The 72,089-nt window shown below is 41.3% G+C and overlaps 2 protein-coding genes across 2 annotated transcripts; both read right to left on the bottom strand.

The window, feature by feature from the left end:
- Positions 1 to 5,976: 5,976 nt before the first annotated feature.
- On the bottom strand, positions 5,977 to 34,903 carry CIP2A (cellular inhibitor of PP2A). The gene is made up of 21 exons (XM_075711306.1): positions 34,802 to 34,903; positions 32,528 to 32,675; positions 30,541 to 30,653; positions 28,874 to 28,968; positions 28,150 to 28,246; positions 27,078 to 27,200; positions 26,777 to 26,922; positions 26,036 to 26,111; positions 24,696 to 24,923; positions 24,063 to 24,222; positions 23,064 to 23,205; positions 22,233 to 22,332; positions 21,232 to 21,350; positions 15,973 to 16,165; positions 13,629 to 13,703; positions 13,435 to 13,545; positions 12,480 to 12,676; positions 10,696 to 10,809; positions 8,729 to 8,811; positions 8,055 to 8,194; positions 5,977 to 6,952 (listed from the first exon to the last, which is right to left on the bottom strand). The coding sequence occupies exons 1-21, from the start codon at positions 34,901 to 34,903 to the stop codon at positions 6,782 to 6,784; spliced, it is 2,733 nt and encodes a 910-aa protein (XP_075567421.1). The 3' UTR covers positions 5,977 to 6,781.
- A 4,569-nt stretch (positions 34,904 to 39,472) lies between these two features.
- On the bottom strand, positions 39,473 to 50,728 carry SH2D1B (SH2 domain containing 1B). The gene is made up of 4 exons (XM_009493483.2): positions 50,595 to 50,728; positions 44,631 to 44,694; positions 41,962 to 42,130; positions 39,473 to 39,510 (listed from the first exon to the last, which is right to left on the bottom strand). Exons 1-4 carry the CDS (start codon positions 50,726 to 50,728, stop codon positions 39,473 to 39,475), a joined length of 405 nt encoding a protein of 134 aa, XP_009491758.2.
- Positions 50,729 to 72,089: the final 21,361 nt, after the last annotated feature.

The raw sequence follows: 72,089 nt of genomic DNA on the forward strand, positions 1-72,089 counted from the left end.
TTCCAATTGCTAGATACATGATAAAAATAAACCAAAGATATTTTTCTGAGCTTTATCCTCAAGAGATAAAAAGAAAAACACAGTTAAGGTACTTGATATGACACATAAGCAAGCAGAAATATCTCCTGATCGTGACCCCCGTCCTCCAACTAAGATTAAACAAAATATATTGTAGCTGAGCAGCACTGGATTTCCCACCCACCCCCCCCCCCCCCCCCCCGGGGCTTATCATAAGCCTCTGGATTTTTAAATTACAATAGCCTTATATTTCCTTCAAAGGTTATAGGACATTCTGGCTGTACCGTAAAACACAACTGAAATGCAACACTTGAGTATCAATAAAAGCAAATAATACACCCAGATATATTATTCTGAAGTAAAACTGAGCCAAAACAACAGCTGCTTACTTACAAAATTAGTTTTTAATAACTTAATACAGTGCAAAACCCTAAACCACATTGATAGCTCAGTTACTCTGAAGAAAAGTTTTAACTAATACAGTATTTGCTCTCTCATGTAAAGGCTTAGCTATGTATGGGGAAATCAAGGACTAGCCATCCCTGCTATGTGGGAGATCCCAGCACTATGAGGTGCTTGTTCTCTGTGCAGAGATAACCTTTTCAAAGATGTACTTTGGCCCAAAGGAACAGGATCCTACGGGATTCAAGCAGCATGTATTAAGTGACAACCCACAGGCTGGAGTTAGAACAGAGCCTCTGTATCATGAGCCAACCCCATTAAAAGAAAACTGCAGTCAACTGTTATACTGCAGTAGCTTAGCCAAGGAAATCTGGGATTTTTCCACTCCTATGAATTTCTTTAGGATCTGGTGACACAATCCTCCCCTTTCCCTGTACTCTCTTTTCCTTATGCCAGAGCATAAGCAGTGCTGGGAACTTCGCACAAGATAAAAAAAACCCAACCCACACAAAGCAGTTGCACTGGTCATCTCCCTAGGCTCCCCATGTTGCGATAAGGAACGTGTAAGGCACCTTCACCACATTTCTCAAACACTGAAGAGTTCGTTTCTGATGCAGAGAGATGTTTTAAAGCCCTGCAAGCAAGCAGTGCTTTCAGAGTCCATCTAAGCAACAAGAGCTACAATGCCTGCTCCCGAGTAATGTATGTTGTCCTTGGTTTTGTCTCTTCTGTCTTTAAGGGCCCTAGAGGTTTGTATCACACACACACACATAGTGTGCTGCGTCCAGGACTGGGATTGTGTACTGACTGAAAAGATACTTCAGATCATACCCAAATATGCTTCAAGGTCCTTTGTACCTTCTTCCTTCCTGCCCCCATACACTAAATAAGGTTTTTCATTACCTGCTTTCCTCAAGGTTGAGCAAAGGCTCAGCGATTAGCCTAACAGCTTTGGATTTAGTTTTACAAGTGTAAAACTACATGTTTGATACAACTAGGTTGAACGCTTCCTATTGCCATTAAGACTTCTTGCCTAGACTGTGGCCAATTTTGTCCATGCAGTCCACTTTTAAAGCTAGGCCAGAGCCTGCACTGCGAGACTAAAGTTCTGTGCTAGATGAACCCAGATTTCATTCCTCCCAGCCAGGTGCCTTCCCCCAACACCACCTTTTTTTCCACTTGTTTCCCCAGTCAAAACTGAGACTTCATAAGGCTAAAGGAGAAAGTTGCAGCCCCACTAGCTTTGTTACACTGTTTTCTCCTCAAACCTTCTGTTTAGAAGGGAAGATACTGGCAGAAGGAAGAATGCAGCACGCAGTGATGCTCTTGGGCATCCCTCCTGGAAAGATGGGATAGTGGGGCGAACACCACAAAAGTTTTAATAGAGATACACCAGTAGACTTGTATATTTCCATTTCCAAAGACATCCTCAGTAAAAAAAAGATCTATTGTTATGAGCAAACTGGCTGCAGGGTCTGCTCAAAACCACAAGCAGCCCAACAACAACGGGTTAGGAAAACAGACTGTAAACACATCAATGCTAGCAACATAACATATAAGGGCTCCCATTATTTCCCGAGCTTCCATTTCCAGCCATAAAAAAAAAACCCCAACCAACCAAAAACCCAACCCAAAACAAGCCCCACCTTCTAGACTCAAACTTGCATTTATAGTTCAATTAGAAAGCCATGCAGGCATAAGAGTATGGCAGCATAAGACACAGAGTTTCTAATCACATACACGACACTAATGCCAAGCAAGAAACACATGCACGGATCCAGCTGGCTCTTCTTACTAATGCCCCTTTACAAGAATCATTCATAATAAGACAAGATATTCTAGCTGACCACCAGCTCTTCAGCCAAGAGCATCCCAGGTCAAGGGGCAACATGTCAGAAGGGACACGAGGTTGTTCCTCAGGAAGAGTTTAACATATTGCAACTATGAGAACCTCAGGCATAGCAGATTCAAACAGAAGCTGGACGTAAAAATGAGGATGATACTACCTTGTTATTTCTGTTCTGAAATGGATGCCCTCCTTGATAAAGGTACCTAATTTTTCCAGCAGTGACCAGAACAATCCAGACTGCTGTTCAGGAGGTAGGGAAGCACCTTGCCCTGGTTGTCAGGCATGGTCTGGGACCACCAGGGTATTTACATCAACAGCTATACATTTTTCAGTGTGGCATAATTCAGCCTAACTAGTTATCCCTCATTTCTATGTACTCCTAGGAAAGTAGCCAATTTAGATTGGACCGGGGAAGAGAGATATGAATGTGTCACTGGGGATATAAAGCTAGCAGACTGTTCCCAATTTCATCACGCTGCAGAAGGGAAATCGGTGAGAAAGAGTTGGAAAGGAAGCCTGTTTCAGACAGTGAACAAATCTGAAGATTCCAAAAGTAACCAGATGGGAATGCATGGAGTTTATTTATATATAAACCAACTTTGCAAGGTTGAGAGCATTTTTTTGTGAAATAAGTACTTGCCTAAAAATACTTGATCTTTGGCTGCTAACAATAAACCTTAAGAAAAAAGAGCACAGAACTTCTCCTTACATCTTCACAAGAACATTTAAACCAAACCTATAAAGCTGGGTGTCACAGTTTCAGTGGAGTTTGTCCCATTTTTGACATGCTCTTATTCCAGAAAAGTGCACTGCTAGAGAATTCCTGGAGAACTAGACACGTACCTCTGAATCAAGAAAATTGTAAGCATAAACAAGACATAAATCCTGGCCAGCAGTTAACACTTATAGCACTGCTGAATCTGTAGCATAAGTGGGTTTTGGACTTCTTCACTCAGAATTTTGTTTACACCATCTCCAGATAAATCATACTACTCACAATCAGTACTAAATAGTTCCTGAAAAATCTATCAAAGACCATATATCAGCTGTTCATTACATTGCTTGTTTTAAACAGGCTTACTTACCAGCACCTACATTTAGGATCACTTTCTACAGCAAGGCCACGCTTTCAGTTTGTAAAGCTCAGAAGTCCCACCATTCGTGCAGGATGTTAACTTTCTCCTGAAGAAAAACTTCAGCCAAAGTTTCACGAGCTTGGGAAAAAAGGGTTTTTTACCTATATTGAGTTGCACGTGCCAGCACAAATACCACAACACAGATATTTTGACCACACCAATAAAAGAAAAATGTCGTGTCTTCTTTATAACAGGGATAAGCATAGGAGGACAACAATGACAGCATGGGAATTGGTTCAGGAAAAGCTTCCTGTTCCATCTTCTGTGCAGGCAAGGATGATCAATTCCACTTAATTCAAAAGTCAGAGTTCAATTCCACAGCCTGTTTTACCCCAGAAGTGGGAAAGACTCCACTACTAGATCAAAACAGCACACAGGAAAAGCTCCCTAATTTGAATACAAGACAGAGACTTCACCAGGCAAGAACAAGTGGTAGGCACTGTCACTTAGAATCAGTAGTGAAAGAGAGGTGGAAAGATGCAGAAGTAGGGGAAAGTGAAAGCCCAAAATAAACCAGTAGCAGAGAAGTAGAAAAAGATCAAAGAATGCAGAATCAAGACCAAAGAGAAGGGGAGTGGTAAGATGAAGACAACATGCAACACATGAAAAGCATCAACTCCAAACTGTTTACCATCTCATTAACCCCCCAAAAGTACACCAAAAATGAACCAGAGAGCACAGAGAACATATGCTACAGAAAAAGAAATACTGTTTTTACAGCAGGATTGAAATAATGTACAAAGCTATATAGAAGCACATGCTGAATGGAAAATTTTCTCCGGATTATGTAGAATAAAAGGCAGTTACTTTCAGATAAGAAGTACTAAAGTGCGTGATATTGTGACCTGAGGTTGCTCTGAACTAAGACAGCTCAAGAGTCTCTGCGCTTGTAAAACAGGCAATTGACAACCTGACATAATACACAGATAATTAAAAATCGACTCTGTTGAAGAGCTATTCATTGTGCTGGTGCCAACTACTCTCTGCACTAAATGAGGGAGCCTGTGGAGAAAGGAAGAAGTCCAATAGCATATTGGATACAGCATGTAGCAAGAATATTAAACCTGCACAGGGAACTTTATTACAGAACTATTTTCAACACTGATAATAACAAGACACCTAAAAGCAAAACCCCAGAAAACAGCTATTTCTCTGCATGGGTTAAGCGTACATCTACAGGGTTTTCTACAGTGAAGAGCAGTATGTGTTTTGAACAAAATTTTAACTAGACATCAATTTGATAGTTCCATTAGCCGCTATTCATTACCAATTGGAAAAGCACTGCCAGGAAAGAAAGCAGAAATGCTGTCAACGTAGCTTGATGTGTCCATGCATTTATTTGCTATGCAACTCAGAGTCCAGCAACACTTGGCTCAGAACAGCATACTGAAGCAGCACATTTTTCCAGGGAAAGAAAAAACAATCAGTATTCATACGCCATGCTTATTACTGTGGATTCTATCATGTAAACTCCAAAGATTCATTTAGCATTTTCTGGGGACATGAACCTTATTACAGCATTACCTTACTCTGGTGAGCAGCTTGATGTTTTTGCCCTCCCATTCCACCATTTGAAAACAAAGTCAGACTAGCATTTTATCAGTTTAATTAGTATCACAGTTGACATCTCCTACTTGAATTTCTTTACATGAGCAGTTTCTGGCAGAAAGGGAACAAAAAAAAAAAACCAAACCCGCACACCACACATTTACTTACCCTTTCCCCACGACCAAGAGACTTCAACAGAAATGAACCCATGTCTGCAAATTTACTCTGACATTCAAATTTCTTAACCAGAACAGACAGAAGTAAAAATTTATCGTTAATGAAGCTTTCTTTCCCAATTGAGTTTGCAAAACTCTAATGAAAGCCCTCACATCAGCAATTGTCATAACACTTTTTTTTTTATGATGTTCCTAAGCAGTAACTGCATTTTATGCAAAAAAGCAACCAAACTGCATTTAGTGTGCACAAAGTTGGCAGTCATCCCTATAATTTACCTCACTTAAGATAATACATAACACACAGAAAATAGACCAATTATATTTTTTTTTTTATTATTCCCCTGATCTTCAGAGACCAGAACAATGTCTATAAATCTTACTTGTGGTTAAGTTATTAAAAATATATTTCAGGAACAGATTTAAGATAGATACAATTAATCTGATGCTGTATAATTGCAACAGAAGGTACAAGGCTGTACATGAGTTGAACACATTCAGTAAGACATCTATTACACAACTGAGAAAAAGAATCTCAGTATTTTAAAATCTAGCCATTACAAATTAGATGCAAATAAAGGCAGTAATGCTACAGAAAGAGATATATATTAGATCACCCAAAACTCTGGTAGTTCTACCAAAATACAGATACTAATGAAACAATTCTGCCGACTGCTAGAAGACGTTATTCATGTCACATGTAAACTGTTCTGCCACTCAAAAATATGCATCAAATTCTAGTACTAGTCTTTCATATGAAAGTACATTCTAGAAAAAACCCCAAATTACCTCAACAGTTATACTATGAACAACAGATGAAATCCTGTTGGTGTACAGAAGAAAGTGACAATGCTGACAATAGCTAGCATGCACCAGTTAGGACTATCAAAAAAGTGCAGATCTTTTTCAAAGAATCAAAGGAAGTGTTGTGGGATTAGGAAAGTATTATCTAGTATTTAGGAAATATTTGTACATACATGTATTTCATTTTAGCATGCTTTCCCTAATTGATGCTATTTCCTGAAAAGTCATTCAGATGTGCTGTTCTACCTGCTCAAATTCATATCTCCTCATAATTAGAAACGCCTCCACATATTTACTATGTGAAACACTTGCACCAATATGCTGATAAACACAGCTTTCAATGTAACATGTTCTAATTGATATAATCCATTTTATTTTTATGTTTGTACCTTAGACATCAGGAAGCAACACTGCACAAATAATAACGATATTCAGAAGAGTCAAAATTAACAAGATTAAACCATAAAAGTGCTTAACCTATGAAGCACACTGCTCGCCAGACAGCCAATAGAAGAATATACAGACAAAAAAAGGTTGACAGTGACTGCTGTTTTGCTTTATGTTCCCCTATACATATTTCGGAAGGTTAGTCAGCAACAAAAGTTGCATTCAGCTCCCAGTACAGATGATAATAGCTCTACCAAGACCATCAAAAGACCTATTTGCTATATAGTAGCTCAGGTTTTTTTAGACCAAAGCTTCCACAATTACTACTTTTTCTTCTCAATTGATAGTTAAGCTACTTTAATTTTAGATTTCTTTAAGCCAGATAGTATGCTAGCTTCAAGTTTAAAAATCTTTACATATATTCATACATATGTATAAAATACTAAAACCTTAACAACAGAGCCCTATAAAGTGAGGTTCACTGTTTCTGCACTTAACTTGCCACCACTTAGACTATGAATCATTGCAATCATATTGGAGTGTTTGTTCAATTCTTCCTTCTGTAGTTTTACAAGCGCTTCTTTTTCTTCCAAGCGTCCTTCCAACTGGGATTTTTGAACTTCCAGAGAAGACGCCTGCAGAAACAAAGAAAATGTTTTGATTTCCTGTATTATCAACTGAAAACCATATACAATGCAGTGAAAGCTGAGTGGCCTGGTGGTAAATTTAAGCAAGTAATTAAAAAGCACAGTTTTAAAATTACAAGCTTATTTCAGAAAGATATTTCTCAGCTATACATTTGGTGCACATGAATGATTACAGCTACTGCCACACTTCAGAACGTTAGATACCATGGGAAAGTACCAACCTCCATGTTATCATTGTCCTATTTAAGCAGAAGTGTTCACAGTTAAGCCATCCACATTTCATTTCAAGCCCCACACCGGTAAATATTTACCAAGGAGAAGGGAAATATTTGCTATACAACAGATAATATTGCCTGGAGAGATTAGACTTTGCTTCCGGGGAATAGAAATACAGCAAATCCATTGCCAGACTGCACACTTTGTGATTGCTGATCAATTTGCATGTAAAATGAATCTCTGCCTTGTGAGTTTACATGCAAAGACATATAGGCTGCACTGAAGTTTTGGCGACTTTGTTTTGTTTTTTTTTTTTTTTTTTTTTTAAACATTACCCAGTTAACTTGGTAGAGCCAAACTGGTCTCTGTTTTGAAAAAAGACACTGCTTTTCTTAGAGATAAAAATAGGTATTTTATTAGAATTTCAAAGATCAGAAAGAAAATCAGATACATTTTGGTGCATACATATGTAGGTATATGTACCTTAATTCAGAGCACGAGAAAGGGGAGAAAGTAAGCCAACCCACATTTTACAGTAGTCAAAACTACTGAAGTAGAGTGCTACATTCTCTTATTTAATGTTGCACTACAGGTGGGTTTTTTTTTTCTTCCAAATGTTATGTACTCACACACCATGCCTCATATAGCCCCATTAGAACCTGACCCTAACTTCTTTTCTCTTAAATTCAAGCTCAACTACTCAAAAATCAAAAGGTATACAATTAAAGCTGAGATAATTTGTTCTTGTCCACTACATAGTCTGCTTTAGTTTCTTTAGCCACTTTACCAGTGAAAAACTGATTTACCAACTCTATCAGTTATATAGATATCTAAAATTCCAATCTCTAGAATGCAGGTGCAAATAATTCCTTACCTTGATACTCAGTTCTTTCCTTGCTTGTTCCGTTTTACTTAATTCCTTTCTAAGAATATCTATAGATTGTTCCATATCTGTTTTTTCTTTCTGCTGAGCTTTCAGTGTTTCTTCCAGAACTTTTATTTTCTGTTGCAAGGCTTAAGAAAATGAACACATTAAAAGATGGGTTGCCAAACTTAGGAAAGAGATACTGCACTGCCTAAGAAACAAGTGTGGGTTTCTTTTTTTTGTTGTTTTTGGGGTTGGTTTTTTTTTTTTTTTAGACTCAACATGGCTGCTAATAATTGAATTACTGGGTAGTGCCACCTACTGTTAAGTTTTAGTGCTTGCTTCCAGTCATTTGCAGCAGAGTTAAATTAAACTCTTGTAATTTGCAGTTCGTACAGAAAATAGTTCTAATGGACATGCTGTAGAAAGATCCTGAAGGGACATATGATGATGTGCAGAGATTCAGTGAAGTCCATGTAGTCTGGGAAATCATGTTTACACATCCTTTCAAAAAGATAAAAATCTAATAAATAAAATCCATTCAACTGTTAAATTATGTACCCCTGGCTAAGATTTATAAGTTACTTAGTAAGATACAGATGCTTATCTAGAGCACTTAATAACAACATCTAGTCAGTCCAGTTAGCTCTCTAGGTTTAGTGACCTTTAGGTAAGTGACTTACTCGCTATTTTGTCATCTCTCTCCTGTAGCTGTTGCTGCAATTCTTTTCTGTGATCTTCGGTTTCTACCAACTGTGCAGCAGTCCTAAAATTGCAGAGAAATAAATTTTAATGATCAAAATGAGATATGCCACCATTACTTCGTCCTAAGAAGCTAGAATGATTTTTGTATCATTTCCAATTGCTGTCAGGAGCTTCAAATCAACAAACCTATGAATTTGCAGGGTGTGAGTACAGATAGATTTTATTTCTTTTTCCTTTGTCTTCCTTTTCCCCCATGAAACAGTCATTTACCTTCTCTGATCATGGACACATAGTAGAAACTACTGAAAATGTTCATACCTGGAGCTTAAACACCAGAAACCATTGCCTTTGATTACAGCCACAAAGTATTCAAAATGCCATGATAGAACTGAAATTGTCATTCAACCAGAGTCAAAATTTGCTGCCATTAGTGACTGAATATGCTGCATTTTTAGCTCTTAGTATGCTCCTGAATCAACAATACCATTAGTAAAATTTGTTTCAGGTATTATTCATGCAAGTATGTCTATGCATAAAGATTTTCCAGTACCATTCTGAACATCTTCCAGATTGTCACACAACACTCAGCAAAAAAGACCATTTCATAAGATATCGCCGTAGCCCATATATAGGTCTGCTGCAGTCCTCGTTAGTTAGGATAATATTTCGTTTCCACCATTTAATATATAGGTACTGTCACCTACCAGCATTATAGCTATAACATGAGCACTTTATACTCTGTGAAGCTAATCTACTTTTTCTGTTACTAGCTAGCCTAATTTCTAAGGCATACGCTAACTGCCACTTGCCTTGCCTAGACGACATCTGCTGTCACTCTTGTTTACTTGTTTATCTACTTCCTATCTACCAGTTTCTAAGCTGCAGCCTCTAGCAAGGCAAGGGCGGGGGGGAGTGTATTTCCATGGTCTCCATTTTATTCATAGCAGTTCAAGAATATCTATATAACTGCTCCCCCAACCTGCCTTTAAAAAGGGGCAGCTTTCAGCAGAATATGTCCCCAATTACACTGAGCTGCATATTGCACCAGTGAAAGTAAGTGTCCAAACTTAGTCAGTAGCAAACTAATGTATCAGTATGAAATTTTTTCCATTTGAATCAGAACTCAAGGCAGTGATTTAGACAGCTCTGATTACTGACAAGGCAAAAGCCTGGAAGGATGAAGTGAACTTTGCAAGTAAAACCAAGAATAGCATTTTATTTCTAGGCTCATAGGCCTGCCTATGAGCATATTTTAAAGATAACTTCTGCAAAATTAAGTATTAAATACAATTTGTCAAATAGGAACCCTATTCCCTTAGTTACATTGGTGAAAGGTACATCAGACCTCTATTTTAAGCCATCAGAAAGGAAAAAAATTATAATTAGTCCTCAAGAAGACATAAGTAATGCTAGTTTTATGGTTGAGGAATGATGTTTTATACCACAGACAGAATACCAACCATTACAATTTCTAATATAATTTTTAAATGTACTAGTTTAGTAGGGTTGGAGTTTTTTTTTTTCTGATCTGATAACATTACAGAGAAACCTTGCAGACTAAAAGGGAATACGTGAAAATCTTTGGGGGCTAACAGCATTTAAGAATTCAACGCCACCAAAAAGACACCTTCCTCCCCACCCCCCAATGGACCTAGTTGTGCATTGTCTTCATTGCTCTTTTTAATTCCTACTGTCACTGAAGTGTGTGGGTATTCCTCCCCACCCCCAGCCAATACGGGAGCAAATAAAATAAACCACCAAAACCACCACTACTATGGATTTTCCTCTAACATACATGTATAAAGCAACACTGAAGCATCTTTTGCTTCCTGTAACTCCACTTCTCAGATGTTACTTAAAGCACAATTGAAAAATTGAGACTAAAGTGCTATTTAGTTTTACTGTTTGTCTTTAATTTGCTTTAAGAAGACAGAATTGAACTTACCTGTCATTCTGCTGCTTGAGTGATTCATTTAGTTTCTTCATTGCTTCCATTTGTTTATTTAGTGAACTGCATGCAATCTGTAGATCTTTATATAGTCTTTCTGTTGTTTCAAACCTACAAATGAATTAGGAGGTTATGGTTGAAGAGTATAAGTGCTTTTGAAGAGCTTTTACTTTAATAGTTTGTCAAATAAAAATACGTGACCTCATCTGTGCAATCATCCCACTCAAGCTAAAAGCAAGGTGTTTGGTGGCGGGGGATGTTGAGGGTTGTTTGGTGGTAGTTTGTTGTTCGGGTGTTGCGTTTTTTTGGTTATTTTTTTTAATGAACATACTCTGAGGAAGGAAAAAAAACCCCACAAGCCAAGCTTCAGTGGATCCCTTACATATCCTTAATTATTGACGATCAGGAAGCAACTCTCCTCTAGTAGAAAACTCTCAGGAACTGACAAAAAATACAGATGCCTTTAGAAATTTGACATACACAAACTGTTATAAATTAGCTATTTGCAGTCATCTTTTAAGGGACCCTTTGAGTTAGTCTATGACCTCCAGTTGTCTGGTGATACTGAAAACTGAACATACTGAAGACAACACAACGTGCATTTAATACAAGTTTATGAGGCAGATCTGATGCTCTAGGCAAACGTTTTCCTACTTTCCTACCAAAAGGAAAATTCTCTCCCCTGATGACAGTTATCTGATTGTTTTTAAGGAACAGTATATTTAAAGTGTGCAGATTGTTTAGAAAGCAAGTTTTTGCTTTATAGACATATTGTAAGGATCAGAAAGCTATTTTCTTCCTACTTTGGAGAATTTACAGCTGTTAGATATTAGACTGAGGCTAGTTTATTTCACATAAATTAGTGAAATACATATTCACAGGGTGTATGGCTGCATACAATTTAAGCAAAAAAGGAGACACTTCCATAGTGACCATACTAGATACTTATTAGAGAAACCCCAAAATGGAAAAGTTTTATATATTTTTCCTTCCTCAGCGACTCCCTTATTGGCAGCAATATGCCTTCAAAACTGGCTAATATAATGCCTGCTCCCATTACTAAGCAAGAAACTTGCTCTCAATTTTATCAGCTTCTTTGCCTTGCTGACACCTAGTGACGAGACCAGCTCATGTGAGTTGAAAAGCCAAAGCTCTTCTAAGCCTTTATTCTTCCAAAGCATATCATATTTTCATAGTTTCTATCTCTATGTACTTTGTGTGTCTCACATGCCCTTTTTTAGCTTAAGATCCTAAAGAAATAATGCTTATAAATCGAGACACAGAAGATGCCTCCTTCCTCCCTACCTCACTTTTACCTAATTTCAGTCAGATTTGCTACAGAAGTGATCAAAGATGCAAGCTCCTACCTCATGCAGACATACTGTATTGGCTGCTTCTCCAGACTATTTATAGCATATCATCAAGACAGCATATAAGAACACAGAAAGAAGCCAAGAGTATGGTATAATACTAATAGAAACTAAGCATTGCTATTTCTGTTTCTTAGAGAACAATGTTCCCTTTTATACAATGTTCATGCTATTTCCTGAACTGAACCTTCAACATCTACAACTTCAGTTCTCACTCCATTTAACATATTAACTTTTTGAATTATTTAAGTGAACCTTACTGACAAGCATATAGAAAAATCCATTCTTTTTTCTTTCGCCACTTAAAAACATGAAGTAGCATGTGATGCTGGCCTTCTAATGTGCTTAGCCCAGTAAAGGGCCTCACTCTCCGAATATGAATTATTTGCTTAGAGATCTTATGCACCTTACCTCTGAAGAAGATCGACAGAGGATTTTTTCAGTATTTCATGTTCTTCAGCAACTGTTTGTAATTTCTTGTTGTGTTGAAAGAGCTGTTCAATATCAGTCTGTGCTCTTTCAGATTCTACCTGCTGCTCTTTCAGCAAATCATTAAGTTCTTCATTTTTTCTTTCTGCATCCTTCAACATTGCAGCAAGAGTTCTTGCCTTTGAGTGGAAAGACACCCCCCACCAAAAACACCCCACAATTACAAGCAATTCTGTTTCACAAGTCACTTTGTACTAGGCATATTTGAGGCCATAGATCTAACACTAAAATACCATCAGCTACATTAAGAAAAGGATTTCTCTCACCTAATATTAGCTACAAATTAATTTGTTCACCAAATTCCTTTAGCTCCCTTTATAGACAGCATGAAGGAAGAGGGAAGAAGAAAGTAAAAGATGATACATTTTAGCTACAGATTTAGCAACCTGCAGAACAATCTTTATTATAACCTTTAAAGAATAGAAATGTTTCTGAGTTTTAATGCACACCTCATACATACCCCACGGAAGCAAGCTTTATTTGAAAGTTCATCTTTGACAAGTGATTAAAAGGCACAAACAGGAAACAGTTCTTCATATAGCAGCAAATTCTGTACAGAGTTCTAGTAAGTGGCTTTATTAATTTTCAAGATTACTACCATTAAATTAACACTAATGGTTAACAAATGATAATCAGTGCAGTAGGTTAGTTTTGTTGACTTCCTATAAGGGAAAGGACATTAGAGAAAACTGTTCCAAAGAAAGATCCAGAGGAAAACAGGATGTTTATGATGAAAATTAAGACTGCCCGAACTAGCAAGCATAACTTACAGCTAAGGCGTATAGCGTTTCCACACATGCAGTCACAGTTAAAGCTACCCAGACATTTATTACTCAGCCCCATACCAGACTCCCAGAAGGAAGCTCCTGCTACTTACCTCGGACTCAGCCTGGGCTCTCTGACATCGGTACTGAGCCATCAGCCTGTCAGCCTGAGACAGAGCTAGTGCCTTTGCTTCCAGAAGGTCTTGCAGCCTAGTTTCTTTAGACTGTACATGGGAAGAACATTTTTCATTAACATTTTCTAAATGTACAGACAGCAGTGTACCCATACACATTAGGTTGTACTCACTGCTAATGCCGACAGCTTCTGCTCATAGACATCCATTATGTCAGATATCCTCATATCAGTGATCGGCTCCTTCATCTGCGGAAATGTTTTCCAATTACTGCTACTGTAAATTTGTATTTACTTAGGTAGGTAATTTATGCCTAAAGAGCTCAGTAGTTTTGTGAACTCCACCTGTCCACTAGCTTTTTAAGTTCTTATTTTTATATCTGAGACTGTCTGCTCAAACGCATCCACCTGACTCTTGTGGAAAGATTGTGAATAATGGAACTATTTAGGCTGAATAGGATTCATCTGCAGAAGACCATCAGTCCAGCACTATGAAAAAGGTAACATCACCACTCTAAAATGGTTCTCCTTGGTCTAATCTTTGCTGGAGAATTAGCAGTCGCCTCATAGGACACCTAAAGTAATTTGCCTTAACATTAACAGCATAAAATACACATGGCTAAAAATCCTTGTTCATACTCCGTGGCCTTCTCAACATACAGATTATCAGAAAAGGCCCAGGAAAGTTGTTCTGAAAGGATACTATCCAGAACAGAACTTACTATGTTAACCCATTGAATTACTAGAGGAAATTTGTTTACCATACATGGCACAACAAGTCCTAACTGTTTATTGAAATATATGCCCAAGTCAAGTGAGAATGGCACTTGGTGATTTCAGGGTATTTCTTCTTAGGCAGTGCTACAATAACACCAGTTTTGAGCAGCTGTTCATATATGCTGATGCATGACCAAGTGCAAGCTATCCCAGCTGTTCATACAGTGAACACCTACTGAAAAGCTGCCATCTCTGCACCATTTTGAACCATTATGTAAGAATTTTTTATATATTAACAGTAGCCCCCACATAGCTCCAGTTCTCAGCTCATTTTCCTGTCCCTGAAGTAGGAAACAAGTAGTTTCTTTTCCCGCTTGCAAACTTGTCATCTCTGTGTCCTTTTAGACATTATTACTGTAAGAAAAGCTTCTGCAGGTTCCCTTCATTCTCTCTGTATAGTAATAGTATTAAAAGTGTTTTCTCGATTATGTTTGGTTTTGGTTTTTTTTTTTTGTTTGTTTGGTTGGTTTTTTTTTTAACACACATTTGAGCTTCGCACAACATACAGAACACACACAGAGATGAAGTACTGGATATTCTAAGTGAATGCGTATATTGATTTTTAAAGGAAAGTTCTACTAATCAGAAAGTCTAAGAAAAGATTCACTCACTCAGTTCATCAGCAACTTTCTCCCCTCAAAAATCGAAGCAGCTTTACAATCTGTCACATTACTGGAAGCTGCTGCAGTAGTGCTGTTAGGCACCTGTGGCTGCTTTGACTTACATGAATATATGCACAGCAGTGCACCTACAGACTGTGATGAGCAGTCCTGAAAAGGATGATCAATGGGAGCATCCAGTGGCAGAGTACCAAGTAAACCAATGAAGACTCACTTCACCTTTTTCACTATTATTCTAGCAGCTGACTGGAACCAGTAGCTTGCAGAGTTTCATTCTTGTCAGTTACAACAAAAAGAGGAGGGTGACAAAGTTAAGGTTGGAGGCAATGCCACCAATACAGACATCAAGCCGTTATCAGGCACTTGCTGTTAGTTTTCACAATTTGCATACTGTTCTTTTAAGCCAAAAAACCCAGAAGCAATAATCCACCACTCAGTCTAAAGCAGCTACAAAGCAACTAACTTGCTTTGAACAGAAGAGAAAGAGGAAATATATTCAGTATCTGACAGTATGGCTTGCAAAGAACCACATTGTATGTGGTCCCTGTTCGAGTGTCTTATTCACAATGTGTATTGCTGCAGAGGGAAGCAAAAACTTTCTTCTGAAGTAATAATAGTGCCTTTTCAAGAAGGCCACAAAAACTGAACTGTAAATGCTAGAGTCAGATACAGGCAAGAAAAGGAAAATGTTTGTACACCTGTTTAGGCATACAAGAGATGCACCATACTCTTACAAAGCAGTGTATCATCTCTATTTTTATCACAGGCTATTTCCTAGGAAGCCGGGGGGGCGGGGAGGGGGGGGCTTCTTGTACGTGTTCCAACAAGTCTAAGGCAGTTGCTGCTGTATCTGACACCTAGCTGTCAGGTGTAGAGGCAGAAGAGTGTGGGCAACCCCACTGAAGAAAGGGATCTCTAAGGAGCCCAGCTTCTGATGTAGCACAAAGAATCATCATTGAATTCTGCTAAGGAGCTTTGTAAAAGGAGACATTCTAAATAGGCAGGAATCTAAACTGAACTCAGTTGATACATGCACTATAGCCTGATGCTTGGATTTTAATTTCCATCCCCCCCCAGTAAAAGTGTTGAATATTTAACAACAGTATATGAATTCTACTAACCTCTAGTCCAGAATGAAGTTTTTGTATTAATTCCTGAATATTTGAAGTTGTGGATTCATCACTTGAATGACAGGATGAAGAACACCTCACCAAAGTAACACTGGTCATAGGTGGCTGCATTTGGATTCTTTTTGATGTGTGCTCCATTTCTTGTTGTCTGTAAGCATTATTTGCTGCAATGCTTTCACCAAGCCTGTATAAACATAAAGGCCATTAATGAAACAACCTGCTACAAATATTGCTGCAAGGATTGAAGATGAGAACAATTCCATAATATAATTAACTTCCCTTTCGTTGAAAACAGACTACTGGGAACAGTCACATTTGCATTATCACACAACATTAAGATGTAGCATCAGACACATGCCCAAATTGTCCAGATACAGAAAGCAGAAAAAATGAAAGCCTGTCATGGCTACCCTTTAGAAACAAATGCAGTATCTCGCCAGAAAGGGCATGGTGTTCAGCTCTTCTGGAGCAGAACAGATCAGATCATCTCTCTCTTATGAGCTTGAGAAACAGGTTATTTCACATGTCATTATTCAACTTAACTAGGCCACTGTTTGTAAGTAGGAAGATGGAGAAGGTATTTAGCAAGGATTTTATTAGGCATAAAAATAAGAAGATTGAATCATGCAAAGGCAGAGTGCTACCAATAAACCTTAGTTCTTCCTTGTCTGTGATGCTATTTTACAATACTATATTGAGTACAGAACATTTCATTTTGTAAGTTTTAACCAAAATTTAAGTATGCAGATAAAAGTGCAATCAGTTAAAATTTGTACAAGGAAGAGAACACAAAAGCTTGGACATAAGTAATTAGAGTAGCTGTATTCAGTGTCTGTACATAACTTGTAGTTGGTATTTTCAATGCAGTTACTAATGACATGTGCCAAATCAGAGAACATGAGAAGTCAGAGACCATTTTTGAGGCACCAGTCAAAAAAAAACCAATCCACAACACTGTTCCTCTCAATAAATTCCTTAATTACTAAGTTATCCCAACCACTTCACTGAAGTGCTGTCTCAATTGCTTCCTAAGTGACTACAGCCTATTTTTAACTTTGCATTTATAGACATATTATTTGACTATTCCATTGCACTATTCCACACATTGGTTTGTACAGATCCTTCATTCTTTCAGCCACAGTATTTGTTACTGGCCGTTACACAAATGTTTCCAATATCCACAAAATCATGCGATCATAGAATACTTGAGACTGAAAGGGACCTCTAAAGATCATCTAAGTTCAACTCTCCTGCTCTAAGCAGGTTGCCCAGGACTATTCCCAGTAGTTCTGACTATCTCAAAGGATGAAGGCTCCCCAACTTCTCTGGGCAGCCTTTTCCAACATTTGACTCCCCTTACAGGAAAAGGTTTTTTCCTTATATGTGAAGAAATTAAAAAGGGTTTTTTCCTTATATTTCAAGTCTGTGCTTAACCTTTGTCCTGTCAATGGATACCACTGAGGAAGACTCTGGCTTCATGTTCTTTGTTCCTTTCCATCAGGCATTTATACACATTGATAAGATCCCCCAAAGTCTTCTCAAAATTAAACAATCCCAGCACTCTCAGTCTCACCTTGTATGACACATGCTCATCCCTCAAACATCTTAATGGCCCTTCACTAGATTCACTCTAGTATATCTATGTGTCTCTTGTATTGGTGAGCCCAGACCTGGACACAGCACTCCAGATGTAGTCTCACCAGGGCTGAGCAGAGGGGAATGATCACCTCCTTCAACCTGCCAGCAACACTCTTCCTAATGCTGTCCGGGGTGCTATTGATCATCTTTGCCATTCTTGAAGACAGAAGTTGCATTTGCTTTCCTCTAGTCCTCAGGAACCTCTCCCAATCACCATGACTCTTCAAAGATAATCTGGGGTGGCCTTGCAATGACATCAGCCAACTCCCTAAGCACTCATGGATGCATCCTGTCAGGTCTCACGGACTTCTCTATGTCCAGTTGGTTCAAATGTTCCATAATCTGATCCTCTGCTACCCAGGGTAACTCTTCCCTCCTCTAGACTTTCCCATTGCTCTCAGGGACGTAGGATTCCCAAAAGCAAATCATACCAGTGAAGACCAAGGTGAACAAGGCACTGAGTATGTCAACCTTTTCCAGCTCCTTTGTCATCAGCTCCTCCCCCTCCCAGTTCAGCAGAAAGGCACACATTTTTCAGTCTGTCTTTTGCTGCTGATGTACGGCTAGAAGTCTTTCTTGTTGCCCTTCACATGTGTCACCAGGTTCAACTCCAGGTAAGCTCTGGCTTTTCTAACCCCATCCCTGTATACTTGGACACTTTCTCTATATTCCTCCCCATTCATCTGTCTCTGCTTCTGCCCCTTGTACGCTTCCTTTTTATACTTGAATTTTGTCAAGAGGTCTTTGCAGGTCTCCTGCCACATTTGTTTGATTTTCTGCTCGTTGGGATGGGATGAACCATTAAGGACTTGAAGAAAATGATCCTTTGGGAAGGAGGGGTGAATGGGATGGGGCAGGAGGGGAAAAAGAAGGAAAAAAAAAAAATCAACCAACTAGCTCTCCTTGATCCCTCTTCTCCCCAGGGCTGCATCTCATGGGATTCTTCCAAGCACATTAGGAAAAAGAGGCCAAGATGGGCTCTCCTGAAGTCCAGGGTTGTGATACTACTTTTTGCTCTGTTCCCTCCTCTCAGGAACTTGAGCATCACCATCTCATGGTCACTGCAACCAAGGATGTCACTGACATTCACATCCCCAAACAGTCCTTGTTTGGTAATAATAAATTCCAGCAGAATGTCTCCTGTCATCAGCTCCTCAATCCTCTGTGCTAGGAAGGGGTAATCAGTGTGCTCCAGAAACCTCCTGGATTGCTTGTGCCCCACTGTGTTACCTCTCCAGCAGATACCAAGGTGGTTAAAGTCTCCTACAAAGGACCACAGCCTGTGAATGTGAGGCATCTTCCAGTTGTCTAAAGGCTTAAATCTACAACTTCTTTCTGATCTGACAGTCTGCAGAAGACACCCACTACAACGTTGCCCATTTTGGTCTACCTCATAATCCTAACTCATGAATTCTCAGCTGGTTTGTCTGTCCCAAGGCAGAGTTCCATGCATTCCTTCTGCTCTCTCATAAAAAGGGCAACTCTCCTTCCTCACCTTGCTGTCCCATCCTTCCTAAAGATCCCATATCCATCCATTGCAGCACACAAGACACATGAGCCGTCCCCACCACGTCTGTGATTCCATAGCCCTACAACTGCATGCAGACTTCCAGTTTCTCCTCTTTCTTCCCAATGCTGTGTGCATTATTTTGCAGGCATTTCAGAGATTTTGCCGATTTCCCAGGAAGAGTATGATGGTTTTCCCCCCACAATACTGTAGGCAATCTCTTATTTATGTTCATATTGGGGTGACCCAGCTTTAGCCCTATTGTGTTGATTGTAAGGTTCCTCCTGTTCACACAAACCCAAACCCTTGTTTTCCAACCCAGTCTACCACTTCCTCACTTGATTGTTGGTCATCTTTCCCCCTCCCTTGTTGCTTTTAGTTTATTTTAGTTTAAAGGTCTCCTCATCAGGTTGGCCAGTCCTTGATCCTCAGTCTCATGGTTATGGAAACCAAACTAAAACTGTTTCCAACACTGGTTGCACAACTGATTGTTGACCTACAGAATCTGTCCACTCCTCCTCAAGCCCTTCCCCTCTCCCTGGCAGAATCAAGGGGAACATCACCTGTGCCCCCATGGCTTCCAGCCGTCACCATCATAGGAGTCTCCAATAGGCATAGACTCTGCCCGTCCTTTGGTACATCTCAGGTATCAGGCACTTGAAACTGCAAGATCTTGAAGAAGTATCTGGTCAATCTCTTCCTCATCATCCTCAATACTCACAGGCTGCTGACCTCCTGCAGCTCCTTTACTTTGCATCACAGATCCTCAACAACTGCACACCTCCCACCTAGGGAGACCTAGGTCTAGGTCTAGACCTAGAAGACCACCTCCTACTGCCCCAGCCTTAGTAAGAGGTCCCAAACACTCCCTGCAGCCCAAGACCTCTGGAGATGCAATACCTCTCCTGAAATTCTATTTGGGTTGGCACTTCAGCTTTCAAAATTTATTTTGTACCTGTTTTGATGGTTTTACAGACAGTCCCCTACTTAAACACCTACCCCCCTTCCCCCAATTTCTCTCCTGAAGTCTACAGCTAACTAGATATATTGATATATAGTACCACTCGGTAATCATAAGAACAGCACTGACGTTTTCAGGATCAACACACTTTTAGACTCTTATTACTATGTTCTTATCACTCACCTATTTTTGGGTTATGACAGAAAAGAGTATGATTCCCTAGGGCGTGGGGAGGTTGTTTGTTTAGTTTTGTTTGTTTTTTAAAGTTCCTGTACACACCACTATCTTCACAACCTTTCTCAACAAAAAACCCACAATGAGGCAAATTACCATGATTTGGTTAGATCACCTTCCTTTACTCCCCCCCCCGCCCCATATAAGTAGTAATTCAGTCACTGTTCCAAGATAAGCTAGTTATGTTACAAATCTTTCACTTAAGAAAAGCAGCTCAAACACCAGAAAGGCATCTGATCTGGAAGTCCTTTCAAACAATTCCCTTTTATTTTTTTTAAAAAAAAAAAACAAACACACTCTGCTAACGAAAAGGGAAGAAGTTTCAGATCGGTTTTCCAGATTGCAAAGACTGTGATACAATTTAAGATAGTTTTTCCTGGTTTATTACATCTACAGAAATAAGGACTCCATCAAATAGAGCTTCTCGATTTTTATTTCCCCCCCCTACTTAGAACACCTTAAATACTACCTGAACTGCCATCTGCCTGCATCTTATCCTATTCTGTTCTTTCTTGGAAGTTACTGCAAAAGGGTAAGCAAAGCTTTAGGAACTGAAGAGTGACATGTGTGACAAAGTTCAGTAGAGAGAGAAATCTGACAGTCAGAATATTGATGCACTCCAAGTAGAAAGTTTCAAGAACAGACTTCAGACAAATGAACTCTGAGGGACAGAAGCCAGTCACTACTATGATCCCTAGGATGTGATGTTAATTGAATACCATCAGCATTTGAACTACTTCCTCTGGCCTCCAAGATCACTACCATTCCTTAACTGCAGATAAAGAAGAAACAAGACAATTTTTCTAAAGTTTCTGTCTGACGAACTGAAAGTAATATGCCAAGAAACATGAATATCACTAAGCCCATAAAAATGTCAAATCCTACCAGACTACCACAAAAATAAACTTACACTATGGCAGGAAAATCTGGTAAGGGTGCAGCCTCAAACAGTATTCCAAGTCCCACCTGGACTTGCTCTCTATCATCTGATGTTAAAGCAAGCGTCAAAGGCGTAATCAAGCGCTGATCCTAAAAAAGAAACTACTTTGGTCAAAACAAGATATAATAGTCAACAACAAAGAAACCACCCAGACATCACAATATCAAGGCCAATGAGCACAGAAATGTTTTATTCAAAATGTAAGCTACCTTCTTAAAGTTTGCCCTTCTAAGTTTCTGAGCCTGAAGTCAATGGAAGAGAAGTGATTTTAAAAATAGTTTACACTTCTGAGTATTTAGAAACATGTTCTCCCATTAAGGCCAATGCAACAGGTAGAGAGACTACTTAATTCCTTCAAGTTCAAGTGCTTGATTTCCATGATCAAGGGTCACAAGGTTAAGTTTTATAAGGATTTCCTGAGGACTGCAAAACTCTCATTGCTACCCATTAAATTACACAACTCCTGTTCTTGAAAGAAAACCATCCAAAACAGCCTGAAGCATTTGACTATCTGGACTACTTTCCCACCTACAAAGTAAATTGTTCAGGTACCATCTGACCAATAGTTACCAGAAGTTGTTTTGACTACACAAAGTCACAAATTAGATGTATATATTTAATAGTAACCAACCCCACAAATTAATTATATGGTTGTGATAGCTTTTTTTCTAGCTTGCTACCTTTAAGCTGCAGTCCTAATGCAGTCTTAAAAAGATAATTCTTACCAGACACCTGAAGTATGATTTCACATACTTATTTCACATTACTGAAATAAATGGATTAAAAGCAAACTGTTCTTATTTTAGAAGAATTAACAATGAAACAAGCTTTAACAATTGTGCCCAGGGGACTATATTCTCCTAGAAGTTTTACCACTTCAGAGATAAGCACACAAAACATAACTAAAACTACTGTAGTTCAATCGCACTTTCCTTCACGGGTACGCTTCATAAGACATTTTGAAATCACACCTGTAAAATTTTGTAGAAGCTGACCTCCATACCAGGTACATCCTGCTTCAGTCTGCTCATAAGATCGAGTGCTTTCAAAATAATATCAGCAGCAAGTTTGCTTTTAAATATACAAACAGAAAAGCAAAGTGGGAGGGGAAAAAAAGGCAGATTAAGATTTGTCAAATCAGTACTGATAAATAAATTCAGTCAGTTTTAAAAAGTTAACAAATACCTTCACAAAGAAATGACATTTGTCTAGCAAGGCGACAATGCCAACACAAGAGAGATCACCAAGTTCCCTGGACATGCTGCTGAACTTCTCTAGCATGCTAAGGAGGAGAGTTTAATGGTAGGTCCAATTATATTTTACTGTTGTTTGGCCATACAAATCTTAGTTATATCGACATTCAGGTTAATGACCCTGAGCTGAAGGAACATATATTCCATTTGCAGTGCAATAATTTCTTCCCCCTCCCAATATGTGATATTTTTGAACCCTGGTAGATAAAATCAAAATGAAAAGTTAGGTGTCGTTAGCAGTTCTGGTAAGCTTCAACCTGGATAAGCTTGAACTACTGCATGAGGTTTAAGGTCATTGTCCCACATAAGTGGATCTCCAACTTATGCCGAAAACAGTATTTGAATGTTTAAGCTAGGCTTTACATACTGAACTGACCAGCAACATTACTTTTTATTACCACAAAAAATATTAAGTTTGATTTTAAAATAGTATTGATTTACATGCATTGAAATAGTACTTTCAACTACAATATACTTTCCATTGGAACAATATCACAACTGTCATACAAGTCTTGCTAAATTAGATTTTAGATAAATTTGTGTGCTCACCACATTTTAGAGTCCACTACTTTTGTCCCAAAACCAGTATCAATCCCACTACAGGTAAATTGGTGTTCTATTAGAGACATGCATTGGCTGGCAGTCAGTGCCTTCGAGGCATGCATTTTCAGTATGCCATCTCTACAGAGCAGTAGACAGAGTTAAGAATAAACTTAATATACCTATGCTTAGGTATTGGCACCAAAAGGCAACATTTTCTAATAATAAAGGACACAAGTTCATGTATCAAAGCACAAGAGCCTCCAAAAATGCTTTGAAAACCCAACTACATAATCCACTTAAGTCATACTTAACTCACAAGCCAAGTAAGCTTCACTTTTCAATTAAAACACACACTTACTTGGAAACAGACAGCTAAGGGAAACCACAATAAAATCAGTGGCATAAAGAAAGATGATGAACAAAAGGCAGTGAACAATCAGTCCCTAACACAAGAACTAGTTCTCTGGGAGTTAATTAGCAAAGACACTTTGTCACAGAACTCAGCTTAGATGCAGGACTACATCCTGCAGTCATGTCCTCCTTACTACATGACACTGTAGACATTAAGGACTCCAAGAAGAGCATAAAACTGTATCATTCCACGTTATTTTTACTTGTTTCTCTCATCTAAATATATACCATATTTGGCTGGGAGCTGCACTTGACTTAGGTGAAAATACTATACTCATCAAGAAGATGCCCACCCAAACTCCCCTTGCAATTTCAACAGAAAACACTAATCTTCATTTTTCATCTGCAAAGTGCTTCTACACTGTTGAATAGCCATCACATTTTATTCTGCACCACTGTATTACACAATAATTTCACAGCAATTAGAAAGCTACTTAAGGTCCTTCAAGATGACAATCCTAAGTAAAGTTAGGGCAGTTATTGTCATTAAAAGATACTAAAATGACTCAAGATGGACATTTTTTCTAACATCTTAGAGCAGATCATGGTGGAGGAATAATAAGTTAATGGCCAATAGGCCCATAAAAAGGATATTTGTCAGGACATTAATAGCCTTGACCATTCTTTCACACTTTTTCTTCACTAATAGATCATCCACGATCTGCTCTGGCATCTGAAGATGATCAAGAAGAACAGGCAGCAAGAGATCCACAAAGTGTTCAGCTGAGGCACTGTTCCCAGTATTAATAACATCCTGTAATAAACACATTTGATTTTATGTCAATATTTAAAACTACAGAACAAGGAAGCCAAGCCTACTCTACCCCTTCCACCACCAGCCTGTCTTTCTACCTTTCCCAGCCTCCCTGCTATTTCAGGTTTAAGACTGCTGATCACTATCATACTGGAGGAGGAAGTTTAACAAAGAGCACAGAAACAGCAGAAACCTCCTTACGTCAAGTCCTAGAAAGCAATTCTTTCATAGCTTTGTGCCCGTCTCATGAGCTGCCACATCTTTCACTTAAAACTCCTACTGTTCTAGAATTCCATACTTTGTAAACCAACTTTTAAATACATGCTGTATTTTAGAAATAACTTTCAAGGCAGAGATATTTCAGGTATATTTTTACATGCTATTTTTCACGAAAAGTGCTAGTAGTTGTTTAAAGATCAATTAAAAGTATAGCTGCTAAGAAGCAATTTAAACTCATTTATCAGTCTTGGTACCTCAAAAATCTCTTTGAATAGTTGCAATGCTAGAACTGAACAGTCTTCAGAGCCTTCCAATGGTTGGTTTGACAAGTGCACCAATGCAACAGATGGTTCAAAAGTCTTTGAGCGAGTCACAAATCTGGTATTTCCAGAGACTGGTAAGCCAGATGGTTCCAGTATTGCCTGCCGCAGGGTATGACGCAGTTCTATCACAGAACAGAAGGCAAGCAGCAGTTCTAAGATCTGTGTGAAGTGAATGAGAGTTCAAATGCTTTTAAATCAAGTATTTATACCGAAATTGCATCTCCCATAGCACAAGTCTAAAAAGATATGTAAGTTCTATGCAACTCCTTTTAGCAGTTTAAAATTTTCTGAATAATAGTTTTCTTTCCTTAAAGCCAAACCAGCAGCAGAAATACAGTTCATTGGACTGGTGAAGGCTTGTGACAGTTATTATTTAGTGTATTTCTCTCCCTTCTTCTTTAAAAAGCATGACCGCTGGCTAGCAACCTAATAAGCAGTAGAAATGCATATACGCTCAGAATGAAGAAAGCTATGGAAGGGAAAATATTCTGAGACTCAAATGGATGCACATGTGCATACTCAGAGATGAAGAGGAAAGCACCCTGGAAAGCCCCCTGTCAATATGTCTTTCTAAACAAAACCAATAAACAACAACAAAAAAAAAATCACACACACAGACACATTAGCATTTATCATTTACTATGATGCAAAACACATTCATAAAAAAACTTAAGATTCATTTCACAAATGTATTTAGCCCAAATATTTTCACAACATTTCATAATTTAGCCTTTAGCAACAGCTGGCTAACATTTCATTTATGTAAGGCAGCAGTGAGACAAAGTTGAATGCAACAATTAACTGCTTAACCAAACGTGGCATCAATTTGTTCAACTAATATGAAAGAACTTACTCCTAAATCTTTGAAATTAGCATCATCATTCCCTGATCATCAGTTCAAAGTCTGAGTGGTATTAATTCAAGTTTTACCCAATGAAGTGGGGTACACACTGCATTTCTGGTAGATCCCAAAATTTCTTATTAGCCAAAGCACAACAAGTGTTTATGTTGGCTTTTTGCCTTTATGTCTGTTGCCTGAAAGCAGACACACATAATCTGGCAAAAACCCCAGCCGTTACAAATTCAACCTGATAGCCTTTTGAACAACTAGAAAATATAAACTTGGTGAATACCATAGGTCACTGAAGAGTCCTGAAGTTAATGTATTTCATTATCAACCCTCACACACGAGGAACCTACTTATGACTACAGAAGTAGAACTAGATTAGGAGTTGTACCCTCTTAGACTTAAACTGAGAAAGTATAAATACCTTAGATGATGAATCAGGATCCTTTCCATGAAGAAGATCTAATACTTGACCAAGGCATGAGGTAAAGTGCTCATATCTACAGCATACATAGCGGGGAAAAAAAAATTGGAATTTCAATACTCAGACATTTATACCAAGTGATGAATCCAAGTACCCTGTTCTCCTCCTTACCCCTAAATACTTTGGGTACAGTGATAGTTTTGATAATGTAATTTCTATTTAACATAGACTAAGCTTTAAAAATATTCTAAGAATTAAAGCAAATTCTTACTGCTAGATTTAGATTCAAATTCAGCAACTAAATTCTGCTCGCTGAATTTGCTACTAGTCAAGCCCTCCACAGAACTAGTCTCTAATGCCCTCCAGTAAAATTATTACAGCTTCAACCACACTATTCCACTTCAAGATAATACAGGCCTGTAAAAGGCAAGACAGCTATTCATCAAGTTGTCTGACCACTGATACTGTCAAGACAAAGAATTACTGAACACAATTATTAAATATTACCTAAGTGACAATGAAAAAACAGATTGATTCACACTTCTGTGTGAAACTAGTAACAGGAGAATCCTTTAGTTTCAGGTACAGCAGTTAAAATCAACTATAATCAACTAGTAACGTTCAAAAAGTATCTAAGGAATTTTTTCCAATGCTTGGTTCAGAATGCAAATAGCATACAGCAAAGGAACTGAGCAAGAGTTTAGGAAAAATATCCTGTACTTTTAGGAAGTGAAGCCATACCTGGTAAGATAATCTGCAATCTTGGGGTTCTTCAGAAGATCCATGAGTAGATCAACAGAGTATTTTCTTGTTAGAGTACCATCTCCGTTTACAACAATATTGAATATTAACTGAAATGTTTGATGGATATTTCGAGCATGGAAGAGCTGAAAGGAAGAAGAAAGTTATGTATGGGCACATACTTACTTTGCTGGGTCTCCTGCTTATTAAAACTAGCTGGCATTAGAATTTTATTTTGCCAGCGTGGCTAATGGTTTTATCTACAACTTAAGAACAGAACAGACTTCAAATTATCACTTACTTTTTCTCCTACTTCTTCATTTAAAGTAAGGCTTGATAATACTGAAAGTGCAAATACAACCATAGTCAAACTACTATGGGCCAGGAAACTTATTAAGGTACGATAGAAACTCTTCACGTTATTCTAAAGCAAAAAGGAGAAACATAGGTGTTATACATTTTATTCTGTTCTATAAAAACACCAAACTTACAGATTGTACATATTTATAAATAAGCCATACACATCATGAATAATAATACAAAAAATATATTAGAATAGTAACTGTTCTCTAGGAAATCTGTTTTAGTGCTCTACTACATAATACTGGCGTTGATGTCAATGACTAAATTCTCTGTTAAACTTGTACAAGGAAAAGTGGGAAAAAAGGAAGAAATTCTATTATTATTTTAAAGAAAGATGAGAAAGTAATTTTGCTAAAGTCTCTAATAGAAAACAACCACTGAAAAGTGACCCCCATCCCTTCTCTGCTCAGTGATCAGATCTGACAATAGTTCTTCCTTTCCCCAACATTCACTGCCATGTAGATGAATTTGTATTTCTGAATTGAAAAATAAGTTATGTTTGTACTGATTTATGAAGAGACAGGAACTGAGTAGCTCAGATATGAATGTGCATTTGAGGATTCAAGGGCCCTGACCTGACATCAAGATCAGTGGTATTTTATTGATTTATCTTTTAAAAGGCAGAGCTCTTTCTTGGCCAAAGTTAATGCAACTTCCCAAAAATCCAACCACAGTTTTTATGTTAACAACATTTAGTTTTTCTAAGGAAAAACGCTCAAATTTTAAATTCATCTTCCATTTGCAGAGAACAACTGCAGAAACTGAATGCCTAACATAAGCTAATGCAGCAACACAGAAATGTAGAGAAGGAAAGAATAACCAGTAGAACAGGAAGTTGGGTATTTTCTCCAATACGGGAGAAACAACCACCAACTCTGGAGAACAAACAGGTTAGGGTTATTATTGCCGCAAACAAGCACATAAGAAATACTGAGGTGATTCCCCGGAGTCGAGTAACTCTCTGTTGCCCTCAAGTCAGAGAATCATGCCACAAAAAACAAAACTCTTACCGAAGATTTTATCTGAGTTTGAATAGATAAATTGTGACGACAGAGATTTGCCAGGAGTCCTAAACACGGTGTCGTTAACTCATCTTCAGTGGCTTGCCTTAAAATAAAAGTCCAGAAATTTAAACAAAGATGTTTTTAGTTACAAGAATTTGTGGGTTGGGGTGGGGTGGTTGGGGGACTTCTTATTTTGGTTTGGGTTTTATTTTTGGTTGTTTTTTTTTTTTTTTAAATTAGACACCATTCCACCAAGCAAAGCAAAATTCAGATTGCAATCCCCACAGTGTGAGCCGTTTTTAACTGAGCACATCTGTAAAAAGAAACCTAGTATCAGATCAGTACTATCAAACATCCTCTGTTGCAGATGCTTTCAATAGTCATTAGATATCTTACAAGGACACTCGCACAAAATTTGTATTAATCTAACATAAGTCTGTTCCTAATGACAAGCTTGAATTTTCTCCTGGCTTTTCTCTTCGTTAGCTCCCTGCTCCTGGGGGTGGGTTAAGATGCCAATTAACATTCGATCACCTAAAGTCCCACAATCACTGCATCTGACAAACTGTAACAACACAGCTTTTGAAGAAAAATCTCTGTTAAATTCAGAGCAGAAATGCCAAGGCTCACTCTGGAGACCAGGTTAGTGCAATATGCTAACCTCCTTCAGAAAGTTTAGAAACTTAGCTAGACATTTTCCATAAGAAAATACAACTGAGTACACACTTACACACGATGCATTAGAAATGAAATTAATTCATCGATGTTGGCACCAGCGCAAAAGACAGGAACATTGTAGGTTAGCCTCTGCAGCAACTGAATACTCTGAGGAAATAAAAAGCTATTCACATATGTCTTTCCTATAGCATCTCACTGAAGAGTGTTACAAGTTACAAAAGCTGAAACTGAAAGGACAAAATAAGAAGACACCACAACTGAATTAATTTTCAGACTGTGTAATGTTAACATAAAAATTACAAGGAGTTGCTGCAAGCGCACTGAGTAGTGTCCTACCACAGCGATGTACTTATTAAAAGCCCAAACAGATGAATAAGGTTTTATTTTGACAGAGGAGTTACCTTTTTAGCCCATCCAATTCTCCCCTTTGCCTTGTCAGTAAGTTCTCTATTCTGTCAGTGAGAAAGTGGCTTTGTCCTATTGAAAGATCTAGGTGTTTCACCAAAATCCAAAAAGTGCTTTGCAATTTCTGGCGGAAAGTATGTTTATAGGAAAACAGGTTTGCTGTAAAGACTTCCAACAGATCTAATGGTAGTAAAGTCCTCCATGCGGCATTCTTTCGGCACACAACTTCACATCAACTCAGCTATGTTAATATACTCAAACATGACGATATAAATATCTGATATAAGAACTTAAAGGTCTTTAGTTGGATCTACTTGGTGACTACAAAATCTCTCTCATTGACTGAGAAGTCACCTGGATCCCTAAGCTTTCTGGTACTCCTAGTGCTTTAAGAAATACACAAACTGTGAGAAAAGTGTTCTTTACTGGATGCTTGACTCATTTTCCACAGATCAAGGGCAACAGAACTGCTAGCAAATTAATTTTATGTTTTCCCTCTCCAGAAAAGAGATGTAACTACAGGTAGCCAGCAAAGTACTTGCTGAAAGCTTGGAGCCACATATGAGAAAACGTGTGCATATTTAAAAAAAAAAAAAAAGAAAATTTTGCCCAACTTTACTGTTTAATGCACAGAAAGGGCAGGTTAAAATTGGTGAAGTCAGACTGAGATACATGTATTCACAAAAAGAGTAACATTAATTAAAAAAAAAGTCAATAATGTCTGCTTTTGGCTCCTAAAAGTAAGCGTCCATTAGCAAAGCCCCCTTGCATTCACTGGCAGATAGCCCTGACCAGGGGGAAGGAGGCATACATGCCCTGCAAACCTTCCATGAGAACTGGCAGCCACAGCTTTCCTTTCACTCCTTCACAATTACCTGTCAAAGTATTGATTAGGCAAAACAATGTCCAGGCTTTTGTTATGAACATTAGGAGAAATAACTAAATACCTCGAATGGAAAATAACCTTCCAAGCTCTCAAGCAGTGATTTTTTGAAATAACCTCAAAACCAGTTTTTTTCCTTTGGTTGTTGGTTTTTTGTTGTTTTTTTGTTGTTTGTGGGTTTTTGTTTTGTTGGGTTTTTTTTAGAGGAGGTGAAAAGCACAAGCAAGATTGAAGAGAGAATATAAAGAACTCTATGCAGTGTTAAAATCCTGTCATACTAGCCTCATACAGCAAATAATACACACAGCTAAGATCAACTTTCCCTCAACACATTATTTCAGATAGAGCTTTGAAAGACTTATTATATGCATACAGTATAATGTATACTATGTAACAGTAGCCAAACACTATTAAGCATTAGTTCCTGTTACCTGTAATAAGACTGGGTCACTAAGATTAGTAGAACTTCGATGAACCACTCCTGCCAGCACGCTGGTCAGATTGTAGGTGTCCTGAAGAGCTTCTCTAGTCTCATTGTCCAAAGCTAGAATTTAAGAATTATTAACAAAAACCCCTATTGAATAGCAAAAGCAACTGTTGTATGAGCTACCAAGCTAAGCAGAAGCCAAAGTCTTTGATCAGTTTTTCATGTATATTTGTCAAATAACTACAAATAAATCACAGCTCCTATGCACTTGCATCTCTACCTTACTTCTGAACTTACAGTTAATTGAAACACTAATACTTTTCCTTAGGACGCTTGGACACTGAAAGAATGGCCTACCTCCTACCTACAAAGTTTTGGTTCTGGTTGCGATCTTGAAGCCTGCACTTAAAAGGCTTTAAAGCTTAAAAGCAATGACCTCGGTTTCTTGCTATGGTGGGCAAGGAGACTAAAACTGATACCTTGATAGGGTTACTTAGCAATAGTTAAATAAAAAAAAAGCCAGTTCCGCTTAGGCAGTCCTAGAAAAGGTGTAGCAAACAAGGATAACAGGTAAAGCAACAGATCAGTTGGAGGAAGACTAATTCTTAAAATTTTCCAGACCCAACAGGTTGGAAAAGAAAGGTAAGAACCCCAGCAACAAACACAATTTTGCAGTAGCTGTTTCAAAAACCTAAAAGGAAGCTCAAAGAGGCTAAAAATGCCAAGAATCAGAGAAAATAAACAACAGGTCATCACAAAGGACTCAAATCTTTAATAACTACTCATATGTGATGAGAAACTAAGCAGTGAAGGGATAATTTTTACCTGCATATGTAACTTACGTATATAGGTGTCCCAGTTTCGGCTGGGATAGAGTTAATTTACTTCCTAGTAGCAGGCACAGTGCTGTGTTTTGGATTTAGTATAAGAATAATGCTGATAACACACTGATGGTTTAGTTGTTGCTAAGCACTGCTTATGCTAGCCAAGGACTTTTCAGCTTCCCATGCTCTGCCAGGTGCACAAGGAGCTGGGAGGGGGCACAGCCAAGGCAGCTGAACCAAACTGGCCAAAGAGCTATTCCATACCATATGACATCATGCTCAGCATATAAGCTGGAGCGGAGTTGGCCAGGGGACAGCAATCGCTGCTCAGGGATGGGATGGGCGTCAGTTGGGTGGTGTGCAATTGCGTCATGTATCACTTGCTTTGTATATTATTATTACTACTACTACTACTTTGCTTTATTTTATTTCAATTATTGAACTGTTCTTATCTAAACCCATGAGTTTCCTCACTTTTACCTCTTCCAATTCTCTCCCCCATCCCACCAGTTGGGGAGCAAGCAAGAGCTGTGTGGTACTTGGTTGCTGGCTAGGGTTAAACCATGACAGTAGGTTATGGTGAGCACAAAGCTCCCTAGACAACAAAGTCCTTTGGGGGGGACGGGGGGGGAAAAATACATCTCAAGAAACAAGTAAGAGGCAGTAGAACCTATTTTGTAACTGGGAAACTTGAGGCATACAGGCTCAGGCCATTGGAGAGCTCAAACTGCTGCCCAGCAAGCGCTCCAATGGGAGAGGCAAACTGAGGTGATGACAGTTGTTGATGTAACATGGCTTCTCCCTATCTTTGCATCCCCTAGGCAGGTTTCTTAATTTAAAAAAGGTAGTCTTTTTAAAGCTCCAAAAATCAAGGACAAGAGAATAATTCCTCACCCTACCCACTGAGGAAACAAATTCTGACAAGCAGGATCATTGTTATTTCACAGTAATGACTTCAAATTTGCTTCTTATGGTGATTTAACATCTTACCTGGCCTTGCACATACAGTCAGGTGGTTCAGACAAGCACTCCACTACAATGAAAAACACTTCATCTTTCACACCTTATGTTTTTTCCAAGAAGTTCACCACCTATGCCACAGCATCAGCACCTGTCTTCTCATCCCTTTCCCAGACCAAAGATAAAAAGTTCAGATGTAAACCTTACCTAGTTGTGATAGCAAAGTAAGCACAGACAAGGTTAGAGATGGGTTTATATTAGCGTCCTCAAGGAGTTCTACTAGGCAGCCGAGACATTCACTTGGTAGAATCTGGTTTGAAGCAAATAATCGTGTAAGCTTCAGTCCAGAGATAACCTGGAGATGAAGGGAGAAAACCAACCTTAATTACTCATCTGCAACAAAGTATTTAACACAGAAGTCAAAGCACAGAGTCATATTAAATAGATTTTGCGCTACTTCACAAACCGAGAATGTTAAGTACCATTCTAACAGGACACTTTCACATTTGCTGGAAAAAAAACGTTTCAAAAAAACCCACTGTTTTTCATTCCTGTAGATGTGTTCCCTTTACTCTTGGAAAGTACCAAGTTTACATTGTGATTACTTATAACACATTGGGGTTTCTTTTGTTTGCTTGCTGACAGCATTTGTAGTAACAGCATTCTTTTTAATCTCATAGCTGTAGCAGAGCAACACTTGGTATTTCTTCACACATTGAACAGAATTAATACCAGGCTACTCTTCCTACATATGTTTTAGCACAGAGAAAAGATAGGGTTTATTTATTTTGAAAGAACAACCAAACAGGTTGCTCAACACAAACATTTAGTAATCACCCTTCAGCTCAGCCCAACAACCTGCTTTCTAAAGATGCGGACAGGAACCCAAAGGTGCCACTCTGCAGGAAGGATAAGCAGTAACAGGTAGTGCTGCATTGGGAGCAGTGTGCTTGAGATGAAAACATGGAACCTGAGTTCAAGGAAGCCTATATAAGAAGATGCTGAAAATGATACACCTACACATCAATACAGGTAGACACGAGTTATATTTGCATAATACAGCAACACAATGTTGGTTTTGCATGTCCCCTGCATCTTGCATGTCTCCCTCTGTATCTCTACAATAGATACAGAGAAAGCTAAGCTGAATACTAATGTTATCCAAAACTGATGCTGCTATAGAATGTCCACTGTAAAGCTCTACCCTATGTATGCTTTTGTTTGGCTAATAGATTGCTAATGACAAATTGTCCAGGAACAGGACACAAGGTGATGTATTATTGTCTTGACTAGTAAACCATGAAGAGTTACTAAGGATCTGCCAAGAAGGAAAGTAGGGGAAAGGTAATTTCAGCAGGGGGAGATTGCAACCACTGACTCAATGAAAAACTAGAAAGACTACCCTCCCCCCCCTTGAGCATGTGTAGTAAGTTAAAATCATACTGTAATTTTACATTTAAGTGAAGAAGATATGAACCAGTGAGAGACAAGTATGCTTAGCTAAGTTAATGATTATGTAGTAGGTAGGTGTGGTGTGTTAATTGCAACGTATAAAAGTTAGAGAAAACTTTGGTAAGTGTGCTAGCTTTGTGGAATTACCACCTAGCACCCATGTCTGCGCAGAAATGAAATAATATCTTGTCTCAGTGTGTGAAGATTGGCTTATTGCACAGCGGGTAAGAGCCCTACTTGGGACAACACTAACTTTTATATTAACGTTTCAGCATTTAAAAAAAATATATTTGAAAAAGGTACCTTGCAGATTAAGCAATTCAGTCAATGTGTCAATCTCTCGCCATACCAAGTGTGCCCACTGCAAGGGCTGTACGCAAGGCTGTACCTGGAGGTCAGGGAAACGGACAGGCCCACCCCTTCGCAGCAAAGACTTTGATTACATGTCGCATGAAACTGGCAAACTTCAGATACAATACCAGTTCATCATTCAAACTCTGTTTTTAAGTTGTGAAAATAAATGATCCTTGTGGGTCAGACTTTAGGGGATATGAAAAAAAAAACCAAAAAACCCAACAGAAAACCCCACCGAAGTCCCTCGTAAGGCACATTACACGCTGAGCCTAAGCGCATGTAAACATACCGCACACATCCGTAAATACACTGAAACACCGTAAAACATTATAGTAAAGGATACAGGAATACTCCGCGGATATTTCTAAAAAATGAAGCGTTTCTTCTGTCCGACGACCTCCCTCGGCCGCTAGCTCCCCAGGCAACCGGTCACCGGGCGAGTTTCCCCATCCCCCGCCGCTGAGCCACCGGGGAAGCCGCGGGCCCGGCCAGGCCGGCGCCGACGAGCGGCTGCAGGCAGCGGCGGGACGCAGCCGGCCGAGGCCGGGCCCCGAGAAGAGCCACCCGTGCCCCCAAGCCCCAGGGGACACCACGGCCACGGCCACCCCCACGTTCCCGGCCGCGCCGCCCCGCTCCCACGGCGGCCCGGGGGCCCAGGAGCGGCGCCGCTCTCACCTCCAGGCTGCGCTGCAGGAGCGCCGCGTTGGGCGGTGTCTTGGCGGCCCGGTACTGCGTGGCTGCCAAGAGCAGGGACTTCATGCAGCCCAAGGCATCCATGGCGCCTCAGCTTCCCTCTCAGACCAGCGAGCGACAAACACAACTCGTAATTCCCGCCGCCGGCGCCATTTTGATAGCAGCGTCCGCTGAAGGGGAGCGGCCGCCGCTGCCGCAGAGCATGACGGGAGGCGCCGCCTCCGCCATCTTGCTTTGAGAGGGTGGAGCGGGAGGAGCCCCGGTGGGGGCTGCCCTGGGCATGCGGGAATGTGGGAGCTGCTGCTGCTTTATACCCTGAGGGAGAACTGCGGGAAATCCAGGACGTGCAGCCGCTTGGGTGCTGCCTCCGGCTGTAGGGTTCACGTTCGCCTGAGGCAATGCAGAAAGTTAGGGAAGGAGACTTTTCCGAAGGGGAGGTGTACGTGGTTGGGGTGCGCTGAGTCTTCCAGCCCGCCGCCTCTGGAAGGCAGCCTGCGGACTGGAGGTGCTGCAGGTTTGCACCTGCGCCCAGAGCCCGCCTTTGCCTTGCTGCTGCCTTCCTTTTCCACGCCAGCCGTTGCCGCCCCTCTGGCGTGGGGTTGAGCGCGGGCAGCAGGCGGGCGCCCCTCTAGCCGGTGGCTCCCTGCCCTCTCCCGCGGGAAGGGGAGGAAAAAGAAGGCAAAAAGCCTGCCGGCTCAGGATCGTGCCACACTAAGGAGGAAAGGCAAAGGTGCCCGTGCAGCGCTCGCCGAGGCGCTGGCGAGAGAGAAAAGGCGCTGCGCGGCGGGGCCAAGCGGGTGGCGGGGATCGAACCGGGGCCCTGCGGAGCAGCGTCCCGCCGCCTGGCGCTCGGCTGACGGGGATCCCCGCCGGCGGGGGGGCGCACAGCGACCCCTACAGGCCTGGCGCCGCCCACCGCCCCGCTCCGCTCGCACCCACGCGACGCCTCCCACGACCACGGCACCCCGACACCGCCCGCCGCGGGGGCCCCGCTCTGCTCCTCCCGTGCCGGCCCAGGAGGGAGGCTGGCACGCAAAGGAGAGCACGACCGGAGTAATTCTTGCTTCTTCGTGGGCGCGAGGTGGCCCCTTCCAATTGGGGACACCCCCAGCACGGGGTTACGCTTGCCTCTGACACCCTTCGCGCCTTCGGCTACGACATGGCTTGGCCCCTCGCTGCTCAACTCGCACACAGGCACTCACACCCACATCCTGCTGTTTCGTGGGTTCGAACGTAAATTGTGTTGTGTGAAGCTTTTGATCCTGCTTTTTTGAAACTTAATGCATAGATTGTTTTCTAATGTATGAGGCCTGCAAACAGGTGTAGGAATGTGTGCATTAACTTCATTTTATTATACTGTTAACAGAACAAATGTGTTCCTATAAAGCCCAGCTGAATATTGTAGATGAGTTTCTGTTTCGGGTCCTTGCTTCCTCCTTTAAATCCTTGATCCTTCCAGCACTCTCTGCTTCAGCTGACCGCCTCAGAGGCATTGCCTAAGAAGTCACGGGAGCGTGGGCTTGGGCGTACCCTGGGTCTGCACGCAACATCTGGAGCTGCAGCCACTGTGGTGGCGTAAATTCAAGTCCGAAGCATGGCTGCCTGCAGTGCAGCACGTTATCCACAGCAACTGCTGGCTAAAAAGCACCACAGCCCAGCCCCTTGTGTCGGTTGGCTCTGAGTAATGGTCTGTCCAGCCGTCAGGAATCACCCAGTTGGGGGTCATGAGGAGCTGGCTGGGATACCTTCTCACTTGGCCTTTTCCTAAGATTGAACATCAGTGTGACTGGCTTAGCATGTGGCGGACTGCTGAGACTCTCATTTCAGAAAATCTGTAGTGTTCCGCACTGTTAAAGACCAGGCTGCCGGAGCTGGGATGTCTCAGCACAGCAGCTGCTCAGTCTGATGCATGTGATAACCAACTATCAGGCAGGCTGCTGAATTCTGTGAATAGACGCATCAGTGTATGTGCTCCTACAAAGCAAGGGTTGCTTTTTTTTTCTCCAATAGTACCATTTTTCGTGGACAACTACTTTCTTTTCAATTCATGATTTTTGGACGCATGTGTTCGTATTTTTGGCCATGCCAGAGTTAATTAATATTCTTATTTGTCTCCTTCATGGTACAAGTACCATTTGAGCCTGGCACCAAAAGCTGTTAGCACTGTTAATTCATAATGACGTCCGAAGCACTGAAAGATCTGAAAGTCCTTTAACAAATACTGGTGTGAAAGAAACATAACAAGAAAGAACTCTAACTAGTATTACCTATAAAAATACATGAATAGTTTGTGAAAGATGTTAGACAAACACACAACCAATATAAATGTCTTCCTCAAGATCACAAATGGAGAGGGAGTTGGTACTAGTGACTGGGAGAATCTGGACATACATTCCAGTTCTGGCTTGGGCTGCTAGTTGCAGGCTACCTTCAGAACAAAAGTATATATAAAATATTTAAAATGAGGGGGTAGGATTAAAACAAATTCTTATATTAAAAATAACAAAACCTATATGCATGACAATACAGACCTAATGGCAGTAGCAAATGAAATGTAGTAAGCATTCTCATTTGTACAGTATCTATTAAAAAAAACGATGTGTTCATACCGATATGCATGTAGAACTTGCACTCCTCTTGTAATCTACCAGAATCATTCATTGATATTAAAAGTATTTCAAACCATTTTTATGTTGCTGATTAATTCTTTACAGCATGGATTTAACACAGCCTTTTGTTTTAATTTAGATTATTCCAAACTGCAGGATAATACCAGTATTCCTTCACATAGCTGCGGAACAATTGCTGGAGGTGATTTAGAGATTAAACTTAGATTCACAGTTTTAGGAAAGGCACAGCACTGAAGAAGCCTCCAGGGTGGAGTGCAGCTGGCATGCAAGGAACCCGTTTCACGGAAGCTCCCTGGGCCTGCAACCTTAGACGCCGGCAACACCAGGGGAACTTGGTGTGTTGGCTCTAAGAGGAACTGCCCGGAGGGTGGAGCGGTGTGGAGACACCGCGGCCAGGCTCCGTGTGGCACCCCAGATGGGACTGCTGTGAGCATTCTGCCCAGCCGGGGCAGCCTCTGTGCCTTTGGATTCCCCAGTACTCCGTCAAGCCCGGAGACTTGGTCTATCTACAGACATGAAAAGATGAAGCATTTGTCGCCTTATTGCTGCTGCTTTTAGTCCCTGTATAGTCCTGACTGTGCCAGAACATGGCAAACACTTTATTGTAGATGTACTTACCAAAGGGACAGAGTGCCGTATAATGGAACACTGCGAGACCTTGGGCAAACGATGGATGAATGAAGAAGGACAATAGGAAAGGGTATATATGAGACCCTGGGCCAACAACCTGTCATGTTTCTGACAAAATGCTGCCCTTTGGTAAACTTTGCTCATTATAATATCATTATAATACCAAAACACACCTCCATCCCAAAACCTACCCGCCTCTAAGGTGAGACCACTCCTCACTGAGCCTGCGCTCTGAATTTTTCCGAGCCTGTACCTTTAAAGCGAAGCAAGAAAGTTTTACACCAATCATAATACAGTATTTATGACTAGAGTCACTCAAGCTCCACCTGAAAGGTGAAAAATAGTATAAATTAGCCGAAGAGAGAGGGGATGTTAGGGAAGATACCATCACGTACCACTCTGACTTCTGGGATCAGTCGACGGGCTGAGCCTCTCTTCCCCCGCATCGGGACGTCTTTGGGTAAGATTTGAACACTTGGTTATACCAAGTGCCTCCCCGGGAAACTTAGAAACCTCTATATAGAGTCGCTTGATATCTTTTGATGCATCTGTGTTACGTATGCTTTGGTATTTGCATGTGCCTTGCAGTCAGTGAATTTGTTGCTGGTAATCCAAAGAACCTGTGTGTCTGTTGCTTTAATAAATTGCTTTGATTCATTGGTCTAGCTGTGATAGTTCTCATTGAACACGACCAGACGCTTTAAGTGTGGCCGTGGTAGTTCATGCAGCACGACTAGACAGAAGGTGCCTACGTTATTTGTGCATCCGTAATCGTGATAGTTCAGTGCACTGAACGCGACCAGAGTTAGAACGACAAATTGGGTACCTTCCAAAGCCCTCTTGATGCAACAATAGCTGAAGTACTATCCATTTATCCAACAATGGAGTAACATGAATCATGCACAAAATAACAGAGTTTAGAGGATTTTAAGCATCATGATGCCAACAGAATTTTTATCATGTACCATTTTTATCAACATATATCAGTTCTGCCTTAAACTACTGCTTTATACACATTCATTTATTGTATTCATATTGCTGCTTTCTAACAGGTTATTCATTTTAACAGTAGATATCTTGGACAGTTTGCTGACTAAAAACCAAAAATACACATACATGCACATAGATACCCTTCCCCCTCCCATATATGTATGTATGCTTGTGTCTCATAAAAATGAATTCTTTTATTGCTGAACAAAAATATTCAGTAGCTTGTACTGGATCTACTGCGAGAAGGTACAACTGCTCTGACAGTCTGCAAATGGAGGAAACTAATTCCAGAGGTACAGATCCGCAGTGGCAAATGCCCAGCTGGCAGCTCTCCCCAGCTGGTCCGTTGTCCTGTGGCACAGCCTGAAACAGCAGCTTCCCAAATCATCACGTGGCAGATCATTCAGGGTAGGACAGCAACATAATCACTGTCATCAATGTCTGTGAAGAAATCAATAAAAAAAAGATGTTGTCATTGCAAATGGCTCCTCTGAAAGCCCACAGTAAGCAGGACGGCTTGTGACCGTGTTGCTGGGCAGGTATCAACAGCTCAATTTGGTTTCTCAGTATTCTCTCTGCTATTGCAGATGTTTAGGCCCCGTGTCCTATGGACTGGGTCCTCCAGGAGCCCGTATGGAGGCAAAGCCTGCATTGTGTTTTCTGAGCCAGCAAGCTCTCTTATTAAACAGATGTATCCACGTGAGACCCCCTGAGGAATAGTCAAATGTTGGAAATCATCCATACTTACCAAATCAGATCAATAGCCGAGACAGCTATGACTATAGCATAACACACCTTTTCTTCTTTAAATAAATAAACAACAGAAAGGCCTGAAAAAAGCCTTTCTCTCTTAGACCTGGTCAGATTTATTATGTTTTTTGAGAAGATAGCAGAAAGGCAGAAATTGAATGCTTGGGACTCCATCTCCACTATGGAAACCTACTGTCGCTTCAAGCAGCCACCCTCAGACAAGCTGCTCCTAGGCTAGAAAACAATGTTCAGAACTGTCCAACAACCAATGTCGCGACTCCAGTCCCATGAGTTGTTCCACTGGTGGCACTGAAGCACTCAATCCTGCATGTGCTGCAAAGCCAGCTGCTGGTGCAACATGAGGGACCGGGCCAGAAAGTATAGTGCTTGCTTTAGGAAGCACTGTGGTGTTTTACGTGGTGCCTGCATTTCAGAGAGATATCCATCATGACGTTAACTTAAACTCCCCCTGTAAGCACGTAACAAAGCAGCCTGAGGGGGAAGTTTGGACTACTGTATAAGTGAAATTTAAATTAAAATTGAACAGCATCAATTCCAAACTGATTTGATTACTTCTAAAAGCCTCCATTTTTATGACAACTACAAACATTTAGATAGTGAAATGAAAGGTTTTGTTTTCCTCCCTGTGAGTCCAGACCAAGACATTGTGCATCTTTTAGAAAAGTCCGTGTTGCAGGACAAGACAATGAAATATGTGTTACATCTGATTTTTCCTAAAAATATATCCATGCTACTGCAGTATTTTTCCATTTCCCTGGAACAGCAATGACAAGATACTACAAAAACCTTTTTTAGAGCAAATGTGGCATAGTGATATAAGTGATAATGTAATGTTGGGGACACTGGAAATGTCTCTTTGCTACTGTTTCTCTCAGCAAGGTTGTTGCTGCACTGGCCCCTAAAAATGCAGCTTAGTGCATGAAGTGGTGGGGAGAGCTCTCCCCTTCCTATCCTGGCTGCTTGACACAAGGAGCTGTTGCACTGTTGCATGCAAAAAACCGGCATCTGTCATACAGACAGGAGGTATGACTGCAGCACAGAGAGGCTGGCCCACATGACCGCGTTTTAGCTAGTGTTACTCGTGAGATATAACTCACAGAGAAGATTGGATACTCCAAGAATTTTTTCTTTTACAATAACTGTACTTAATGAAAGGATTGCCCTTGCTCATTACACTTAGTTTTCTAGTCAGAGGACCTAGAAGAGTTTCAAGGTTATTTTGCAGCCTGTGACCTGATGGATACTGCAGCTGAGCATCGTACCACAGTAATACGAAAAGTGGGTTCAAAAGTGTGTGAGGGATGCTGGCAAGTTACCAATAGTATCTCTATTCATCCTCCCCAAACCAAGGACATAAAGACAACATGGGACTACAAAACATGGTCTATCACTTTGTGAAATCGTGATTTATTGAATGCTGTTGCATAATATTTCAGGGAGACACATTGTATCCTCATACTTGGGACTTGTAAGCGTAAGTTAGCAGAAGATCAACCAGAGACTGAATTCCCTGTTTCCAAAGCTGTGATCCTGAGCACAAGGTTATACGTTTCTTATTTTCAACATACTAACTTAAAAAATTAGCCATGTTTTAATACAAATCACAACAAACCACAAGCTGTCTGCCTTTTTTTTTTTTTTTCTTTCCCCCTTTTTTTCCCTCTAGCATCTCAAAAATAACCGAGTTGGATTTTGGTATAAAAATAGTTTTCAACCTGGACAATGAAGGTAAAGGACAGCCTGAACTCCAAATGGAGTGCAGGGGCCTGGCAGCTTGGCAGAACCACACTGAGTAAAACTGGTCCGCAGCCTTCCCTAGCCTAGAAGCATCAACACCCATGAAGGAGTGAACTGTGGGCAACATCATGCTTTGCCTTCTGTATCTCTTGCAATTTTAACTTGTTAATTTATAGTGGATGAGGGTATGTAACCTGTCAGCTGTGAATAACCATTTTCCAGTGAACGTAAGAGATGGGAGGATGTTGAACTTCTGTCCAAGCAAGCTGATCTCAGAAGACATGTAGCAACTATTTACCACAGACCTGTCAATGCAGTCATCTTAAAAAAAACCCCAAAAAACCAAACAAAACAAAACCACAAAGGCAGAGCTAAATTTCTCACCATCATAAATGTCATCCTTTCCTGACTTGAGCCTCTGGCTTCTTTGCAAAGCTTTTGGTTTCTTTACTGGGTAGTGGAGGTTTGTTATTAGTCCTTGATTTGGCTTTTCATAAGTGTATATTAGGTCCTTTAATGTTCTGAAGAGCCTCTCTGGAACACCTTCAGAAGTCTGCAAGGAAATGAAAATAAGTTTGTTTGCAATTGCCCTTCACATAGAGTCCCCTAAATGAAAGGAATGATAAGTTGTTTCTTGTTTACCAAGGAGCTGTTTTGTAAAGAGTTTTGGTGACAGAATATTGTAGTATCTTTAAAACACTAGGGACACCTGTTTGGTGGCGTGGTTATGGCACTAAGCGCAACCTCCCTTACCATGTTTTTTTTAAAAAAAGAACATCAGTTTAAAATATTGGCTCAGATGTGCGCTGCAGCAATCCATTACAGCAGAGTGTTGAAGAGTGACAGCATTACAGACTTCCCTCTGGTGCTAGAACACAAGTTTGGGAGCAACATATTTAGTTCTCACTTCAGATGTTGCATTTAAACAACGATGTGACAAGCAGATGCCAACCATTTTACAAAATACCAGCGTTGTCAAGTAAAGGACATCTGCAGAGGCAGAGGACGTGTCTGAGGATCCATATGAAAGTCCCCGGCACCAGCTTTCACTTTTAGGCAGGAGTTTATTATTTGTCTCTTTTTTGTCTATTATTTGTGACTTGCATTGGAGACTCCTGAGGCCAAACACAGAGGATGGCACTCCTAAGTGGGAGAACAGCATTCTGACAAACCACTTTTTAATGTGTGGGTTCATACAGCTGGACTGAACTGCTTCCACGGCACACCCCCCCAGTGATCTGTAGAGAGTCTTTGCAACGCTGGTGACTTCAGGATGGTGACAGACAGTAAGCACATTAATCAGCTCTAATCACAGCAAGGGTTCTACTACTAGTCATTAAAAGAGAACGGGGCTTTGGTTTCTCTTCATTTGCTATCTAACAAAGAAACATGTCTTTATTTTCTTTGTTTTTCTGCATCCTTTATCTTCCCTTCTGCCCTGTATATACTGAGTGCCACTGCCTCTGTGTACTGGGTCTGGCTGGGATGGCGTTAACTTTCTTCGTAGCAGCCTGTGTAGTGCTGTATTTTGAATTGGTGACTAAACCAGTGTTGATAACACACTTGTGTTTTGGCTGTTTCTGAACAGTGCTCGCACAGCCTTGATGTTGCCTCCCTTTCCTGTTCTGCTCCCCCAGTGAGTAGGCTGGGGGTGCACAAGACACTGGCAGGGGACACGGCCAGGACAGTGGACCTGAACTGACCAAAGGGATATGCCATCCCATATGACATTGTGCTCAGCAACAAAAGCTGAGGAAAGTGGGGTCATTCGTGGTTATGCAATTTGTCTTCCCAAGTAACCATTACGTGTCCTGAGGCCCTGCTTTCAGGTTGTGGCTAAACATCGGCCTCCCGATGGAAAGTAGTGACTAAACTCCTTATTTGCTTTGCCTGCATGCACAACTTTGCTTCATCTATTAAACTGTCTTTTACCCTGATTCAGGAGTTTCCTCATTTTTGCTCTTCCTGTTCTCTTCCCCCCACCCTGCGGGGGGAGGGACCGAGCAGCTGTGTGGGTGCTTAGCTGCTGGCCGGGGTCAACCTACTGCACTCTAGAAAAGTTTGTGGATGAATCTGGCCCTTAAAAAAAAAAACAAACCAAAATCTCCCCTCCGCTATCAATATATTATTTCAGTATAATATTTTAGTAAGCCAAAACAATCTGACTTAAAAATTTGAAGAACAAACTCTTCTTTCACATTCTTGGCAAAACCTTGTAAGGAGAACTGGGTTTGAGGAAACTAAAAGTGTGGAGTTGTTATCTGCTGATAGGCATGACAGCAAAACCCAGAAGAGTGGCTATTGACCAAAATAGATTATTTTTTTGTCAACAAACCATTCAATTCTTCATGGGAAATTGTGTCTTTTGCACTCAGTCCAAACCACTAATAAGCAAGAAATTACCAGCATATGAGAGCTTGGTGTGTCCTTTATGGAGTGAGCTCCTCATTCCACTTAAAGGCTACTTAATTATTGGCAGTCCTGTTGACTGTCCTACTACAAGCAGAGGAGTGAGCCAGCTTTTTAAGTGTCCTCTCACCTTGCCTAGGGATTTGATTGATGCAGTCTGCTGTCATGCTTATTCAAGCAATGAGCAGCATTATCTGGGGTCATCACCTCAGGTGCCCCAGAATCGTACAGAATTATAGATAGGTCTCTTTAAATCAAAAAGATCATTCCAATATTCAAAACCCCTACAAGATGCTGGATGCAATGGCAGAGCTTTCAAATAAAAAAAGCTAATTAAGAACGGGAGCATGTTATGAAATTGATGGATTTTTCTTCAATGCTATGAAAAAGAAATGGTCAAATCAGAAAGCAGCTGGCCAACAAATAACAGATCCACTTAGGTTACAAGGGATTTCTGCAAAGATAATAGCTACTTCTGAGCTCATATGTAATAATAAGTATAACATTAAAAAGTCAAGAATTGAGTGGAGAAGAAAGCAAACTTGGAAATATTTTCTAAGGTAATGTGTTCATGTGTATTAATTTTTTTAATCAGGACAGTGGTCTTTAGTGCAATCTTTACAGCTGAAATGAGAGTTACTCACCTGTATTCTAAAATATCCATGGTGTTCCCTGAAGATACGGTAAGTGTAGATGATTCCTTCAAAGCTGTGAAAAACATTGTTGTATACATTATACTTTTCATGAACTGTCAGACCACTGCAACTTGCTTAGACTACTACAGCTGATCTTGACGGACAGGTCTTGTTTTTGTTTGTTTGCTTGTATCTTAAAGTAAACTGCAATACAATGAAGGACTAAAAACAAAGAAACAAATCTAAAGGAATGCCTGATGCTAAATAACATCAATTATATATATACGCATTCACTTTTCCCTTTGATTCATATATCGGAGCCTTCATTTTTCCATTTGATTCATATATTGGAGCCTTTAAAATACTTGAGTATCACATATCATATATAAAAAAATAAGTCATATGTTTCATCTTCTGTTAGCCAAAATTAGTCATGCATGTTGTTTCCTTAAGCCTCAGAAACCCAAATATTACTTTACCATACCTTACTAATTCAGATCTAAACCCCTATGCATTGCTATGCAGATCTGTTAGATTTTGGGCCAAATTTATGGTGCTGTTTTTTGCCCTGCAGAGTTAGGCCAGGTATGGTAAGCATAGCTAAGAGTGCTCTGTTCAATCTGCAGTCACTACACTTTGCTTAGCATAGATCTTGATAAAGCATGTCCAGCTAGCTCACCTCCACATCAACTAACTGCCTGAGTGTTCCTCCAGCTTCTTAGGTGCATTTCCTATGCTGAGCTTTGTACCACTAAGGCTCCAATAAAATAGATCTGTTAAGTCAAAGCAATGAAAATGCCTCAAGTTTATACATTGAGAAAGGGCTGGATGTCACTAAGAATTTGCATTACTTGTTCTGAGGCAGTAAAACACAAAATAGAGCCTGGGACTCCACTGCAGGTGCCATGTAAAAGAAGAGTCCTTGCTTGCACAGGATGCCTAAGTCCTTGCTCCCCACCAGCAGAATTGCTTCATGGCACTAGAAACAACTTTGTGCAAATGTCAACATGGGAATAAACTGAGGCAATAAACAAGGCAAAGGGCTGGCACACGCGTCATTGAGAACTGCAGTATCTCCATCGGCAGTGAGGAGAAGGGAGCTGTGGCCTGGTCGACTCTCAGACTTTACACTGGGTTGGACTAATCATCAGACAACCTTTTTACAATGGACAGACAGTGCTAACATGTACCCCTCCTTCTAAAATGGAGCTGTAAGGAAGACCTAAATAGCTACAAAGACAAAAGTGAGGTGCCCATCTTTCCCTGAAGTCACACTCTAGGGGAAAATGAGCTGGCTTCCAACTAATTACCACATCTGTAAGAGAAGCAGTCACCTTTCAAAAGACTGATCTACAGCTGAGAACAAGGATGAGAGATTCACCTGGGATATGACACAAGACTGCAACGCTGTATGGAAACAAGCACATTGGCATGGAGTGATGCTCTGAAAGATTGTCTTTGTGAATGTCTTCTATCATATTGGTAGAAGTTGGGAAGGATGTGAGGGGAGAAAGAAAACCACATTAATCTAAGTGGTTGGTGCAGAAGGCACTACCTAGCTCAAACAGATTCTAATACAAAGTGTTAGTGGCAAGTCCTGTTAAAGCCTTGGGCTGCAAACTGTGAACTGTCACCCAGACACGCTGACTGTATCCTCCACTCCTACTTAGCTTCATGAAAGAAGGCCCTGAAACCAGTGCAAACCAGAAAGATTAGGTAGCCGCAACTGTTAGCAGAAGCTGTAGCCATTAAGAGAAGGAATGTCTCACCTGGAGACAAAGGATCCAACAAAGAACAAGAAGACCTCAGACCCGAATATTGCTATTGGACTGAACCATCATGTGAGGGGAAGAGGACTTAAATTTTAAGGGTATAATTGCCCAGGGATTTCTTTGTTCAGGGTCCCTCTCCAGAGGCACCCAGCTCGAGCTGTCATTTACCATTGTACCACTCAATAAATCTGCCTGGCGTACGTCATGTCAAAGACTCTACTCTGGGGAAACCTAGGGTTGAGCCTGAGGGGAGAGAACGCGCCCGAGAGAGAGTGAGTGTGTGGGGAGTCGAAAAGGGGCACCCATCAGCTCAGTGGAGCTGCCCACTGTGAAGGGACTCCAGTTTGAGCAGTTAAAGTCTTGGGTGGTGTGTGTGCGGCTTCCTAAATGGTGTGTGAATGCTCGGGCAGCAGCTGCTCCTTTAACAGTGGTAAAGAATGGTTCTGTAGAAAACTTGCAGTTTACCTTTCACATGAGATCTACTGGCATTCCTCTGAAGAAGAGAACAGGTGAGGTGGTTGCCACGGCATACACAGAAGTGTGAACTTGCAGAAAGTTTTTCATGTAATCTGCTTTCCTTGTGGGAGCCCTCAAGTAATTGCGGCACCACAAATTCATACTCTTATTGCCCCCATGCTGCCCCATGCAATGACCCCTTGAGCTGTCTGTACCTTCATGTATTCCAGATGTGATCGTGTACCAGGCTACTTCAACCTCAAATATGTTTGATTTGACCAGAGTATAGCTAGAGATGCATATGATACTGGACATACACTCAAGAGCGTGTATGGTATTAGGGACTTAACCATGGGCTGAGTCTTTGACCTCCGCTGCCGAAAGCAGACACTGTGGTGGAAGGAAGAGACACCACATTTTCAACAAAGCGTGAGCCTGGAAATGTCTGCAAACAGCAGGTGGTATTAAAGACATGAGAGGTTGTGCAGTAAAATTGAATGAGACAGCGATAGAAAAGCAAAAGAGAAGGGAGCCTGGAGTTTGCAAAATGAGAGAACGCTTCATATCTTGAAATATAAGATTACTCTAATGAGTGGTTTCAAAGAACTAATGAACTAAACCTAACACAGGCCTTTATATAAGAGTAATTTGATTCCACAGACATCCCACCCTCTTATCCTCCTCAGGTGTGATACCTCCCTAAACTTCATTTTACGGTTGTATCACAAGGGTGTTGAATTCTTGGAGAGAAGTTAGCATAAAATGGCCTCCAGTCACCAGCACCCAGAAAATGACTGCACAGGTCCTACTTCTAGGAAAATTATTCTTCCTTTGCATTTCCCAGGGTTTTAATTATTATTATTTTTAATAATATGTAGGTGTTTGAACACTCAGGCTGCTGATGGCTTTGGATATTTTTTGTGAACAGAAATAAAAGCTTTATCAAATACCACAATGGCAGCTATACACAAGATGAACTGGAGATCTTGACCGTGATCAAAAAGGCAGTAAAGTTGCAAAGATATGTAAACCACAAATAACAAGGGGCGGAAGCAGTATTTGAAAATAAGGTCTTTTAACTGGTACACATGTTCATCAGAAGGATTTCAGCGGTAGCTACATAAATTGAGTTGTCATGAGAGGAGAGTCTTAGGGTTAAAACCTAGCTCAGGGGACTTGTGTGTAAATGAATAGTTACTCTGAAAATAAACTACTTTGTTCTGCAAAAAAAGTTACTATGGATTGTGATCAGGATAAGACTTCCAGTTAGAATAGATTTACTTTGATTCAAAGGGATGCAGTTTCTGGTTTTTAACTCCTTGAGATACCCATAGAAATTCACATGTTCCTGGCTAAAGAGTATTTTATAAATGTGTGTGTTCATTCTTTAAACATAGACATAGAAGTGAGGAAAAAAACTACCAGAAACTGATAATTTTTGAAACTTATTCTTTATCATCCAAATTTGGAAATGTTACTGCCTAGATATATTTGGCTACTGAAGTTTTTACTGAATAAACATGAAACCACCATTAAAATGGAAACTTCTGTTTCCACATTAACTACTAAATGCTTACCAACAGCTGCATATGGTACAAGTTAATAAAGCGTCTGGTCTGGGCACAGGGGAGATCCAGTGGCAGAAAAGCAGGGGGAGAGGAGCTTCTTTTGGTAGAATGACATGTTGAGCCGTAAGGAGAACAGTAGCAAGAGGAGTAGGTCTGGACTGAGGCACTGGCAGAGAACTGGGACAGCTTTGAATGAAAGCGGCAGTGTGCTGTGGAGGAAGACGTATCAGCAGAGCTGTGCACCGTGCCCGATGAGAGGTGTGTTTGAATTGGTCCCATCATTCTGACTCCCAGATCCTCTAGAGGGCAAAAAAAAAGTTGTTTTCTGTAGCAAGTGCATCAGTATCTCTGCCCATGGATCAGCTGATTTGAGATGTGTGCATCAGTTTATGCATCAACCATGTTAGGTGCTAAGCAATTAAGGTGCAATTCTAATCCAGAAGCGGTCTTGAAACTGCACTGAGAGTTTCAGTGTTGATTGCTTCCAGTTTGAGGACAGCTTTCCTCTGCCTAGTAAACCGCCGACAGGAGTCCAGTCTCGGAGGCAATCCTGAGCCAATACACTATTACCATCCATCCCATTTGCGATCTGAAGACAACCCTTGCTTTTATCTCTGCAAGCCAGTATCTGCTATACCATTGCTGCCACCCCTACAGTTTAACTATTAAATTTGTTAATGCACAAGTTAAATACACTAAACACTAAATTTTTTAACAGTTTTTAACACTAAACCACCACAGAGGCTAGCTGGAAGTCACACGCTTTTTCTATGCCTGCCCAGAACGCTGTTGACAGACAAAAGCATGTGTGTGCAAGCTATCACAAGGTTCATCTGCTTTGCCCTTATTAAGAAGGGAAAAAAAAAAAAAAAAAAGGAAAGCAACTGTGTTAGTGTGGCACCAAGCTTAACCTTTATGTTAGCTTGCATCTGCCCTCAACGTACTGTGTAGACGTGCCCTCTGTTACATCTGTGGTGCAAACTCATTGCACACACCTAGCCAGACCTTCACTTTCTCATCTTCCTCTACTGCATAAGATCTCAACAGCCATCTTCCCATGTCAGGGACGAATATTGTCATTCTTCCTCTGCACCGGGATCCCCATTTGTCCCTTCTGACAGGGTATGCATGCCCTTTCCCTCCGATGCTCCCTGCCCTCCCTATATTGTCTCCTCCCGCACCATACTGAAGGCAGGTTCCCGCAGCTCCCTCCCTGAGGGCTCTGTTTGTCCCCCACTTGCCATTTCTGTTCTCCTTACTCTGTCATTTCATGGACCTCCTTTCTTCTACCCGTAGTACTCCATTTCCCTCTCCCTTTTTCTCCTTCTCCTTTGATTTGTTTCAAATGAAATGCATTTTTGATTACTGATAAAAATATTTTCTGATATTTTTTAATTAATTAGATGTAGTGTTAAAAGATCTTCATGTCATACTCAAACACCCTTAAGGAGAGTGTGAAACATAATAGGGTCAAACAAAGGAAGACGCAGGGTTACTAATTTATAAACTTTGAACGCATTAGGAACAGAACAATTATCTTCTTGAAAGGGAAATAAAAGTGCTATTCCCTACAGAAAAAGAAAATAATATTTTTTTAATTGTAGTAATTAAAGTTAAGGACTAGAAGTAGCAGTTTTCTATGCCCATTTTGTTCATGGACCTGTCATATGAATTTGAACAGCACATTATAGCTTTCTGTCTCAGCTTATGTTCTTAAATCAGATAAAATTCCTTTGAAGCACAAGGCTAAGCTTTCATTATATAGAAAGCCTATGAAAAAGGAACTGTTTTGTAACCTACTGTGTGACTTTCCAGTGTCTCAACAGTGCTAAAATGCTATTTACTCATCATTACAGAGGCAGTAACTTTGAGTAAGGTTCTTACCATGTTTTGGCAGGCTAAACTATTTTCTCTGGGCTCCCCTTATTGTCTGCAGAGAGAGACCAGCATCAGCAGATTACAGTTTATCTATCCTCTGTTGTATAAAATGCCTTTTGCAAATGCCACCCTCTCACCACTCACTATAATGGTGGCCTAAGGCAACCAGCATTACTTGAATACATATTCACACCCCCTTGGAGTCTGTTAATATTAAGGAAGAAATATTAATGTTAGAGAAAATGAATGGCTGTCTTTCGATCTATTTGAAAACTCATAAAAAATTTAGTATTACTTACAAAACACAGAGACACAAGGCTCCTTCCATGCTTTCACTCTCTCGTATTAAATAGCTACCATTCTTTCCATTCCTGCTTAGCAGTTCTTCACAGGTTCTTCTTGTTATCTTTCCATGAAAAAATGGGAAATCCATGGACAAGAGAAAACAAAGTTTCTCACCTTTCAAACCAATTCCAGAGAAAGTCAGAAGCCTGGCATTAAAAGAAGACTTATTCCAAATGCAGCTGTTTGCAGACAGCTGAATTTGGAGGTGCTAAGTACATACACGAGTTCGTCTGTGTTGTTATTGCTGACCTGTCCGTAGTGAAGCTGATGTTCAGCCTGTGCTTACAGCTCATGAATGCAGTGAAGGCAGGAAATGGGAAATGATTTGTCTATACTAGTCACAGTCTACATCAGAAGGGAAGAGTCTTTTGTCACATTACATCAGTAGACATTTGAGTTGTGTATCACACTTCTAAGCTATGCAATAGCTAGGTTGATACCTAAGTATAGTTATATTTTTAAGTTAGCTTTTATGTTTAAAGTTGCTCAAAGCCCTGCAAATAGTGTTCTTGCTCATAGTTTTGAAAAATGCTGCTTGGTTTGATTCCTTTCCTTGCCAGACTTGCCTTCTAACACAGTTGTTTGGGTTTTGTTGTGGGTTTTTTTTTCCTTTTTTTTTTTGGGGGGGGGGGTGGGGGTGGGGAGTGTTACTTGATTTTTCAAGTTTTGGTGAAAGTTGGTCAGCAATATTTGAGAATGAGATTTTTCAAAACAGAGCATTCTTCGCCCCACCCCCTTCTTATTTTTAAAGTATAGCTATTTTATCAAGAAGTTCTGCTGTCTCTGTGCCATGATTTAGGAAACATGGCAGGGAGAAGGGGGTCAAACAGTGCCTTTTGCCACCCCTGGGAAGCTGCTGTCAATTCAGCAAGGATGGGATACAGACACATGTAGAAGTGCTGCTCCTTGATGGAGGAAATTCCACGGGAGATGATCTCCCAGGCATTTCTTTCCCAGGCATTTCATACTTTCTCTGCTGGAAGCCAAGGACCAGGGGAGGAGCACAAAGACCTGGAGAAGCAGAAGAAAAGAAGCAGGCTGGACAGTGTTTGTGAGGGAGAGCAAATTGAGAGAGGCCCTAAAGATGTGGGGGAAGCAGTGATGTAGATGGTGAGAATGGCAGGAGAGACAGAGTCCTCAAAGGAGGGGAGAAGGATTTGGAACCCCTGTGTCATGATCCAATCTGGGCTGCCCAGGGAGGATCGTGGTGGTTCTGTGATTCCCTTTTTGAGGACGCATCAGTAAACCACACGTTTTTCAGGTGAGGTTTGAACAGAGGAGCGGGTTTGATAAGGGAAGGGGGAGGCTGCTGATCTGGGTGATCAGTGGGCAGATCCTGCATCTGAAGCTGTTTGGGTGTCCCTTCCTCTCTCTGGCGTGCTTGGCAGTAGTGGCCGAACTGTGCACACCACTTCCTCACTGTCGCTGTGCAGCTCCCACAGGGTGGGGGTGGTGTTCCTGCCAGTACTGGTTTCGGGACCTTAAAGGGCCATCATAAAACCATTGGTTGCTGCCATGTAATTTTCTCAGCCTCATGTGAAGCTAAACTAACCACAAAGAGGCTCTTTGCCCAAACTGAAAAGTCTGGAATGTGTTTTCTCCAGAATATCAACAGGCCTAAGGCATGTTGGAGTTCCCTCTCGTTTCCAGGCATTTTCACTTGTTCAAGGGTAGTCAAGGTTTCGGGGGGAATACACACTGTCCCACCCCTCCACCAGATACCCAGGAACCTCAGTTCCAAGGATGGCAGCTGTATCTTTTCTGTTGGAATCTGGAGTTCTAAACTCTCCAGATGAGTGATTATTTTTGTTTGGGTCTGTCCCACTACATTGGTATCAGGGCTGCCAATCAATATATCATCCATATATTGATATACCTTAACTCCCTTCTCAGGGGTAACATGGGCAAGCTCCTGCGCCAGTACATAGTGGGCAACGGTCGGTGGATGGCAGTATCCCTGAGGAAGGCATTAAAAGTAAATTGCACCCCTTCCCAGGTAAAAGCTAAACAACCTCTGTCTGCTTCCTGCAACGGAACCATAAAAAAAGTCTTTTACATCTGCTTCCCCCCATGTCATCTCTGGGGGACCTCCCCTTGGCTGGGGTCAGGGTGTTCTCAACAGATCTTGCAGTTGTACCGCATATAGTTTCAAGGCATTGGGTAGTCCCCTTATAAGGGGATGAAACCTTTTGGGGTCTGCCGCATATTGCATGGGAGGGGGCTTCTGCGGAACCAGTAATTGATTATGCATCAACTGGAGACATGCAGTTTTCTGTACACTCTCTAAAATGTGGCCCGCTGTAGGTATTTTAATTGAGAAGTGGTCTCCCCTTTCCACAGGATCTAATCCACCTGCCCAATATGCAACTCTTTGGGTCAGGGACCAGGGCTCTCTATTATTGTTTGTGGTTATAAAAACCCCTGGTCCCCAATACCGTCTTGCCTTACTCTCACTCAGCAAAATACAGTCACGTGACCCCAGTAAGAGATACTCTCCATATGTATTTGGTTTCCGTTTCTTGGCATCCATGGGAATATTTTTCCTGAATTTTAGCTAAATCAGTAGGGGAATAGGGAACGGTATGGGTGGTAACTTGCTGAGCTCCTCCTTGACCACTATTTATAGTCTTGGTCTTAATTAGAGGTCACATTTTGGCTTCCTCCCTTCCAGAGGAATACATCTCTAGGTCTTTAAGGGGTCTTTAAGAGCCATTCTGACCCTTTTCCCCTGCCAGAGTTTGTATCCATGCCTTCTACGCTGATTTGGGAACAGGTTTCATCTCATGGCTCCCTTAATATTCTCTCCCCCTCCAAAGCCTCCACCAAAGTGGCATGTCATCCTCTGCTTAGTCAGCTGCTTGGGGGTAAGCTGATCGGAGAGACTTCTCGTTTCATTTTCTAATTGTTCCTTTGAAGCCTTCACCAGATCTTGAAGGGATTTTATTACCTCCCCTTCTTCTTGTTGTGTTGTATCTTTAACCCCGCTGCGCTGCCGCCAGGGCAGCTCCTAAAACCACACGTACCAACGCTTTCCCCTTTCAAAGCCTCAATCTCTGTTCCTTAGCTGAGGTGGAGAATCTGTCCTCTACTGCTTGTGGATCATGCCAATTATTATGGGCCCAAGTCATACCAGAGGGAGAAGGTCAGGTGTTATAGCCCTCTAATCTCTCCAGGAGGGGGGTACAGTCTACAGCCGGACCTCCCAGGGAGGCCATAATGACTATACAATCGTAGGGATCAGATCCCTTGTTAGCCCTCTCAGGACTGTCTCCCCTTGCATATGACTCCTCTCAGAGAGGGCCCGCAGTAAAGGCCAGGTCCCAACAATTGCTTTAGCACCAGCAAGGGAATCCTGTCCGTGACGCCAATTTATGTCACGATCCAAATGGGGCTGCCCAGGGAGGATTGTGGCGGTTCTGTGATTCCCGTGGGCTAAATTAAGGTGAAACGACACCAAATGATCAAATACACTTTATTGATGGTAAAAATACAGCCTGAACGTGGAAAGCTTAATGGTAGGCAGCCTGAACTAGGAAAGCATAACAGTAGGCAACATGGGTTCTAATTGGAATACTTATAAGAAGAAAGGAAAAAAAGAGGGGAGGGTGGGGGGGGAGGGGGAGAGAGAGAAATCACCACCCTTGGATCCCATGACATCAATGCTAAATGTCGCAATGCTCCAGTAGTGAGTGTGCACTCGGCTCCTTGGAGTTGTGTCTTTTATAGGCTAGTCCCTGCCTCTAGTCTCGCCCCCTTGAGGACTTACATGGTTCTTGTTCCAGAACGTTCTTCATCTTCTGCGCAGACAGCACTGGGGGGGGATGGTCGCGAGGGGTCTTTCAGGTGGTTGTGAGGCCCTTCCTCAAAGGAACTCTGTATGACCTCTGGCCATATATGGTGAGTTGTAAGGCACATCAGAAGGCGGAACTGTGCATCCTCCAACACGCCTTCCCAGCTCCGTGCCAATCAGCTTCTCACCTGTGGTTTAGTGGTGCTATGCAGCCCCTAACTGGTCGCTATGGAGACATTAACTTGTCTCTACGCAGACCTTAACTTGTCTCGCCACAATGTTTGAGACACCAACGTACATTAACTCTTTCAGTCTCTCACACCCTGCAATACAGCCCACTCTCAAGGTCAAAATGGAGTCCAGACACACAAGTGTTGGCACTGGCAAGTATCTTCATGATTTCAAAACGTGCTGCTTGCACATTCACCTCCCAGCTCTGGCACGTAGGGCCAACTCTTTCTGAACTATGAAGTCCTCATGATGTGTCACAATTTCCCAGTTGCCAAGCCATGCCAGTGACCCCCTCGCCTCAAGGCAATGACCCCCTGCAATTTCAGTTCAAGACAGTAATGGCTGGCACCACTACAGCCACTTACCCCGTTAGTACTGGTAACATTGGACCTGTGTGGTGCAATTCCAGGATCCACCTTGCTGATGATCCATGCAGAAGACAAGGAAATGCCAAAAGATGACATTTGGCTATATCCCCCTTCTTTTTCACAAATTCCCCCACCGTTTCACAAAACTCCACGAAACTTGTGATGGCAAGTATTCCACAGTTAGGATATGCCAGAGTTACAGCATGCTGCTGGCAAAATCTCAGTTCTCCTCCCTTTGTGCAAATGAAATATGATAAAGGAACAGCTGTGATGGTGGGGATGGTCACTGATATGACTCTTATTTTTCTGTGTGTCATCTACCTCACTAATGCCATAGATTGGGCTATGTTACAGGAATAAGTCAGGACTATATAGGGGAGAAAGGAAATTATCTATAGAAACTCTAGGTTTTTTTGTTCAAAATTAATAGCTGAATTTGAGGAAAGAAAATGAGTGTTTGTGATGTCCTGATCAGCCTCAATCATGAAGTCATGGAAAGCTACAGAAAAGACTTGGCAATTCTCTGTTTATTCAGTTTTAAACAGAGTTCATCAAAATAAGCTGTAGAACTACACAAGGATTTTAATAGAGAAACAAAGTGTGAGATACAGTGACCACTGGCATCTTGACCACAGAGTGGGAAAAACATCCTGTGGAAAAAACAAGGTAAATACTGAATGAACACTAGTAAGCAAGGACAACTATGTTGCACATGCAGCTGTTACTTTCATGTTTCTTACTCTGATAACTTTATACACACAAAAATTTTACATTAACATTAGTGTGTTTAACTGGAAGTTAATCATGCATGATACTAAGAGCATTTCCAGATAGCATCTTAGTTAGTCCAGGAATAAACCAAAAAGGTACATCTTTGTGTCAAAGAAATTTAGGGAGTTAGAAAAAAAAAGATTCCCCTAAGAGAGAAACGTAGAAATGGCAAGTCCAAGGTGAAGCTAAAGCTGAGCTCTGTACTGCAGTGACCACTTATTACCAATAAAGCAAGTCCCCATCTCCAAGGGGATAGTGAGAGTGGGGGCAAAATACCCCCATTGCCTTGGAAGTGTCCTTAAGAGCACAGAATTATAGAATCATAGATTCATTTAGGTTGGAAAAGACCCTTAAGATCATCCCGTCCAACCATTAGCCTAACACTACCAGATCCACCACTAAACCAATTAAGGGCAGAGTAGTAATTAATTTTATCTTTCCTAGCTTTGTGGCTGGATTATTTTTTAATGAAAGTAAAACTAGAATAGAATCATTAAGGTTGGAAAGGACCTCTAAGATCATCAGTCCAACAGTCAACCCAACACCACGATGCCTACTAAACCATGTCCCAAAATTGCCACGCCTCCACATTTTTTGAACACCTCCAGGGATGGTGACTCCATCACCTCTCTGGGCAGCCTGTTCCAATGCTTGACCACTGTTTCCGTGAACAAATTTCTCCTAATATCCAATCTAAACCTCCCCTGATGCAACTTGAGGCCATTTCCTCTTGTCGTATCGCTAGTTACTTGGGAGAAGAGACCAACACCCACCTCACTACAACCTCCTTTCAGGTAGTTGTAGAGAGTGGTAAGGTCTCCCCTCAGCCTCCTCTTCTCCAGAGTAAACAACCCCAGTTCCCTCAGCCGCTCCTCATAAGACTTGTGCTCCAGACCCTTCACCAGCTTCATTGTCCTTCTCTGAACACGCTCCAGCACCTCAATGTCCTTCTTGTATTGAGGGGCTCAAAGCTGAACACAGTATTCGAGGTGTGGCCTCACCAGTGCCAAAGGTTGTTGCAAAGGTTCTTCTTGCTATCAAATACACCTGTATTTTCCTATAGATTAAAACTGTTTAGGGCTTTTGTCTACACATCTTCTAAATAAAATATTTCGATGAGGTATTGTGAGGTGAATGGCTCTTCCAGAAGCCCAACTCTGAAAAGGGAGAGCAGCAGCTGCTCAGCCCTGCCCTGCTTCAGGCAGGTTCTCTCTCCTCTGCATTGAAAGAAAAGCAGATAGGAAACAACTGCAAATTCCTCTTTCGGGAAGGTAATGACTACATGTTCTTCACGATTTTCCCTGAAGACCTTATCAGCTAGATGCAGAAACAGAAGGCAGTAATTTCAGAAGATCTTGCAGATCTGAATCTAGAAGTTACTTTAATAGAAATGGCAGCCACACGTTACCCACTAACTGCTTAGCAGAGTGCTTCTCTGACGACAAAAAAAAAAAAAAAAAACATGAGAAGGATAAAGTGCTTTAGGAGAAATGGGGGCTGGGGGCTCCTTTCAGCAGCAGTCACCATCCGCAGCCTGGAACACCTTCCTCTTCAGGCAACACCAGCAGCAGCAAGTTCATTCTTGCCCAGCCTTTTCCTTTTCCTGCCAATGGCAGATGCTGTGTTGGCACCAGTCCCTAAGTTGGCACATTTGTGTTTCATCGATCCTTTTCAGAAGCCTTGAACTAGCTCTGGGAAAGATATGGGGAGGTTTGAGATGACACTGAGGCCCAGGCCCAGGGCATCATGCAAGGGGAAGCAGAGAGCAGGGTTTGGGTGAAGAAAACGTGCCAGCAGCAGGAAGACAAAGCATGGAGAGAGGATTCTGCGTGGAGCAGCACCAACTCAGGGGACTGGGGGAAATGGAACAAAGAGCAAGACAACAGAGTGACAGGGAATATACTGAAAAAACATTGAAAGGGAAGAAGCAATGGACCTAAAAAAAAAAGTGAAAAAAAAATGCTTAAGTGTATTTGGGACGTAAAGGAGAGTTTAAATCAAGAGACTTGAATGATAGTGAATTTATCAGAGACCTCAAAACAATTTCAAGAGGCTTAATGGGATGAGAAATTTTGGAATAGCAATCAGGAGCTACAGTTGAGGGAAGGGCTAATATTGTAGTGGTATAACAGCTCAGGATTATCAGAAAATTAATGAAAAAATATTCATTTGTGTAATATTTGTAGGACTAAAAAAAAGAAGGGCACAAGTGGACAGGATCTTGAGAATACTAAGAAGATTTGAGAAGGAAAAACTCAGGTTAAAGTGAGAAAGGAGTTATCCTGTGATAAAATAATTCATTTCTCCAAACAGAAAAAGCTTTTAAAGAAAATGAAACAAGGACAGCAAAAGGGTTAGAACTGGGAGAAGGCCTTAGCATAAGTGAAAGGGGCTGGAATAGACACCAAAGATTAGTAGATTTGGTAATAAATAACTGAATGCATTGAAAGATACTAACTATCAGCCATGATCACTAATACATGTAACCTTCCTTATTTCAAGGTCTGGGCAGTTCCTGAGCTCACATAAGTATCAGAGCAATGGTGCTTACACTGTTGAAAATGACAAATTTTGAGCTTGGTACTCAACTCTGGATACTATTATTGATGATATTGTGCTCAGTCTTCTTAGTTTCTAAGTCCGAAAGCCACTGAACTGAATCATCTCTAAAACTTTCTGAGTGTGTGGATTTGGGTGCCTAAAAGAGTGCCTAGTGCTGTAGTAGACATCCTAGGACATCTGAGATAACCACACAGGGCTGGCAGGTGCGACACTGGACTGGCGTGAGCAGACCCATGACCTTCTGGAGTGGCAGGTGGGCGTCAGTCAGAATAACTATAGCATCTCAAGCAGTACTAGATGATGATGAATTGCTCCTTTGTGTCTAAGGAAGCCAACTCCTTTACCTCCTTCCTAAAGAATTAGTTTCTGCCCTGGAGACAGAAGAATGAAGGTGAAACCACAAGCTTCTTTTCAAGAAAAAGCACAATGGGCTCAATAGCTTTCTCTTCTGAGGAAGGTTTGCTTTCCTCACTATATTTGTGCATCTATCCAGCAATTCCCTGCTACAAAAATAAGTATTGTCTCTATTCCTCCTCAGAAACACTTCTGTTGTGCTTTCCAGGACAAAAAGAAACTCAAGCTGCTTCTGCTTCTGTCCCATCAGCCACAGCACTGAATCAGAACCTGGGAACATAGACTTTCTTAGTGGTGTGCAACTACATAGCCAGATTTGTTAAACTTCAGCAACAACTCGTTTTTTCCAACCATCATGGTAAGTTCCTGTTAGAAAGGAATGAAATTCCTGTATCACTAGTCAGGTGGTCTGCTTTGTGCAGTGCAATCCCATTTGTTCACAAGCATGGTCCCACATCCAATGTATTTCTGTCAGCTGGAGGTAGGGGCAATGATGTGTTTGATGTGGCAAGATGAGAACTTTGCTCTGGTTAATCTAAGGTCATTGTTTTAGAAATATCTCCTCTCAGAAAGCATCCTGAGATGAAGAGGGAGGAGCTGTGTGGTGGTGGGTTTTTAGTTCCTTTTGAGGTTTCCAGTTCCTTATTCAGACAAAGAAGTGATATTCCCAGGCAGAAGTTCTAACCGTAAATCTGACATAGAAAACCTTCCTGTGGTTCATTGTTCACTGTGCATGATGCAGGCACTGTTCTGGCAGACTTGAGAATTTAAAGAATATGTCAAGACAATACAGTTTCCACAGCTCCCTGACAGTGTTCGATCAAAGAGGACAACCGTGAATTAATACGATCGTTTTGCCTTGCCTTACCTTACCTATCTGTAGTATTCAAGTGGAGCTGAGAATAGGAGCTTGGTTTAAAAGCAGAAATCATAGAAATATACCAGAGAAAGAAGTCTGGGAGGGAGAAAGAAGAGAGAGGCTGTAAGTACAGCCTGGTCTGGCACTAAACCACAAAAACGATTCAGTGGCCAGACACAGGAACCCCACATTGTCTCTTGTATGCATACATAAACATATATATGCTTTGCTCTGGCACTGGTGGGCTAATCAGGGCGAAAATGCAAGGCTCTGGCAAAGACAAAACAGGACTTGCAGATCACAGCCTGGGCTACCTGTTGATGGACACTGTGTAAATACTTGGAAGGTGGTGGGAGATGACCTTGTCAGCCACCACAGAGCTGCACCATGAGCCTCACCATGACTTGTACCACACAACATCGAATCTTTGTCGTGTATGTGGGGATCATGTAACAATATATCTCCGTGGGCCAAATTTAGCTGTAAACTCTGAGCAAGCATTTCCTAACAGGTATTTCTGGCTTAACAAATGTAGCAAGTATTTTTGGCTTACACAAACCTGCATATGCAGGCTGCCATTTCAGCTGAGTCTGAGGAGTGGTCAGAAATATGAGCTGATGGTATCAATGGTGATGAAATCTGTTTATATTTCGGTTTATGGGCTAGGGGGATGCAGAGAGAGAGCGCAACACCTGGGTTTCTTCGCCACTGTTCACTGATAGAAATTTCTAGACTGCTTGACGTCTGAGAGGCTGTCATTTGAATAGCAGAGAACTGGAAGGGGTGTTGCCTACGTGACAGTTAGGAGCAGAGTCTTTCTCAGCGAATTCAGGATACTGCATTTCTGTTGCATCAAGAGGGCTTTGGAAGGTACCCAATTTGTCGTTCTAACTCTGGTCGCGTTCAGTGCACTGAACTATCACGATTACGGATGCACAAATAACGTAGGCACCTTCTGTCTAGTCGTGCTGCATGAACTACCACGGCCACACTTAAAGCGTCTGGTCGTGTTCAATGAGAACTATCACAGCTAGACCAATGAATCAAAGCAATTTATTAAAGCAACAGACACACAGGTTCTTTGGATTACCAGCGATAAATTCACTGACTGCAAGGCACATGCAAATACCAAAGCATAGGTAACACAGATGCATCAAAAGATATCAAGCGACTCTATATAGAGGTTTCTAAGTTTCCCGGGGAGGCACTTGGTATAACCAAGTGTTCAAATCTTACCCAAAGGCATCCCGATGGGGGGGGAAGAGAGGCTCAGCCCGTCGACTGATCCCAGAAGTCAGAGTGGTACGTGATGGTATCTTCCCTAGCATCCCCTCTCTCTTCGGCTGATTTATACTATTTTTCACCTTTCAGGTGGAGCTTGAGTGACTCTAGTCATAAATACTTTGTTATGATCGGTTAAAACTTCCTCGCTTCGCTTTAAAGGTATAGGCTAGGAAAAATTCAAAGCGCAAGCTCGGTGAGGAGTGGTTGCACCTTAGAGGTGGGTAGGTTTTGGGAGGGAGGTGTGTTTTGGTATTATAATGATATTATAATGATATTATAATGATATTATAATGAGCAAAGTTTACCAAAGGGCAGCATTTTGTCAGAAACATGACAGGTTGTTGGCCCAGGGTCTCATATATACCCTTTCCTATTGTCCTTCTTCATTCATCCATCGTTTGCCCAAGGTCTCGCAGTGTTCCATTATACGGCACTCTGTCCCTTTGGTAAGTACATCTACAATAAAGTGTTTGCCATGTTCTGGCACAGTCAGGACTATACAGGGACTAAAAGCAGCAGCAATAAGGCGACAAATGCTTCGTCTTTTCATGTCCATAGATAGACCAAGTCTCCGGGCTTGACGGAGTGTACTGGGGAATCCAAAGGCACAGGAGCTGCCCCAGCTGGGCAGAATGCTCACAGCAGTCCCATCTGGGGTGCCACACGGAGCCTGGCCGCGGTGTCTCCACACCGCTCCACCCTCCGGGCAGTTCCTCTTAGAGCCAACACACCAAGTTCCCCTGGTGTTGCCGGCGTCTAAGGTTGCAGGCCCAGGGAGCTTCCGTGAAACGGGTTCCTTGCATGCCAGCTGCACTCCACCCTGGAGGCTTCTTCAGTGCTGTGCCTTTCCTAAAACTGTGAATCTAAGTTTAATCTCTAAATCACCTCCAGCAATTACTCCACAATGGCATAATAATTTTTGTGCATCCAGAGTGGAGTTGGGGCTTCTGGTCAGTGCGGAGGAATGTTTCACTGGAAGCTGCTGTAACCCTGCCTGGTGAAAAACAAGACCAGGCTCGCCTGTTGTGGTTCTCACCTGCAGCTTGTTCTCATGTTGGCTGTGCTCATAGCAGTGGCAGAGTTTGAAGCCGCTCTAATTCATGCTGTGGACTGTTTGTTACAATAGGGGCTTTTTGTTTCAGAGGAAAAAAAAAGACTGAGAACTGCTCTAAGTTCTGTGTAGTTTGTGATGAGAGGCCTGGGAAGGTAAAATGGCAGTGATACTCCAAAGCAGTGGGGCTTGAGCAGTTGAGGCAGTCATGCCAGGCTGAGCCTCTGGGCATTATCACTCAAATCTTAGCTACACCAAACCAAGCTGTGGCTGTTGTGAATCTGCTCTTAAAATAATTTTACTCCACTCCAGAGTAGGATTAGGCTGTTTTTTTCTCCTCATCCACTGAATGAGATTTCACAGTTCCAGATAGCCTCCCACAGTGACTAACTAGCCTTTCGGATGTTAGAGAAGGGGGAAAAAAAAGCAAAGCTCTTTTTCCTGAGAGACTGGCTCTTGGCCTGCTTCTACTCCTGTGTGGAAAAAAATAGCTAGATGAACACTTCCTAAAAATCTTCTCTAAGTCAGAACACTTACATACTTTAGTCATTCTTGTGTTTGTTACCTAAATGCAGACACTTCCTTCAATCTTTCCCCATAAGTCACATTTTCTTGCAATTGTTCTCTTTGTTTTTCTCTGACACCACTTTGGCTAGTACTTCTATAAAATTTGATGCCTATAAGTGAATAAATCTTTTAATTAGAAGAGCAGGATAATTAGCTACTCTACCTTACACAGAACAGCTGTTACAGAAACAAGACCTGCAACGTCTTTTGCAGCAGTGTGAAGTCGTGAGAGACCGCAACTCTAATTTGTTTTCTGCCATATTGCTGCCTTTACCCATTTTCAGTTTTTCTTTCTGTTAGTGTAAAACTTAGTGGGGCCTTTTCATAGTGACATGTCATATTATCAAGCACATTTGGAGCTCTGGTTCTACCACCTCTCCTGGCTGCAGCTCTAACACAACAAAGCTCTTGATAGTGCCTCTTCGAAGAATAGAAAATCTGAGGAAGAACTAGGTTGCTTGACAACATTGAGAGTTAAGTGTTCAGTGAGTAATTGGGGAGGGCGTGGGAGATCAGGGCTAGACTGAAAGCTGTGGTCAAAAGCAGCTAAAAGCAAAGCCAGTGTGCTTGACAACAGGTGTGAGTAAAGCAGGAAGCTGAAGGGTCATTTATGGTTTGACCAGACAGCAAAACACACAAGATAAGAAAACAGAAGGCAAGCTGAGTTCTAGCTAAGTCTCCTGAAAATTTGAGTTCTCATTGAGCTATGTCACTAGGCAGTCACAATACTGTGACTTACTGTACAAACTGAACCAATAAAGGTTTTTGCAAGAAGTACCATTATAGTAACAAATTACATTTAATTTTGAAAAATTCACAACTGTAGCATGATATCTACACCACTCTGTACTTTTGCAATGTATTGTGCCTGGGTACAAAGTTTTTCTGTGATATTTGTAGATAGCAAAATTTACTGTAGACCGAAAGAAAAATCATTATGATGTAAATTCAAGAACAAAATTTAACTAGTGTGTCTGTTACTTACAGATTGCTGCTAGAGCTGTCTGTGCAGTGCCAGAATAATTCCTCAAGGCTCCAGAAATCTGCCATTAGCTTTCAAATCAATTGTAAACCTAGGAGGAAAAGCCTGATTTATAACCCTCTTAACATATTGTCTGCTTTTTAAAATACAAGTACATTGAAAATGATCCTTCAAAATGCAAACTTCTCTGCTGAAATGAGAACTAAAAAGTCATAGAACCTGTTGTGGTTTAACCTGGCAGGCAGCTAAACACCACACAGCCATTTGCTTGCTCTCCCACTCACCAGTGAGATGGGGGAGAGAAGCAGAAAAGTAAAATTCGTGGATTGAGATAAAGACAGTTTAACAGGACAGGAAAGGAAGGGAAAATAATAATAACATACAAAACAAGTGGTGCACAATGCAATTGCTCACCACCTGCTGACTGATATCCAGACAGTTCCCGAGCAGCAATCGCTACCCCCCAGCCAACTCCCCCCAGTTTCTATACTGAGCATGACGCCATATGGTATGGAATAGCTCTTTGGCCAGTTTGGGTCAGCTGTCCTGGCTGTGCCCCCTCCCAGCTTCTTGTGCACCTGGCAGAGCATGGGAAGCTGCAAAGTCCTTGACTAGCATAAGCAGTACTTAGCAACAGCTAAAACATCACTGTGTTATCAGCATTATTCTCACACTAAATCCAAAACACAGCACTATACAGCTAGTAGGAAGAAAATTTACTCCATCCAGGTCAAAACCAGGACAGAACCAATTAAAATTAATTAAATTAAAGAAGGTTATATATCTATAAAATACATGAGTATGTGTAAGTAGTGGGGTGTGGTCTTGAAATTATCTAGAATTTTGCTTTAAAATTTACTTGCAAGATAGAGTAACAAAATAACATTTGACTTCTCACTGGAAACCCTGTTGTCAGGGTTCTCAGTGATCCGTATTCAATTACTCCCTGAGCTTATAATATTTCCAATTTTTGTATTTAAGTTAATACACTCATTGCAGAAAAAAAAAAAAAAGAAACATCAGAAGAACTGAGAGATGAAAATAAAAAGATTTCCGTTGACAGAAGAGTTTTCAGTGTCTTTAAACTGAAGAAACTGGCAGCATAAAATGGCCCCTCAAAGAAACTGTGGCACCTCCTGAAAGACTTTGGCCAGCCAGGGGGGAACAGATGCTTGAGGGATGTGGAATCCCACTGGCACTGGAGCACTTCAGCTGCTGCGCAAATGCAGAAGAACAATTCAGCCTGACTGGAAACACATTCCAGGTGCTAGATGCCACCAAAATTCCTCTGTAAACTTCAGTGAAACACCAATTCCACCAAGAAAATTACCTACTTGAAGTTCATCCAATCCATCCTAAATGGCACAGGTCTTTGTAAGAAGTACACTTAGACTTTCTTGTAACAAATCTACACTACTATGATAACACGGTCTTCAAGACCTAGAAAGCACATTCTTCAGCTTTGTTTTCACAAAAGCAGCTCCCTCCCCCAGTTTGACAGTCCTGATTTATATTAACTGTTATACACCTTGAAAATTCAGCTCCTAAGACATCACGGGTCTCAAATATCACATAAAACGATTAATGAAATGCAGTAAGAAGTCAGTTCACATCACAGTGTCCCCAAAGTACTGCCTTCCTATTAAGAAATGTGCAAATAAAACTGTGGGAGATGACAAAACCTACTTACACTTAATCACATTTCTATACTTCTGCTGCCTACTATATCCAATATAACTTCACTGTAGAACTCTCTTTTGTAGCTTTTGTCTATTCAACAAGACTCTGACTGGGGTGTTCGTTTGTCCTTCACATCTAGAGTAATATCATCAGTGACATCTTTTTTACCTTCTTCATTTACTCTTACTAATAGATCTTTTTACCCTTACTAATATTTTCCTAGTCACTAAGTTGCCACTGTCCTGTCCAGAGCACTGTGTGCCTGGCAGCTACAGCTTGCTGCTTTGGAAGAGTGGCTTGTCATAGTGCCGCTGGTTTCGCATCTTTGCATAATCTTGAAAACAACACTTTCTCCTGTAGTAATTAGGCACTGCATATTGTCACCCTGTTTGGTTTTCTTTACAACATGCAAAGTTCAAGGGCTCTTACATAATTTTCTGAATCACTTTGGTGCCAGCATTTAATCATTATCCTTCAGCTACCAAACTTCCTTCACATATTCCTATTCTTTTACTGATTGTCTGGGAAGCACTACGGAGAGGTGATCATAGAACTAGGCTCTCCAAGTACATGATGCAGTGCATGCATAGGACAAAATGGTGTTCCAAACTCTCAAGAATTTACAAAACAAGTTCACATAAAGCCTGGGCTTGAATCCATGTCTTCAAGCAAGGCAGACAGACATGAATCCCCATAGAGAGGCTTATACTTGAGAGTATCAACTAGGCTAAAACTCAAATGGGAGTTTAAGTCATAGACATAGAAATAATGGGGTCAAAAGAATAGGCTAGGACAACTGTTTAAAGCAGAATTTGAGGAGCATATCAAAAGCAAAGAGAGCATTAAAACTGCCTGCCTGGTTTGAACCAAAAGCCATTTTTACATCCCACCTCCAACAATGGTCACTAGCAGATATGTAGAAAAAGAAAGTGTAAGAAATACTCTTTTTTGTACAAGAGTGAATACCTTTTTTGCACAAGAGAGGACAAAAACTGTGGAAGCTAGGATAAGAACCTTATCTGTGAAGGTGAGTAGGAAAGGACATGCCCTGGGGTTGGTAGACAGAATCTGCAAAGTTCAGATGAAGACTGAATATGGCAGCCTAAAGGTGCCCCACTAAAGGTGACATTCAGCTTTGTGTCTATTGTGTTGTGCTCCATGGTGGAGAAGATAAGGGGAGGAACACTTGTAAGGAAGGCTGTCTTGGTAGCCAGAAATTCCAGAAAATGCATCAGTTAACTTAGACAGAGGGGTTTAACCTATGAGGGTCTGTCAGCGAGTTGTTAACAACTTGTGGATGCATTTGTGACTGCAGCAAAAAGAAGCAGGAGAAATATCTCGCTCAGAAGCTGCTGGGATTCCTCAAAGCAAAGCCAGAAAGAGACAAAGGGGATCCTTTGAGGAGAGTGCAAATCACAACAGGGCAAATCACAGGACAGAAGGGACACAGCGATAGACAGAAGGACAGCGATAGACAAAAGGGGCACAGAATGAGCAAGATGCAATAGGAAGCATAAGTGGGACCCTGGGAGGAGTCCTTAAAGTGGGGGACACTAAAAACATGGGAAGAGTGACAGATGCCTCAAAGACGGTTACAACCATGCCACAGGTCAGTGGATGAGGTAAGCCACAGGTGAAGGGAAAAGTGGAGGCAAGCCACCAGAGGAGGGAAAGGAAGGGAACTAGGAAAAAAAAGGTGGGTGAGTAGGACAAAATCTGATTTTCCTTAAAAACAACTGAAGGCCAAAGAGAATAATATAAAGGGGAAAATATCTAAACACCATTTAACCTTATTTCATTTAAAGAACAAACACTGATCATACAAGTGATTCATTAGAGCAGTATGAAGCATTAGAACTATGACTTTCATGTAAACATAACCCATGAACTGCACCGCAATATGGTTTTCCTGCACTGTTTTAGCTTCTCTGATCAAATTCATGGGACTAGTTTTGTTCTTCTCCAGCACAGCTGTATTTGAGCAGGGGAACCTTTCTCTCTGTCAAGGACAGTTTCTAAAAGTGACCCGAGTGGAGGTGATGTGACGATTCTCACCTGTTCTGTGGATTTCAGAGCCTAAGAGCATCATGTTGGCAGCTTACTATCTACCTGCGAAGGCACCTCCCTGTCTCAGTGAGAAACATTCTCCCTAACCACTAACTGGTCTTCTACTAGTTTTCATTGTTTTGCAGACAATTAGATTAAGATTTAGGAAACTAGATTGTAGTTTAGCTCTTCAGCCCAAATTAGCTCTTCTTGATCCCCAACCTAGTTAGCGAGCCTCTGTTCTTTTTGACACAAATTGGTAGAGGCCAAAATTTATCAAGGGCTTTATGTCTTTACAGCATGCTTGCATTTGAGCTGCTTAGCCAGGCAGGAACACTTTTTCTGTCGCTTGATTAAGTGGGGAGAAAGAAAGGACTTGAACTACAGCAGCACAGCTATAACTCACTAACTGTTGCTGATGGAGCTCTCAGTTCTGTCTCATTTTGACTCCCTTTGGCAGATAAAGCTTCCCGCTGCTACTGTTGCTACTATCAAATTCATATTCAAACCCAAATGCTCCATTCACAGCATGAAAGCTGTGTGAAATGATTCTCTGACTTGGTGTCTCTGAAAATAACTCCACTGCGCTGGTTAAATTAATCATGAAGAAGGAATCAGGAATGAAAATTAGCGTCATGAACACTTCCATTTTCCTTTGGAAATCCGCGAGTTTATCAACAAAGCTCACTTAACTCCTGTAGAGGGGAGAATAAGAATATATGATCACATAAGGGCTGTTATAATCTATGTATACAGATGTGCTCCATTGAAAAGCAGCAAAATAAACCTTGCTATGCAGTTTTCCCAACATCTCAGCTCTTAGCTCTGCAACCGACATGCCAGTACTAAAAGCGTGGCAAGCGCTCACTGTTTTCTTTTGTTGAGTCTGCCCTACTTGCAGCTCACTGCCTCACTTCTGTGATGTAGGGAAGACACATGTTTGGATATGAATTCACAAGCACCTTATTTCCCACCTGCAAACCAAAAACTTGTTATAGGACCCCGCTTAAAATATATGCAAAAAACCTCAAGTGCTCTGTCACCGTAATTAGGACAAAGAGAAAGAAAAAACAATGCAGAAATTCTTCAGTTACAAATTGCAAGGGCCCCGAGTGCAGCCCCCCATGGGGGCAGCTGGCATGGCTACAGAGGTCCTGGGTGCCCCCAGGGGAGTGCGACCTGGACCCAGGAGCTGCTTTCAGTCAAGGCCCACCAGGAAATCCTGGTCCCAGCTCTGGGTCCCAGCCCATCCCTGTCCCCATGGAGAAAGCCCTGAACATGACAGTAGAAATGTACAAGCAGAACATCTGGCTTTTACAGCAAAAACAGATTTTAGCCACAGGCTTCCTTGCAAATTTGTAGATTATTAATCTCAAACTAAAAAGCAATTTTTAACAGAGCTATCAGCAAACTATCAAGTAGATCCAGTTTCTTATGCACCCTCTGAGTGCACCCTCTGAGAAAGTCCAATTAGATCCCCCCTGCTCTGCAGCCCTTGCTCTTTACTACATGCTAAGCATTTTGGTTTAGCTTGGAGTTATTTTTTGACTGCTGAAAAATATGGAAGGTCTGTCATGCTGATTTGTCACATTGAAGTGATTCAACAAATTGCCCTGTCAAACTGAAAGGAGCTCTGTATGTTTCCTCAACAACTTAGGTAAAATAACATCTCACTCAGCTTGTTACAGACAAATATGCAATGGTTACATTTAATATTGGGCAAACAGCAGGTACATTTTGGCTGTAGAGTTTGGCTTTACAAAGGTGCTCAACTGTTAAACTTTAGACCCCCAAAACGTGTGAGAAATTCCTTTCATAGTGGGAAAGAAAGAGATTTCTGGGTAATGTTACAGAATTTGTCTAGTTCTTTATTTTAAACTATGACTAAATTATGTTTAGAAACTAAGAAGGAACCAACAAGGTAACTGGCATAAAACAACAAAACAAAGAGATCTGCCTGTATTACGATTAAGCAATACACATCTATCTATATATCTATCTAAAGAAAGGCAGAAGAGGGTTTTTTGCCATTCTAAGACTGGTCCTATGAAGAGGTATGAGGGAATGGGATCGTAATCCAGGCTGAGCTCAAGAGACTACCTCAGGGCTCCCTTGCCTAAATATTTTTGATTGGGACATGCTGTCATTTGCTTTCCTCTCTTTACATTTCACTCAACTGAGTTAAAAAAAAAAAAAAAGGAGGGCTCTTTTTCCTCATCATAGGAAAGAGTCAGGGTGATGTGTGCACGGCAGCACGTGTCCGGTGGTGACTAATAACCCCAAATACACTGCATCCCTTTTGCTTTCACTTTACTCCCTGGATTGAGGACTGCAGCAGGATGCTGAAGCCAGCCCCCAGATTTTAATGTGTCCCATTTTCATGGACCCATTCCACCCCTGTATAAGGTGAAAAAAAAAATTCATACGTGTTAAAGAACTGGAACAGAAGGCAGCAAGGCAGAATTTAACACACCCACCTCAGCATGGGGCTACCCTGGTTTCTTCAGAGGCATCACTGTGATGGTACAGGAGGAACAGTGCTGCCCCATGGGCTGCACAGCAACTGCATGAGCAAAAAACAGTGCTGTGCCCTTTCTCAAGGACTTCCTTTGGCTCCAAAAGCCTAGATGCCCCTAACACAGACACTCTATCAGCTGTCTCAGGAAGGGTTGAGACTTACTCTGCGTAGTGATCACCTGCCAGACCCTGGGTGCAGTTATGCACAATTGCTCTTCCTGCAGAAGGGTAATCCAGGATTGGCTGTGGTAGTCATCAAGCTTCTCTCACCATTTTGTCTTCATTTACAGAAGAGAAAAAAAACCTTTCACAAGACAAAAACAACACAGTGAGATCAGGATATGATAGTTAAACACCCTCACATGCTCATGCCTGGAGCAACAAAAAGCAGGGTCTCCCTCTGCCAGGGGAAAAGCAATTTCTTCAAGAAGATGTAGAGACATATTTTTGGGAGACTTGAGGGTCCAGATAGGCCCAGTGTTTCCTGCCAGTGATTTTTCTGTAACCCACACAGTATTTTACTGTTATCATTCAGTTATCCAATCTCCATTTCCACTCTGGTTGAAAAAAAAAAAAAAAAGAGTTTAAACTTGCATGGTATGCAAAGAAGACATATGTATTCAAGCATCTAGTGTAAAGTAATAAACTGGGAGGGGTGGGAGGTAGCCATCATCTCAGCTTTGAAATAGCTTTACAGACACTGAGAAGGGCTGAGTGTGGGATTGCCAGTTCAGTGGAGTTACTGGGCTTCCCTAAATAATCTATAAAGCCCCCGCAGGCCTCCAAACCTTCCTCTCCCTTCTCCTTCAAAGCACCAAGATCATTTACCTGGTGTGCAAAAAGCCAATCATCACACACTCAGATGAGATATTTATTCACAAAGTTGCGTAAGTTTGGATGGTAGGTAGCTTTCCACAAAGCTAGCACACCAAATCATCAAGTTAGCATCTATTTATACACATTCATTACCATAATTAATTCCCTAATACATATGCAGTGCTACAATTGGTTAAAATCTCTTTGTCTGGTATTTAAATTAATGCGCATGCTTAGTTGTCCTTCAGTTTGAGTCTGGGATGTAACTGTGGTAATGGGGCTCATGAGTTGGTGGTCATGATCTCTCCCTGTGGGAATTACTTTTCCCCTAATTTCCTTCTTGGCAGATCTCAAGCAACTTTTTATGGTTTACTGATCAAGTCAGTAGTACATCACCTAGACTTCTGCTCTCGGACAATCTGTTCACTAAACAAAAACATAGTTAGGGTAGGGCTTTACAATGGATATCTATAGCAGCATCAGTTTTGGACAACAATATAACGTGTAAGCACAAATGACAGCACCTCTGTGGGTCCTGACTGCCCTTTTAGGGTTTACATGAAATGTTTGTATCTTCTCCACAGAGGCAAGAGATGTAACCCAACTGGTTTTGGATGTCTGACTGAATTACACAAACTATTGCCATGGAAGATTTACAGAGCCATGTTGCCCAGCTCCTGACACTGGCTCTTCACCCTGGGGCCACCTGAATCGCAAAGTTCCATCACAGCTGCAGGTGATTATATTCAGGGGCAGATCTCAATTTACGCTTCAGGTCTCAGGAAGATTCAGATTGGCTGTCATTATAGGACATTAGTTAAATCTCTTGGTTTTAATTAAAAAAAAAAAAAAAGTACTACTTCTCTCCATTGCTCATCCCAGATTGTTTACCTTTGTCCTTCTGGTAAGTGGCTTTTGCCAAGCATTTGCTCCCCACGGATTATGGAGCAGAGCAGAAATAACACTCCCCAGACACTCACTCCACTGTGCCTGCAGCGTTCCCTTCCTTGTAATAGCTGTGAAGCTGCATGCGTGAGAACAGCGTGTGCTGCATGCATGAGAACGGACAGGCTTCCCAACACAACCCTTACGGAAGGCTGGAAATGCAAAGTACTTCCTATCCAAGCCTTACCCCCCACCCCGATAAATACAGCAAGGGAAAGCACGTGCCACCTTGGAAGTTCACGAGGATTACCTTGCGAGTGCATAGTGCCTTCAGGTGTGCCTTTACACAGCTGCAGTTCAGGTTGAGAATACTTCAGGAGTTGGGTTGGATTGTTAGGTTAGATTTGTTTAATCCTGCTTCCGCTAGTCCCCAGTCTTCTTTGCATTTTCATATTTAAGATCAAGTTTCAAAAAAACCCCACAAAGGCAAGCGATAGGCCCATGTTCAAAACTGAATAATAATAACCACAAAGCAAGCCATTGTTTCAGTGAAAAGCACTGTTCTCGAGGAGTAATCTCTTAAACGTAAGTAGGCTAACAAAGACTTCTCCGTTCCTCTAAAAGCAGATCCTAAAGCTCTTAAAAATCTGCTTGTAGTCTCTAGATGGCACTGTGACTCTATATAA

This window comes from Pelecanus crispus, chromosome 1, assembly GCF_030463565.1.
Source record: "Pelecanus crispus isolate bPelCri1 chromosome 1, bPelCri1.pri, whole genome shotgun sequence".
In the NCBI taxonomy this organism is placed as follows: domain Eukaryota; kingdom Metazoa; phylum Chordata; class Aves; order Pelecaniformes; family Pelecanidae; genus Pelecanus; species Pelecanus crispus.

Excerpts from the sequence above, each read along its gene's own strand:
- CIP2A (XM_075711306.1), bottom strand. The coding sequence starts at position 34,903 with ATGGATGCCTTGGGCTGCATGAAGTCCCTGCTCTTGGCAGCCACGCAG. Across the intron at positions 24,924-26,035 it reads ATCCTGATTCATCATCTAAG|ATCTTAGAACTGCTGCTTGC; the intron begins GTATTTATACTT and ends CACTTCACACAG. Across the intron at positions 22,333-23,063 it reads GTAGTGGACTCTAAAATGTG|CAAACTTGCTGCTGATATTA; the intron begins GTGAGCACACAA and ends TATATTTAAAAG.
- SH2D1B (XM_009493483.2), bottom strand. The coding sequence starts at position 50,728 with ATGGATTTCCCATTTTTTCATGGAAAGATAACAAGAAGAACCTGTGAA. Across the intron at positions 42,131-44,630 it reads ATGGATATTTTAGAATACAG|ACTTCTGAAGGTGTTCCAGA; the intron begins GTGAGTAACTCT and ends ATTTCCTTGCAG. Across the intron at positions 39,511-41,961 it reads AAAGGATGACATTTATGATG|ACATTGATGACAGTGATTAT; the intron begins GTGAGAAATTTA and ends ATTTCTTCACAG.